At 42.4% G+C, this 72,089-nt stretch overlaps 1 protein-coding gene and 1 pseudogene across 3 annotated transcripts; one reads left to right on the top strand and one right to left on the bottom strand.

The window, feature by feature from the left end:
- Positions 1-9,767: 9,767 nt before the first annotated feature.
- On the bottom strand, positions 9,768-18,276 carry LOC123992793 (annotated as a pseudogene).
- A 24,586-nt stretch (positions 18,277-42,862) lies between these two features.
- On the top strand, positions 42,863-61,480 carry LOC124002451 (guanine nucleotide-binding protein G(i) subunit alpha-1-like). Of its 3 annotated transcripts, none has more exons than XM_046309845.1 (9): positions 42,863-43,278; positions 56,138-56,180; positions 56,349-56,490; positions 56,974-57,131; positions 57,247-57,375; positions 58,524-58,653; positions 59,021-59,174; positions 60,674-60,865; positions 61,119-61,480. In XM_046309845.1, exons 1-8 carry the CDS (start codon positions 43,161-43,163, stop codon positions 60,862-60,864), a joined length of 1,065 nt encoding a protein of 354 aa, XP_046165801.1. In that variant the 5' UTR covers positions 42,863-43,160; the 3' UTR covers position 60,865; positions 61,119-61,480. The 3 variants fall into 3 exon arrangements, with proteins under 3 accessions (XP_046165801.1, XP_046165812.1, XP_046165820.1); XM_046309856.1 differs by lacking the exon at positions 42,863-43,278 and adding an exon at positions 44,169-44,242; XM_046309864.1 differs by lacking the exon at positions 42,863-43,278 and adding an exon at positions 45,128-45,148.
- Positions 61,481-72,089: the final 10,609 nt, after the last annotated feature.

Here is a 72,089-nt window from a genome sequence, read left to right as displayed (position 1 = left end):
CTCTTAATGACCACATCTTCCCTGTCTGAAAAAGAGTGCCACCATGTCGTGGCCTCCAATATAGGTGCAGATTTTGATTATAGGTGCAACTGTCCCAGAATCCCAGTAAGAGGACTGATAATGACCAGTTGGAGACATTGATATAATTCACACTTTATTGCCACAACAAAAAGATGGGTACACACACACACAGCAAACAAGAAGAGGAGACTAGTAGTAGGGTAAGTGTCCATGACATACACTGACCAGGTGAAAGATATGATCCCTTGTTGACATCACTTAAATCGACTTCAATCAGTGTAGATGAAGGGGAGGAGACAGGTTAAAGAAGGTTTGAGCCTTGAGACAATTGAGACATTGATTGTGTGTGCATGCTATTTTGAGGGTGAATAGGCAAGACAAAAGATTTAAGTGCGTTTGAACAAGGTATGGTAGTAGGTGTCAGATACACCGGTTTGAGTGTGTCAAGAACTGCAATGCTGCTGTGTTTTTCACGCTCAACAATTTCCGTGTGTGTCAAGAATGGTCCACCAACCAACTTGACACAACTGTGGGAAGAATTGGAGTTAACATGGGTCAGCATCCCTCTGGAACGCTTTCGACACCTTGTAGAGTCCATGCCCTCAAATAATTGAGGCTGTTATGAGGGCAAAAGGGGGTGCAACACAATAGTAGGAAGGTGTTCCTAATGTTTTGTACACTCAATGTGTATTCCTATTTCCTACACATAAACTACCTTCACTGCAGGTACAGTAATCACATCACACTCAACTGACTGCCCAATCAGCAGGGCAGTTCATATGGATGAGCAGGTAGCCATGCCTTGCATGTCTTGGAATGGTTACCTTGGAGATGTAGTTCTGGCAGATGATGTGCTCCTCAGGGTTGATATCCCGGGGCTGATGGTTGATGTGATTCCCTTTGCCCTGGCAACCATTTTCGAGTTTGCGGAAAAAGGTATTTTGCTTCCACACTCTTACAGTAACCTTGAAATTCAATGTACCTGCAATGCAAGGGATGTTGTGTGGTTTCAAATTATTACATTTTATAGCTTATTGGTATTTAAGGCTTTAGTTCCTTCATAATATTTTCTTCAACCCTTGCACCCACAGTGTTGTGAACTTTGGTGCCTTTGGAAAATGTGTGTGTGTTTGCATGTGCGATTTACACAGTAGGCCAACGTGCAGCTGTTCCACAGTCTCCCATGGTGAGCTTTTACCCTGCAAGGGGGCACCAGGTTTTGGGGAAGATGTTGTACTCTTTAGGGACGAGTCGAAGCATCCTGTTCATGTTCCTAGCCAGTAGATCCTTCCTGCAGATCTCATTCATCCCTGGGCAAAACTGGGACTCAGGTGTAGATGTAACATAGTAAATGTAAATCCAAGACACTTCATTAGTATGATATGTTACGTTTCGTATGGTATGTACATATATTAATTTGTGGATGTCCATCGTCCATTTTGTATATGTTACAAATTACAATTCGTATGATATGTTACGAATTGTAATTTGTACAACATGTTATAAATTGCAATTAGTATGAAATGTTACATTCCAATTTGTTGTGGCTAATGTTAGTTAGGTGGCTAATGCGAATGTTAGCTAGGTGGCTAATGCGAATGTTAGCTAGGTGGCTAATATGAATGTTAGCTAGGTGGTTAATGTGAATGTTAGCTAGGTGGCTAATGCGAATGTTAGCTAGGTAGGCTAACATTTGCTTTTTTTAACCTTTATTTAACTAGGCAAGTCAATTGAGAACAAATTCTTGTTTACAATTATGGCCTACCAAGAAGCAAAGGGCCTTCTGCAGGGACGGGGGTTGGGATAAAAAATGTAAAAAGTTAGACAAAACATACATCCCAACAAGAGAGACACCACAACACTACATAAAGAGGTACCTAAGACAACAACATAGCATGGCAGCAACACATGACAACAAAGCATTGTAGCAAAACAACATGACAACAACACGGTAGCAACACAACATGGCACGACAGGGGCTAAGCTAGGGGTTAGGGTTAGGGGTTAAGGTTAAAGTTAACGTTAGAGTTAGGAGTTAGGTTAGGGTTAGGGGAAGGGTTAGCTAATTAGCTAAGTAGTAGCTCAAAAGTAGTAAGTAATTGCAAAATGTAACTAATCATTCTTAATTCTAAGTATGAAAGAATAAAAATAAACATTTTAATGAACTGAATAAGAAATGTGTGAAAATGTATTGTTGCATTTTTAGCATTATAAATTATCTTACCAGACTTATACTTACAGATTATGAGGTGAATTGCAAGTGGCCTGAAAATTTAAATAAACTGGTAAAGTGGCATTTGTGAATACTGTACCTTTCAGATGAATTAGTATAGAGACAATCAATCACATTTATTCATAAAGCCCTTTTTACATCAGCAGATGTCACAACGTGATTTTACAGAAACCCAGCCTAAAACCCCAAAAAGCAAGCAATGCAGATTTAGAAAGGCAGGAACCTAAGAAGAAACCTAGAGAGGAATCTGGATCTGAGGGGTGCCAGGATCTGAGGGGTGGTAGGTCCTCTTCTGGCTGTGCGGGGTGGAGATTATAAGAGTACATGGCCATTAAGGCCAGATTGTTCTTCAAGATATTCAAACGTTCATAGATGACTAGCAGGGTCAAATAATAATTACAGTGGTTGTAGAGTGTGCAACAGGTCAGTACCTCAGGAGTAAATGTCAGTTGCATAGCCAAGCATTCAGAGGTTGAGAAAGCAGGTGCGAGAGAGAGAGAGAGTCAAAAACAGCAGGTCGGAACAAGGTAGCATGTCCAGTGAGCAGGTCAGGGTTTCATAGCCACAGGCAGAACAGTTTAAACTGGAGCAGCAGCATGACTAGGTGTACTGGGGACAGCCAGGACTCAGGTCCTCTGGGAGGTTAGAGAGGGAGAGAGAGAGAGAATTAGAGGGAGCATACTTAAATTCACACAGGACCAGTGACAACTCGTCAGTCAGGGCAGTTGGGGCAAAAAAATATATATATTTATTCATTATTTTTTATTATTATTTTTTGTCTGTTTTGCATGTTATTTTGGCATTAATATGTGTCACATATCAGTTTGCAAACAATTTCAAATTTAAAAAATGATTGACTTGATAAAGCCGCATACGAACATGATCTCTTTTTTTTGCTTTCTTGAGTAAGGAAGTTCCCAAATGCAGGTGTTTCAGACTAGCTCAGTGCTTTCTCTGGTGGTGTGGCAGCCTGTGGGAAATTCCTTAGTGTAGGGGTTGGTAATGTTCTACAGTTGTGCCGTGATTGGCTCAGTGTTCTGTCACTCATGGGGACACTACGTCACTGCAAAATCTAAGGGTAGAGCAAAAACAATTCAAGCCCCTTGGGTGCTGCCATAAAGTTACATTAGAGTGCCCATCCAAGAGGGCTCAAGGCCATTGGCCACAGATAAAATGACATCAAATCACATAATATCAACCATAGCTTTGATTGGACTAATCATGTAAACGTCATACTTCAAAATCTTAGCTAGCAAGCTAGCAGCCATCATCATGAATAAAGTCAACAATTTACTGGCAAATTCTTTTCAATCCTTGTCATATGAAGAGAAATTATAACAAGAAATTATAGCCATTGGACATAAACATTATACAACAAGTTGGAAATCGCAAATCCGTCAGAATCCAGAATCAATCGGAAACCAAAACGTACTTTCCACAACTTCCAAGGAACCAAAATGTGCAGGCTTGGAAACCAGATACAGTATTTGGGGATCTTGACTTGCATATTCCAATAAACATTCCAGTTGAGCACAAAATAAGTAGGCCTACATTAACAGTCACGCTGATTTTCTTCAGGTAGCATGTTTAAAAGTTCCTCAAATTTGCAGGATTAAATATTATAGTTGGGTTTTTCAAAACTGAATAATTTGATTCTGATCCTCAGTATAGGGATTTGGATCTGGTAATCCAATCTGCCCTTTAGTCAGGATCAAATGTCTTTATTGCATTTTTCAAAGGTGATTAGGATAGTTTTCATGCCGAAAATCGGGATTATCTTGGTCCTACTGGAAGGGTGGATTTAGAAAGGCGAATGAAAGAATGTATAAAAAATGTATATACCTTGTCACCTTAGTTACATTGAAATGTCTGTTGAACGGCTTGGCATCAAAGTCTTGTTTGGTGCTGAATTTTTTTCCCCCGGTTTTCTTTGAGCAACATACCGACACAGGTAAGAGTCTGTGTCTACAAGTTCATGCAAGGTGATGTCAGAACAGCCCTTTGTGCATCCTGTCAGTCCAGCCAGCTTTTAAAGTTGTGTCAAACTAAACCTAATAAATAATGGTTATACTAAACCTAATAATAATGGTTATGGACAAAATAGGCTATATTGGTACTGGCTACATTCACAACATGACACTGATATTCTCTTCTAGCTTGCATATGACATTAAAGTCAGGTTTGTTTTTGGTAGCAAATCAGCATATCCCCTGCCATACCGTCCACGTCCACAATGCACACACACACTACCGTGTCTGGTGAAAAACGGCATCCAAGTGCCACTATGTTGCTGTGTCCCATCAATTTAACCTCTAGAGGGCACTCACACCTCAGCAATTCATGCAATGGGAGCTTTGAGTTAGGAGTTAAGACGTAGTTAAGACATACACCACTGTAGCTCCCACAACTCATTACTTATCCCGACACCCACAGTACCAGTACATAAATGAAAACACCACACACATAGTGTGTGTGGATGTGTTTGTGTGTGTATGGAGGGCTGTGTTACACATATTGTCCCACATACAGTACAACAGTCCATTCGTTATGAAACACTCTTGGTGTTTAAAAACACAGGACTAAATATGGCTAAGTGAATGGGCCTCAACTACTGTTGTTGATGTTGTGTTCTTCGTGCTGTGATTTATAGCACTACTGAAGACAGGGGGATTATAACATTAAGCCCTGTGTCTGGTGACTGCTTTAGCTAATCTAGGGGATAAATACACATATTCCTCTCTCAATAGCTGTCTTCTGGTGGAAATGAACAAGCTATCCGGGCTGGAAAATATGAACATATGAACCACCCCACGAACTACATCACTGTGTCATTTCCCAGTAAGATCCAGTTTCACGGTGGTGACAATTGTTGGTTGATGTGTCACCATGTTGAATTGTGCTCTAAACCATTGTCTGTGATAAAGAAAGGACATTCAGTTTGACATATAATGTTGTATTTATACCCAATTCAAAATACCTGTTGTGGTTAAATGTATGGAGTATGAATAAGCAGAACATGAGGAGGGGAGGGTCGAGGATCGGTAATGAGGAGAAAAGGGAGTTATATCACAATAGTTCAAGTTGTACAGTTACAGGGTTGGATAACAGATGTGGTTTAGCATGTTTCTTTATCGGTATATACAGTATACTCCTCTCCTCCCATAAGCACAGAAAGATACAGAGCCTTCAGAAAGTATTCATACCCCTTCCACATTTTGTTGTGTTACAACCTGAATATATATGTTTTTTCTCACCTGTCTACACACAATACCTCATAATGACAAAGTGAAAACATGTTTTAGAAATGTTTGCACATTTATAAATACAGAAATATCTTAATTGACATAAGTAATCACACCCCTGAGTCAATACATGCTATGATTACAGCTATGAGTCTTTCTGGGTAAATGTCTAAGAGCTTTGCACAACTGCATTGCACAATATTTGCACAATGTTCTTTAAAAAATTCTTCAAGCTCTGTCAAGTTGGTTGTTGATCATTGCTAGACTGACATTTTCAAGTCTTGCTGTAGATTTTCAAGCCGATTTAAGTCAAAACTGTAACTAGGCCACTTAGGAACATTCAATGCAGTCTTAGTAAGCAACTCCAGTGTATATTTGGCCTTGTGTTTTAGGTTATTGTCCTGCTGAAAGTTGAATTTTTTTCCCAGTGTCTGTTGGAAAGCAGAATGAACCAAGTTTCCTCTAGGATTTTTCCTGTGCTTAGCTCTATTTTGTTTAATTTTATCCCCCCAAAAAACGACCTAGTCCTTGCTGATGACAAAAATATGTATAACAAGATGCAGCCACGACCATGCTTTAAAGTATGAAGAGTGGTAATCAGTGATGTGGCGTGTTGAATTTGCCCAAAACAGGACAAAAGTTTTTTTTAGGCAGTTTTACTTTAGTGCCTTATTGCAAACAGGATGTGTGTTTTGGAATATTTGTATTCTGTACAGGCTTCCTTATTTTAATTCTATCCTATCACAGCCATTAAACTCTGTAACTGTTTTAAAGTCACCATTGGCCTCATGGTGAAATCCCTGATCGGTTTACGTCATCTCCGGCAATTGAATTTGGAAGGACTCCTGTATCTTTGTTGTGACTGGGTGTATTGATACACCATCCAAAGTGTAATTATTACCATCACCATGCTCAAAGGGATATTCAATGTCTGCTTATTTTATTTTTTTACCAATAGGTGCCCTTCTTTGCGAGGCATTGAAACCTCCCTGGTCTTTGTGGTTGAATCTGTTTGTGAAATTCACTTGTGTAGGGTACAGAGATGACATCATAGTCATAATACAAAATCATATTAAATACTATTACTGCACACAGAGTGAGTCCATGCAACTTTTTATGTGACTTGTTAAGCACATTTTTATTTAGGCTTGTCATAAGAAATCAGTTGAATACTAACTGACAAAATTAATTTGTATTAATTTGTAAACATTTCTAAAAACAAAGTCCACTTTGACATTATGGGGTATTGTGTGTAGGCAAGTGGAACAAAATATTGTATTATCCAATTTTAAATTCAAGCTGTAACACAACAAAAGGTGGATAAAGTAAAGGGCTGTGAATACTTTCTGAAGGCCCTGTACATGTGCAGAAGCACGATGTGCGCAGACTCACTCACTGATACACAACATGACCAGAAGTATGTGGACATCTGCTCTTCGAACACCTCATTGACATATCATGGGCATTAATATGTAGTTGCCTCCACTACTCTGGGAAGACTTTCCACTAGATGTTGGATCATTCCTGCCGGGACCATCTTCCATTCAGCCACAAGAGTATTCGTGAGGTCCACACTGATCTCGACAAACCATTTCTATATGGACCTCGCTTTGTGCACAGGATGTTGTCAAGCTGAAACAGGAAGAGAGCCTTCCCCAAACTATTGCCACAAAGTAGGAAGCACAGAATCATCTAGAATGTCATTGTATGCTGTAGCGTTAATATTTCCATTCACTGGAACTATGGGGCCTAGCCTGAGCCATGAAAAACAGCACCAGACTACGATCCCTCCTCCACCAAACTTTACAATCGGCACTATACATTTGGGGAGGTAGCGTTCACCTGTCAGCAATGGGTGTTGCTGAAATAGCCGAATCCACTCATTTGAAGAGTTGTCGACGTACTTTTGTATATACAGTGTAGTTACATACAGTACCAGTCATGAGCTTGCACCATCCTACTCATTCCATTTTTTTAACGTTTTCTTAATCCTATTTTCTACATTGTAGAATAATAATGAAGATATAAAAACTATGAAATAACACATATGGAATCATGTGGTAACCAGATAAGTGTTAAACAAATCAAAATATATTTTATATTAGAGCCCTATTTATTTATAAATAGCCCTATTTGGTAAAAGACCAAGTCCATAATATGGCAAGAACAGCTCAAATAAGCAAAGAGAAACAACAGTCCATTATTACTTTAAGACATGAAGGTCAGTCAATCCAGAAAATTTGAAGAACTAAAAGTTTCTTCAAGTGCAGTCACAAAAACCATCAAGCCCTATGATGAAACTGACTCTCATGAGGACCGCCACAGGAAAGGAAGACCCAGAGTTACCTCTGCTGCATAGGATAAATTCATTCGAATGCACCTCAGATTGCAGCCCAAATAAATGCCTCACAAGTAACAGACACATCTCAACATCAACTGTTCAGAGGAGACTGTGTGAATCAGGCCTTAATTGTCGAAATGCTGCAAGGAAACCACTACTAAAGGACACCAATAAGAAGAAGATACTTTTTTGGGCCAAAAAACATGCGCAATGGACATTAGACTGGTGGAAATCTGTCTTTAGGTCTGATGAGTCCAAATTTGAGATTTTTGGTTCCAACCGCCGTGTCTTTGTGAAATGCAGAATAGGTGAATGGATGATCTCCGCATGTGTGGTTCCCACCATGAAGCATGGAGGAGGATGTGTGATGGTGTGGGGGTGATTTGCTGGTGACACTGTCAGGGATTTATTTAGAATTTCAAGGCACACTTAACCAGCATGGCTACCACAGCATTCTGCAGCAATACGCCATCCCATCTGGTTTGCGCCTAGTGGGACTATCATTTGTTTTTCAACAAGACAATGACCCCAAACACACCTCCAGGCTGTGTAATGTCTATTTGACCAAGAAGGAGAGACCTTACCTCCATAATCACCCGACCTCAACCCAATTGAGATGGTTTGGGATGAGTCGGACCGCAGTGTTGGAAAAGCATTCCAGATGAAGCTAGTTGAGAGAATTTCAAGAGTGTGCAAAGCTGTCATCAAGGCAAAGGGTGGCTACTTTGAAGAATCTCTAATATAAAATGTTGAACACTTATTTGGTTACTACATGATTCCATGTGTAATTTCATAGTTGTTATGTCTTCACGATTATTCTACAATGTAGAAAATAGTACAAATAAAATCCTTGAATGAGTAGGTGTGTCCAAACTTTTGACTGGTACTGTATATTTACAGGTGTATTCGTAGTCTTATGTTTCTCTGAATCTGTTGGTTTTGGCTGTGCAGGAAATTCTCAGTCTTTTTCCTCTCTTCTCTCTCTTCCCTCTTCTTCTTCTTCTCCTAGATATATCAACAGTACTAGTGTTTTTATGTTGTTTCTCAGAATTCTTACACATCTTTTTTTAACAATCTAAACCTCATTTATACTTACAGTTGGAGTCGGAAGTTTACATACACTTAGGTTGGAGTCATTAAAACCCGTTTTTCAACTCCACAAATTTTCACTCCACAAATGTCTTGTTAACAAACTATAGTCTTGGCAAGTCGGTTAGGACATCTACTTTGTGCATGACACACGTAATTTTTCCTACAATTGTTTACAGACAGATTATTTCACCAATAATTCACTGTATCACAATTCCAGTGGGTCAGAGGTTTATATACACTAAGTTGACTGTGCCTTTAAACAGCTTGGAAAATTCCAGAAAATTATTTCATGGCTTTAGAAGCTTCTGATAGGCTAATTGAAATCATTTGAGTCAATTGGAGCTGTACCTGTGGATGTATTTAAAGGCCTACCTTCAAACTCACTGCCTCTTTGCTTGATATCGTGGGAAAATCAAAAGAAATCAGCCAAGACCTCAGAAAAACAATTGTTACCTCCACAAGTCTGGTTCATCCTTGGGAGCAATTTCCAAACGCCTGAAGGTACCTTGTTTATCTGTACAAACAATAGTACGCAATTATAAACACCATGGGAACACGTAGCCATCATACCGCTCAGGAAGAAAACGCATTCTGTCTCCTAGGAGGAATGGGCCATAATTCACCCAATTTATTGTGGGAAGCTTGTGGAAGGCTACCTGAAAAGTTTGATCCAAGTTAAAAGACATTGCTACCAAATACTAATGGTGTGTATGTAAACTTCTGACCCACTGGGAATGTGATGAAAGAAATAAAAGCTCAAATAAATAATTCTCTCCTATTATTCTGACATTTCACATTCTTAAAATAAAGTGGTGATCCTAACTGACCTAAAATGGGGAATTTTTACTAGGTTTAAATGTCAGGAATTGTGAAAACTGAGTTTAAATGTATTTGGCTAAGATGTATGTAAACTTCTGACTTCAACTGTACATAGGGGAACATCTGTAACCATGTGTCATAGTATATCAACAAACAAACCTTAAGTGTCTGAACAGTGCAGAAACAGCTCTGAGCAAACCTCTGCCACTGCACCTGTTTATCAAACAAGCACTGGACAACAACCAATCACAAGACATCAGACAGAATCACCCAGACATACCCGAGATATCCAAATTCATACCATAGAGTAGACATGTCACATACCCAAAACATAACATAGACAGCCATTATGTAAACCGAGTTTAGCCACCATGTTGAAACCAAACGTTTCATGAGAATAGCAGTCTAATTTGGTACCTACTCATATAAAACCACAACCAACATACATAGATACACATCTGAGCTGCATTTCATTCTAAGAAGTTGTCTCCCCTCTCCTTCTGCTCTGGTTCAGCCTCTGCACAGATCAAAGATGACTGGGTAGGTCTAAACAATAGCTTCACCTACTTTCACCTATCCAGTCCTATCAGATCTGTGAGTATCTGAGTGAATCAAGACAGCAGCTTCGCAGCCATGACCCCTGACCCCCTGGTCCTCATGACCTCATCGTGCGTATGTTCCTGTACTGGCAGAGCAGCAGCTGTCTGAAGGTGTTCTTGAAGGTGGTGTTGCACAGGGCGTAGCAGGCCGGGTTGACGGTACTGTTGATGTAGCAATGTAGCCAATGGTCCACAGCGAGTTGGGGATGCAGCTGGAGCAGAAGGTGTTGATGAGCACCATCACATTGTAAGGTGTCCACGTGGCCACGAACGCCACCAGAATGGCCATGATGGTGCGCGTCACCTTCTTCTCCCGGGACGGAGGGCCCTTTTTCTTCTTCGTCTTCCTCTTGGGGCTCTGCTTGGAGTTCGTCTTTGTCACCTGGAGATAGAAAAGTGATAGATTTTTTATCAGTATGAATGCATTTTTTTCATGATTCTACATTCTCCCCTACCATGTAAAATATCTTGTGCTTTTTGATTATGGTTATAAGTATACACTTAGTATACAAAACATTAGGAACACATACCTAATATTGAGTTAGGTTGAGGACTACAAGGTATCGAAAGGGTTCCACAGGGATGCTTCCCACAGTTGTATCAAGTTGGCTGGATGTCCTTTGGGTGGTGGACCATTCTTGATACACAAGGGAAACTGTTGAGCGTGAAAAACCCAGTAGCGGTGTAGTTCTTGACACAAACCAGTGCACCTGGCACCTACTTCCATAACCCTTTCAAATGCACTTCAATCTTTTGTCTTGCCCATTCACCTTCTGAATGGCACACATACACAATCCATGTCTCAATTGTCTCAAGGCTTAAAAATCCCTCTTTAACCTGTCTCTTCACTTTCATCTACACTAATTGAAGTGGATTTAACAAGTGACATAAATAAGGGACCATAGCTTTCACCTGGATTCACCTGGTCAGTCTATGTTATGGAATGACTTAAATGTAATATAATGTAAATGAAACAGCTGTTGTTCTTAATGTTTTGGTTACTCAGTGTATATATCTTTTCACTTTACACATACTTCATATTATTATTTAATGGAAGTTGCTGTCTATTCTGTTGTGCATTGTATATATATATATATATCAACACCTTTAACAGCGTCCGTGTCACCAGGCTGTGTTTCTCTGTTGCAGGGGTGGAATCTGTGTTGCTATGCGTGGCTTTGTATGTCTCTCCCTCAGGCCGGGAGTTGCTTCTGATACAGGAGAGTTTGGGCCCACAGCCTTTGGCCTGGTTCTGATAGCAACACCGCGTCTGGCTGGATTTGGCCTCACCATTTGACCCCTTCTGTGATAGGTCAGGCTCTTTCTTTTGATTGGATGATGAGGCAAGGTTGCTGACTGTTGTGGTAGAGCTATCTCTGTCTGGCCCTTCCCCTCTGCAGGGCTCCCTGTCATTCTGCTGCTGGACCCCCTCCCCAACCTTCTCTCCATCCCCACCCTCCTCCTCCTCCTCCTCCTCCTCCCCAGTCACAGTACAGTCATTGGGCTGGGCCCTGCACCCATCCTCCTGGCTCTGCGATGGGCCTTCTCCCAGGCTATTCCCTGAAGGTTTCCTGCTGTTCCTCCGTACCCGGCTGCGACTGGCCTTGGATATTCGCCAGTAGAGACTGATCATGATGGCCACAGGCAGGTAGAAGGCCGCGATGGCCGTGCCAAACGTCACCGTTGCGTTGGAGAAGAACTGGATGTAGCACTCGCCAGGCGGCACCGTCCGCCCACCCGCGAAGAACTGCCAGAACAAGATGGCAGGAGCCCATAGTACGAATGACAGCACCCAGGCCGCCGCAATCATCATCCCCGCCATCATGGTGCTGCGGCGCACCGGATAGCTGAGAGGCTTGGTGATGCAGAAGTAGCGGTCAAAGCTAATGATGAGGAGGTTCATAACTGAGGCATTGCTGACCACGTAATCAATGGACAACCACAGGTCGCACACGACCGGGCCTAAGGGCCAGTGTCCAATCACAATGTAGACAGTGTAGAGGTTCATGGAGCACAGGCCAATAATGAGGTCAGCACAGGCTAGGCTGAACAGGAAATAGTTGTTGACAGTCTGGAGGTTCCTATTGACCTTTATGGAGAGCATACAGGAGAATATTAGAAAAGACGTGTGTAGAACCAGGAGTTTTTCCCGACCATGTGATCTGGCCAAGGTCACATGGTCAGGAGTAACTCCTGACCCTAACAATGTGCAATGCATTTTGCCAATATCTTTCAATCACAACACTAAAGAATAACAGGTCTCCAGTATTTTAGGTGCACTGAATATTGGCTATCCAATAAGTCACCTTTTCAACTGTATCCTAAAAATATGATTAATTTAAAAAATGAAGTGATGGATCTTTAATCCAAACCTTTATGGAGAGCATAACCAGGATGTTGCCAATGATGGTGACGAGGCTGAGTGACCCGGCCACCAGGATGATGAGGACGATCTCTACCGTCTTATAGGGACTCCCAGAGAAGAGACTGCTGCTTTCATTGTCTGAGCTGAGGTTGGAGTAGTTGGTGAGGTTGAGCGTCTCCATCTTGTCTGGTCTTGGATATCCTTTTCAAGTATGCTTTGGGGCCAATCTCAGAACTATAAGATACACCTGGTAATGACAAAGATTACATATGCTTTTGACAAGAGATTCTCCATTAAGCCTTCTTTTTAGTCCAGGATAAGGCTTAATATGGGTCCAGGAAACCAGCCCATAGTGTATTAAGTCTAAGCATGAGTGCATCTCTTTTAGTGTGTGTGTGTGTGTGTGTGTGTGTGTGTGTGTGTGTGTGTGTGTGTGTGTGTGTGTGTGTGTGTGTGTGTGTGTGTGTGTGTGTGTGTGTGTGTGTGTGTGTGTGTGTGTGTGTGTGTGTGTGTGTGTGTGTGTGTGTGTGTGTGTGTGTGTGTGTGTGTGTGTAAGCATTTCTCTGTACTCCTCACAATCAACTACCTGATGGCGTTGTACTTGGTTCCTTTGTGATTTCCGACACCAGCTTCCTGACTGTTAGAGGAGAGAGCAGGTGTGTGTTCCTTTACCCAGGTGTGAAACAAAATGGCAGGTGAGCAAATAAAGGCCCTTTCCCGTAGCTGCAGGGTTTAGAAAATCCACACAGTAGTGTCCTATATCTCAAAATGAATATGCAGTATCACCCCTGGATATTTTAGGACAGGCATGAAGGAAGCACATTCTCAGATGCAATTTACAAAGGATTATTGGTGAGCAGCAATGACCTGACTCCTAATATTTATCCACCTGCTGCTGTGTTTGTAGAAAGTAGATTTGACCTGACTGTTAACTGCTGAACACTACAGACTAAATTAAAAGTAAATAGTTGACCTAATAATGACCTAAATTACAAAATGACATGTTTGTTTCCTTATCCTGTAAGCCTTTGTATAAGGAGGGACAGCAATCCTTTCTATGGTTTTGATTACCTGACTGCTGTCTACTAATGCTATCATTTCTGTCCAAAACCCAATGCAAGTCAATATCTCCCAAATAATTGTTTTAATTTGTTTTTTAATTAGTTTTTGTTTTGTTGATGAAACGTGTAGTACATATTCTGCTGTTCTATCACGTCTGCAGTGAGGTCAGAGGGAAGAAGCAGTGTAGTGATTTGCAGTAACCTCTTTGTTGTTGTAGTATCCCAAACGGACGCGGCACTTTCACCAAATAAGGATTCGATCTTAAAGTAACGTCATTGAGCTACACAGTCTATTCCAGTCACATTGGGATGATTTTGAAATATTGAAACCATTTTTTTAAATTTGGCCTTATTGTACTGTATTTGGCTCATCTATGCTATGAGTTTGAATGCACTTTAACTGTATGGTTTCCTGGACAAGGCTCCCCTCCTGGCTCTTTGATGAACTGAAAGTACACACTGGGATAGGAAGTGATCTGACAGGTTGAGTTAGAACACATTATTAGGTCACCCTAACCTCTAAGACAGCTCATTTACATGTTCTGGTTTACCTGGAAACATACATGTTGACAGCTAATCTGATTATAAGAGCCAAGTTAAGAATGTCAAGTTGTTCCCCTAATTCTATAGGCTTGTAGAAGTACAAGCAAGTAGCCTAGTGGTTAGAGCATTGGGCCTGTAACTGAAAAGTTGCTGGTTTGAATACCTGAGCCAACAAGGTAAAAACGTGTTGATATGCCCTTGAGCAAGGCACTTAACCCTAATTTGCTCCAGGGGTGCTTTACTACTATGGCTAACCCTGTAATCTTGAATCTGCACTGGCCAATAGCTAGCTACTGTCACAGCAAGAGACTACATTCATGCTGCCACTGTGGGCTAACTGTGAGGGGCAGATGTACAGATAGATAGAGGTCTATCAGCAAGCGCCTGTCTCCATGTCACGACAGCACAGATCCTATCAGGCTAAAGATGAGTAACTGACTGTGGGAATAGGGAGGGATGCTGTCCACTTTGAGAGAGTGATGTTGGTGCAGTTGTTCATCTTCCTTGCTGTATTTTATACTTTCTACACTTTGTGAGACACTAATCGCTCTCTGATCCTGTCTTGGCTCATCTCTAGCTCATCTCTGCACCAACCCAGCCCTCTTCTGTCTGACAGTAACAAAGCAGATAGCTCGATTTACAGGTATAGCAATTCCCTATGACACGAAACAAACAACACCATAACTACATTTAGCAAATGGAAGAACACCACTGTAATAGCTGCTAAGGAACGACGGTAAGAACAAAAAGTATCTACAGCACAAACATTACTCAGACAGCGATGTGATTACCTGATCTATTCGGATCCGAAAATCAATGGAAAGACACTCAGGAGAGACTTTTCAAGGATCCTTGCATGTTACTGAAGCAGCCCCATAAGCAACTCCATTAGACTATGTGATAAGATTGTACCTAATAGAGGCTTCCTTCCTGCTTTTAACATCAGCTCAAATATCATTACAGTATGAGTACCCCCATCTGTTATCCCTCAGATACCCCATTTGATTAAATTATGAAACAGTGCTGTGCTGCACTTACAGGGTCATAACCATAGAAGTACAGTATAGTTATAACACTCAAAAGATCAGGAAGAGAGCCTGCTCTGCTCTATTGATCTGTTTGCGTTTGAGGTGAAAGTAAGACAAACATGTTTCATATTCTTTCATATTCTTACTATTCTGACCAACATATTTGCTCATGAATTATTCATGAAGCCCCCTCCCACTCATATGCACATACAGTAGGTGGCCCTATGGAGAACCTCATATACAGACCTGGCATTAAATGTTATCGAACATTATGAATCAATCAGTGACCTGCTCGGAGTCATTGTGTTTTGCTTCAGGCATTAAGAGTTAACGCGGAGAGACCAAACAGCCGTTACACAACTGTCCAATTATCTGCCTGAGTGGCAAACACATTTATTTATGAATCTACAATGAGGATAGGGTTCAGACCAATGATGTGTCTGAATATTATGCAATAATAATGTACATATGTATGTCTATGGGTCAGACAGAGCTCCTCTTCCCTCCCTCATACCACGTGCACATGTAGCCCCTCACACCCAGACCCTCTGATTCACACATAACAGGATGATAACAGGACAGCTCCTACTAATTGTTATGGATGGAATCTGGAGAGAAAAAAAAACGAAGCAGTTCCTTGACAGGCCCACTAGCTTATCTAGCGTAATCTGATTCAACAGCTGCTTGCCCCAACAGCTGGTTCCGGTAATGTGCTAGTATGACTGGCTGTCTGGCTGAGTTGGTTTTCAGGGAATAATTCTCTTCTCACTGGGACTCTGAGAAGGGCACCACATGCTGCTGCTACATTCTGTCTCACCATGTTACAGAGAACGAATCTGGGGCACTGGAACACAACTTGGAACATGTCTTGGAACGTGTCTTGGAACGTGTGTGTCCGTGTGTGTGATCTTTCTCTTTTAGACCCTCTTGTGTTCAGTCCACTCAAAGCAAGTTACTCTGTTTTCCATTGAGGGCCTGGATCACCTTTCGTCTCTCTGCACAGTCCATCGCAAATAAACAACCTGACAGTATACGAGGCCAATAAAATTGCCACCACTTGTTGTAACAATTTCTGGGAAGTCTGTGCTACACTGGGAGAGGTGGGAAATTTTACATCCCTGTGTGCTCTGCATTGACGTAGGAGTGTAACAGAGTGTGGAAAAAACACACGCCACTCTGTATCACAGAGCCAAGCAGGAGAGACAGAAACAACCTGCTAACACCAGATTCTACCAAACAACACACCCTGAGAACAGAGGGGAGGAGGAGAGGAGAGGAGAAAGAGGAGGAGAAAACTATGGGACAGAGGAGAGGAGAAAGGGATGATCGCTGTACACACACAGACAGAAAGACGGAGTCGGTCTATCTGAGCCAGGGCACCCTGGGGAAGAATATGAGATTTAATAGGAGAAGATTAGGAAACATAATCAGATCTACCATGTACAATTCCCAGGGAGGAGTCCGGCAGCAATCGAATTTAGCTGTTTAACACACACACAGTACAGCATGGGAGATTCCTGGTGAGAAACAATATAATTGTTCTGGCCTCACTTGACACTCTATCATTAAATCGTGATATTAAAGGGTAATGGTACAGGACAAGAGTGAAGGGTTAGTCATGGTTACATGAAGACTCGCGCCTCAGGGATATCGTGTGGAAGGCACAATGATACGACCTGGGCCGAAAAAAAGTTGTATTTTGTAAACTACAAAATATCAACTTTTCAAATACTGAGGTAGTGTAACAGTGTTTCAACTAAAAGGCAACTTTTTTCTTTGATATTCAAATACAGGTCTCAGAAAAACAAATAATATTTTTAAGTATTTTGAATATCTCACAGAAACCAACCAAATAATACTGAAGGTATTTGAATATATATTTGAATATATGCAAGTGACATTTAAAAAAACTAAAATATATTTATTTGATGGCTGCCAAATACTTGATGAAGAACCAAAAACTACAACAGTTCATTGAATTAGTCTAAATATTTGATCATAAGCACATGGTTTGGAGAGCCCTTAGATATAAATCTTAATATAGCCTATAGCCTACAATGAAATACATGAGGGACATGGAATCACCTCAACATTAGAGTAGACCACTTAGGCAGCTTCAAAATTACTAACAAATATATGTTCATGAGTGAGACATCAGGAAATAGAGTAACACTTGACATCTAGTTCTTACACCTGTTGTAACTTTGGGATTATGACAATATCACATTGGTGTTACATAAGATGTTGGAAATGGCTTTATAATTGCATAACAATGGAGTTATTACATATGTGATATAAGGAACAGTCACTATTATTCCTCTTGCAAAAACGTTCAGCTCATTGCTATCCAATTAAAATGCAATTATCAAAGTATTATGTAACAACATGCTAATATGATGTTTCTCCAATAGTACAGTTTTATTACACAAACACAAGAACAGTCATGTTCAAAGGGTCTATGCTCTGTTGAAACACTGTAAGCGCCAAAGTTGGCACAAATCCATAATGTACAAGTTTCTTTTTCCGACAGAAACATTGTGTTTGTACAGTAATTTTATTTCTGAGAACAGTCTCACTTCATTCAAGAAACGTAGCTACAAAACTCCACCCAAAATTGTACATGCACCCAACTTTTAAAATGATCTGTGCGTTTTTATTATAACCCTAACCCTAACCCTAACCCTAACCCTAACCCTAACCCTAACCACTTACAAACCAAACGCAGTTCGCGTAAATAATATAATATTTTATAGGATATGTTAAAGTTTGAACAGTCTCGCTGTGACAATGGTTGTCCCGGACTTACCTTCGACCAGTTGAGTCAGGTGGTGGATGGATCCAGTTGTTATGCCCATATCACTGTAACCGTCCAGAAAATATAGCTTCAACAACCTGGAGAAATGTAATGGCAGGTGTCGACATACTTCTCAGGCTGAAGGACAAAGGGCGACTTTGCGTGTTCGCCAGTAGTCATATGTTCGAGAGCGAGAGAGAGAGAGAGAGAGAGAGAGAGAGAGAGAGAGAGAGAGAGAGAGAGCTCGTGAATGAATCAAGACGTTGCACCATCAAATTAAATTGTATTTCGACAAGTTTATGAAGTTGAGGAAACATTGTCAACACTAAAGATTCAGGTGTAAGCTATTTTCCTTTGCAATAAGGAAGTAAAGTCTATTCCAGAACGCATTATTTGTAGTGCGTGCAAAATGTTGTTTAAGAACCATGGACAGTGCTCGCACGTGGTGCCAATATAAAGGCCGTGGGTAAACAACTTTGCATGCTTCACTGCATTAGCCATGACTTAATTTAAGGATAATATGACAAACAGAAAGCCTGCCAGTGCTTGATAATCCAAGCATGTGTGTTTACTGTGGAGTATTTATTCACAGGCATTCAAACACAGCAAGATTGTCGCGGCAGGTAGCCTAGGGGTTTAGCGCCTTTTGGCCGTTAAACGAAAAGTTGCTAGATCGAATCCCGGAGCTGACAAGGTAAAGGTCTGTTGTTCTGCCCCTGAACAAGGCAGTTAACCCACTGTTCCTTGGCCGTCATTGTAAATAAGACTTTGTTCATAACTAGCTTGCCTATTTAAAAATATATATGTGAAGTTAGTTCCATTCCGTGTCATTTACATTACATTTACATTTAAGTCATTTAGCAGACGCTCTTACCCTTGTAGTTGTCTAATATCACGGGCTTCTATACACATAACAGCCCTGACTTTTTAATAATTATTAAACATTCATTAATTAATTAAAGTGCCCGCTTTTTAACTTGAACAATGACAGTTAGGTGGAATATGGTGTTTGTTAAGTATACTCTATGTGACAATGCAAGCCTAGGAGTTGATTGTTATGGCTGAAAATTTACAAAATACCATTCAATAATGGTACTATTCACTCAGTGGATGTAATCTGTCCCTGCATCCGTCCTATTTGCTGTATTAACCATGTATTCCATGTTAGTAGGCCTAGCTCACTTAATGCATCACAGTAATCAAATGAGGGGCTTTGCAAAAGTATTTAGACCAAAGTTGTTATGGAAACTATATGAGGACCTAATAGTGAAAAATTATCCACAAAATGGTTCCATGTAAAACAAATGGTTTTCCCTCTCAGCATAACGAGGGAACGAGATTCTGCTCAACTCCATAGTTATTCTGTAGCCGGAGGATTTGAACCTTTATAACTCTGTCGTATTGACCTTCACCACGCGTGACGTACACTGCCCCAGTCTGAGTGTGGCCTTACCCCTGATGGAATTACTAGAGAGAATAACAGCCTCCACACTCAAACTATTACAGACGAGATGTGGATCTGTCATTCTAACAGGCTCACACACGGCACTTAAATAGGATTCAGGCTGAGAATGTAAGAGCTCACATATAATTCTCATGTTATTCTTATCCCGAGTCATGGTTAATCGTAGCATAGTACATACTGTACATCAATGTATAACACAGTAATCTGAAATCCCACCAGATTGTGCCTCAGCTTTGGACATAAGTCGTTGTAGTTACAGTATGTCCAAAATATACACACATACAGTGTCCATAACAGATGTGTAGGATCATTATGAGTGTAGAATTAGTGTATATGGGTCATTACCCATATAAATTGGGTTTAGTGTTTCCATGCTGGAGTTTCTGCCTAATACTACTACTGACCACAACACAAGCATGTCTGCAGCTTCCTCCTCATTAGACTCCATACACACATCCTTATTACCATATAATTAAATTGAGAATAATGTAGCAAAACATAATTGAATTGATCTCTATGATTATTACATTATGTTTATTGTTTGTGATCAGTCGTTTTTACAATAAGCATCATGTTTAAAGACATGTGGACATCGTCTCTCCATGGTGACAAACAATGCTAACGTTGGTGACGACTCTCACACTGGAAATAAATAATAATAGGAAATGAAGATAAGTGTAACGTGAGTCGGGCTAAAACTGATGGGGATTATGTCATTCAAACCTGATTAGCATTAGTGATTGGTGTTTTAGACACAACGCATTGAGATGGTCACAAGCATCTGAAGCATAAACCAGTTTTCAATTACAGTAGTACAACGGGATATGGGACCCACAACCATATATAGAGACATATGATGATGCCTATGTTCATCACTGTCATAATATCACTTGAGAGGGACAGCTTTATTGTATGCCTAAGAGGAGAGCCAGTGGATGGACGGTTCCTGGTTCGAATTCCAGGTCTGGCACGATTACCTGTAGGGGTGTGAGTGTGCAACCTGAGAGTTGCTGCTGATATCACTGTCTCAGATGTTATCTACTGCCAAGCAAGAAACGTAACCAATCAGCTGCTCCAGTGGAGCATCTCTGTGTCTGCTTCCAACTTTCTGTATGAGTAGGTTACGTTGTGTCCCAAGGTGTTGGGTATTGTATTGTGACAGGAAAAATATATTTATGTTTAACAATGAATAATAAATGCCAAAAGGTGCATCATGCTGTGTTTTCTGTTACAGTGCTTGTGTAACACAGGTAGTTTCTCTGAAGATTCACCTTTGCCTGAGACCTGAAGTGTTAGCTCCCAGCTCTTACAGCTAGGCTTCGGCTCAGTGTGTTAATACAGTCTTGAGTAATGTAGATTTCCTAGATTTGATAAATGGTTGGTTAGACTAGTGAGACGACTGTGCCAAGCCTCCCGATCAACTACATGTCAGGCCTTGGGTTTGTCGCCCTGTTATTCTCTGTTGGATTTCTATCTGGGATTTCCTTTCCATTATTGTGTGTATGGGACAGTGCCTTTATGTTGGGTGCTCTTTGATGAAGATGGTATGTGACTATGAGTGTGCAAATACAACACAGTACCTTTTACTTTTGGAGGAAATCTGTTCCTGTATTAGTTCTATTGGCCATTGGGGCAATAGGCACTGGACTCATTCCATAATAAACCTGTGCGAGAGGGATATAGCCTTCAGTAATATTTTTAGACCTTGGATAATAATACAGTGCTTCTGTCATGCAGGTGAAAGAGGACCCAAAAGCGACTTGGCGAAAACAGAGTCTTTAATCCAGTAAAGTAAATACAATCAAAAAACACAACTTTCACTCGAAATGACGAGGACAAACTGGAGACTCGATCTTGAACAGCAGGTGAACAGCAGGTTGCCTCGGGAAGGCACTTGAACCAAACAGACTCAGACACCTGCTCACCACGCAGCATCTGAGGAAAACACGACACGACAGGGCGATACACAAACACAGCACGGTGAATTCTAGACAAGGAACCGACCGGGCAGAAACGAATAACAAGGAGTGAAATAGGGACTCTAATCAGGGAAAAGGATCGGGAACAGGTGTGGGAAGACTAAATGATGATTAGGGGAATAGGAACAGCTGGGAGCAGGAACGGAACGATAGAGAGAAGAGAGAGCGAGAGAGTGAGAGAGGGAGGGGGAGAGAGAGGGATAGAAAGAGGGAAAGAACCTAATAAGACCAGCAGAGGGAAACGAATAGAATGGGAAGCACAGGGACAAGACAAGATAATAAATGACAAAACATGACAGTACCCCCCACTCACCGAGCGCCTCCTGGCGCACTCGAGGAGGAATCCTGGCGGCAACGGAGGAAATCATCAATGAGTGAACGGTCCAGCACGTCCCGAGACGGAACCCAACTCCTCTCCTCAGGACCGTAACCCTCCCAATCCACTAAGTATTGGTGACCCCGTCCCCGAGAACGCATGTCCATGATCTTATGTACCTTGTAAATAGGTGCGCTCTCGACAAGGACGGGAGGGGGAGGGAAGACGAACGGGGTGCGAAGAAAGGGCTTAACACAGGAGACATGGAAGACAGGATGGACGCGACGAAGATGTCGCGGAAGAAGCAGTCGCACAGCGACAGGATTGACGACCTGGGAGACACGGAACGGACCAATGAACCGCGGAGTCAACTTACGAGAAGCTGTCGTAAGAGGAAGGTTGCGAGTGGAAAGCCACACTCTCTGGCCGCAACAATACCTAGGACTCTTAATCCTGCGTTTATTGGCGGCTCTCACAGTCTGTGCCCTGTAGCGGCAAAGTGCAGACCTCACCCTCCTCCAGGTGCGCTCACAACGTTGGACAAACGCTTGAGCGGAGGGAACGCTGGACTCGGCAAGCTGGGAAGAGAATAGAGGAGGCTGATAACCCAGACTACTCTGAAACGGAGATAACCCGGTAGCAGACGAAGGAAGCGAGTTGTGAGCGTATTCTGCCCAGGGGAGCTGTTCTGCCCAAGACGCAGGGTTTCTGAAAGAAAGGCTGCGTAGTATGCGACCAATCGTCTGATTGGCCCTCTCTGCTTGACCGTTAGACTGGGGATGAAACCCGGAAGAGAGACTGACGGACGCACCAATCAAACGACAGAACTCCCTCCAAAACTGTGACGTGAATTGCGGGCCTCTGTCTGAAACGGCGTCTAACGGGAGGCCATGAATTCTGAACACATTCTCGATAATGATTTGTGCCGTCTCCTTAGCGGAAGGAAGTTTAGCGAGGGGAATGAAATGTGCCGCCTTAGAGAACCTATCGACAACCGTAAGAATCACAGTCTTCCCCGCAGACAAAGGCAGACCGGTAATGAAGTCTAGGGCGATGTGAGACCATGGTCGAGAAGGAATGGGGAGCGGTCTGAGACGACCGGCAGGAGGAGAGTTACCCGACTTAGTCTGCGCGCAGTCCGAACAAGCAGCCACGAAACGGCGCGTGTCACGCTCCTGAGTCGGCCACCAAAAGCGCTGGCGAATAGACGCAAGAGTGCCTCGAACACCGGGATGACCAGCTAACTTGGCAGAGTGAGCCCACTGAAGAACAGCCAGACGAGTGGAAACAGGAACGAAAAGGAGGTTACTAGGACAAGCGCGCGGCGACGCAGTGTGCGTGAGTGCTTGCTTAACCTGTCTTTCAATTCCCCAGACTGTCAACCCGACAACACGCCCATAAGGAAGAATCCCCTCGGGATCAGTAGAAGCCACAGAAGAACTAAACAGACGGGATAAGGCATCAGGCTTGGTGTTCTTGCTACCCGGACGGTAAGAAATCACAAACTCGAAACGAGCGAAAAACAACGCCCAACGAGCTTGACGGGCATTAAGTCGTTTGGCAGAACGGATGTACTCAAGGTTCTTATGGTCTGTCCAAACGACAAAAGGAACGGTCGCCCCCCAACCACTGTCGCCATTCGCCTAGGGCTAAGCGGATGGCGAGCAGTTCACGGTTACCCACATCATAGTTGCGCTCAGATGGCGACAGGCGATGAGAAAAATAAGCGCAAGGATGAACCTTATCGTCAGACTGGAAGCGCTGGGATAGAATGGCTCCCACGCCTACCTCTGAAGCGTCAACCTCGACAATGAATTGTCTAGTGACGTCAGGAGTAACGAGGATAGGAGCGGACGTAAAACGTTCTTTTAGAAGATCAAAAGCTCCCTGGGCGGAACCGGACCACTTAAAACACGTCTTGACAGAAGTAAGAGCTGTGAGAGGGGCAGCAACTTGACCGAAATTACGAATGAAACGCCGATAGAAATTAGCGAAACCTAAAAAGCGCTGCAACTCGACACGTGACCTTGGAACGGGCCAATCACTGACAGCTTGGACCTTAGCGGAATCCATCTGAATGCCTTCAGCGGAAATAACGGAACCGAGAAAAGTAACGGAGGAGACATGAAAAGAGCACTTCTCAGCCTTTACGTAGAGACAATTCTCTAAAAGGCGCTGTAGAACACGTCGAACGTGCTGAACATGAATCTCGAGTGACGGTGAAAAAATCAGGATATCGTCAAGATAGACAAAAACAAAGATGTTCAGCATGTCTCTCAGAACATCATTAACTAATGCCTGAAAAACAGCTGGCGCATTGGCGAGACCAAACGGCAGAACCCGGTACTCAAAATGCCCTAACGGAGTGTTAAACGCCGTTTTCCACTCGTCCCCCTCTCTGATGCGCACGAGATGGTAAGCGTTACGAAGGTCCAACTTAGTAAAGCACCTGGCTCCCTGCAGAATCTCAAAGGCTGATGACATAAGGGGAAGCGGATAACGATTCTTAACCGTTATGTCATTCAGCCCTCGATAATCCACGCAGGGGCGCAGAGTACCGTCCTTCTTCTTAACAAAAAAGAACCCCGCCCCGGCCGGAGAGGAAGAAGGCACTATGGTACCGGCGTCAAGAGACACAGATAAATAATCCTCGAGAGCCTTACGTTCGGGAGCCGACAGAGAGTATAGTCTACCCCGAGGAGGAGTGGTCCCCGGAAGGAGATCAATACTACAATCATACGACCGGTGAGGAGGAAGGGAGTTGGCTCGGGACCGACTGAAGACCGTGCGCAGATCATGATATTCCTCCGGCACTCCTGTCAAATCGCCAGGTTCCTCTACGGCATGGCGAGCAGCAGACAATTCCTGCTCGTGTCTGCCGAGCATGGCTCCTTGGATCTCGACGGCAGTGTTACGAGCGTCTGTAGTCGCTGGGTCCATTCCTTGGTCGGATCCTTCTGTCATGCAGGTGAAAGAGGACCCAAAAGCGACTTGGCGAAAACAGAGTCTTTAATCCAGTAAAGTAAATACAATCAAAAAACACAACTTTCACTCGAAATGACGAGGACAAACTGGAGACTCGATCTTGAACAGCAGGTGAACAGCAGGTTGCCTCGGGAAGGCACTTGAACCAAACAGACTCAGACACCTGCTCACCACGCAGCATCTGAGGAAAACACGACACGACAGGGCGATACACAAACACAGCACGGTGAATTCTAGACAAGGAACCGACCGGGCAGAAACGAATAACAAGGAGTAGCTCAGTTGGTAGAGCATGGCGCTTGTAACGCCAGGGTAGTGGGTTCGATCCCCGGGACCACCCATACGTAGAATGTATGCACACATGACTGTAAGTCGCTTTGGATAAAAGCGTCTGCTAAATGGCATATATTATTATATATTATAAATAGGGACTCTAATCAGGGAAAAGGATCGGGAACAGGTGTGGGAAGACTAAATGATGATTAGGGGAATAGGAACAGCTGGGAGCAGGAACGGAACGATAGAGAGAAGAGAGAGCGAGAGAGTGAGAGAGGGAGGGGGAGAGAGAGGGATAGAAAGAGGGAAAGAACCTAATAAGACCAGCAGAGGGAAACGAATAGAATGGGAAGCACAGGGACAAGACAAGATAATAAATGACAAAACATGACAGCTTCAGAAATTATTCATATATTAATCCATTTTGTTATGTTACAGCCTGAATTCAAAATTGATTAAATTGTTGTTGTTTTTTCTCAGCCATCTACACACAATACCCTATAATGTCAAAGGGAAAACATGTTTTTAGAATAATTTTTTCCAAATGTATTTCAAATGAAGTACAGAAATATCTAATTTACACAAGTATTCACACTCCTTTGCTATAACACTCCAAAATTGAGCTCAGGTGCATCCAATTTCCTTTGATCATCCTTGAGATGTTGTTACAACTTGATTGGAGTCCACCTGCGGCCAATTTAATTGTTTGGGTATGATTTAGAAAGTATCACACCTGTCTATACTGTATAAGGTCCCACAGTTGACAGTGCATGTCAGAGCAGAAACTATACCATGAAGTCCATGGAACTGTCCGTAGATCGCCAAGATAGAATTGTGATGAGGCATATATCTGGGGAAGGATATAAAATCATTTCTAGAATTTCCAAGAGCACAGTGTTCTCCAACATTGGGAAATTGAAAATATATGGAACAACCCAGTCTCTGCCTAGAGCTGGCCATCCAAACCAAACTGTGGAAATCTATTTCATCCATTTTGAATTCAGGCAGTAACAGCAAAATGTGGAATAAATCAAGGGTTATGAATATATTCTGAAGGCGCTGTATTTCACAATGGAGTTACATAATCCCTGTTACTCAGTGGAGGTGCAAACATTCAGAAAAAACAAATGCGGTGTATGGTGTGTTGTGTGTACATATATGAGCTCTGATGAATGTGTTTTCAGAGGTAAAACAGTGGAAATATTATCATTATAAAAGCGATGCAGTTGTGCCGAAGGGGCATGAACTATTAACCAAGACTCAGTGATAACACCACTTTGACTCTATATGGAGAAATGCCCCAAGGTACCAAAGGAAATTAGGTCACTCTGTTACGATCTACAGTAGCTGCTTGAATGCAGAGAGGCCACATATAACTCGAGCAGGGGGTTTACTGTTAAGATGAGTGGAACCAAAGCAACCCAATGAAAAAATGTGGACTCTTTTATGATATAATAATTGGTTGGACGAATACGTTTACAATCAGGGCGCCATGATCATATAGGCTACATTTCACCTTCTGGCTAGATCAGTTGTGTTTTAACGACACCGTTGCCATCTAGTGGATCATTATTTTTATATTTTAGTACTGACAGGACACCACCAGTATTGACTGATAGCAGTGATGGGAGTCAAGACTAGAAGAACCTTCAAGACCCAGACAAGAATCAGACTTGACCAATACCAGATCTGACCAAGACCAAACCAAGACAACCTCTTCAGACACAGAGACCAACAATACCCTGTTTATCCAGACCAAGACCACTTTAATTGTGGACAGACAAGACCCATACCAGATCTGACCAAGACCAAACCAAGACAACCTCTTCAGACACAGAGACCAACAATACCCTGTTTATTCAGACCAAGACCACTTTAATTGTGGACAGACAAGACCCATACCAGATCTGACCAAGACCAAACCAAGACAACCTCTTCAGACACAGAGACCAACAATACCCTGTTTATCCAGACCAAGACCACTTTAATTGTGGACAGACAAGACCCATACCAGATCTGACCAAGACCAAACCAAGACAACCTCTTCAGACAAAGAGACCAACAATATCCTGTTTATCCAGACCAAGACCACTTTAATTGTGGACAGACAAGACCCATACCAGATCTGACCAAGACCAAACCAAGACAACCTCTTCAGACACAGAGACCAACAATACCCTGTTTATTCAGACCAAGACCACTTTAATTGTGGACAGACAAGACCCATACCAGATCTGACCAAGACCAAACCAAGACAACCTCTTCAGACACAGAGACCAACAATACCCTGTTTATCCAGACCAAGACCACTTTAATTGTGGACAGACAAGACCCAGACTTAGACTGGAGACCAACACTCTTGACCAGCATGGCCATTCATAGTAGAAACATGGTCAAGATTAGTAAGTAAAAAGGATGACATTCTCAGTTCCAAAAGAGTAACAGGTTGTGGTAAATCTTACTACCACACGGGGACACTGTTTCACAATACAACATGATGGCGCAATAGCAGTTCGATCTCATGACAATCTGTGTTACTCTCTCAGACAGTGATTTATCTTCATGTTAACCCCAACACCCCTTTCATCATGTGTAAGTGTATTTGAATAATTATAAGGGTACAGTATAAGATGCAGTTATAAATCTTTTTTAACTGGCCAACCCTGGTTTTAGAGGGCTGCTGTGGGGACAGCTTTTGTTCCCGCTCAGCACAACGAACACACCTGATTGAAATAATTGACTAATCATGGTCAATTGATCATTTAATCCGATGTTTTAAAGCTGGGTTGGAATAACATTCTGCACACACTGGTTCTCCTCTGGACCAGGTTTATCCACCTCTGCTGTACAGCAATGAGTTACTGGATCTGGAGTGAGGGAGCAAAGGGGGTAGAGTAGAAAGAGATCAGAAATGGATATAGACAGAGCATCGAGAGAGGGTGGAGAGAGATCGAGAAGGGGAGAGAGTATACATTATCTCATCCCCCAGTTGGAAGACCAAGTAATCATAAAGGAGCCCTAAAGGAAATTGAATAGAAGCACATGGGCTGACTGCGCATCTTGCTCCACCCTATGGGACCCTGTGCACATCACACACACACACACACACACACACACACACACACACACACACACACACACACACACACACACACACACACACACACACACACACACACACACACACACACACACACACACACACACACACACACACACACACACACACACACACTAATCAGTCCCACATGGAGGCCAAGTTCTCTTATGAGCATAATGAGTACCACAGTGCTAACAAGGCGCTAATTTAAACTCTCCATTCACCTCACACATATTGGGAATGCTATCACTTACTGCTAAAAGAAAACAAGGCATAGCTGGGACCTTAGTGATAGGGTTGTTCACATGGCAATCCAGAAAATGGCACAACTGCTATTCTCAAATTGAACTCACTGTGTTAAAGTCTCATGAAAAATCACAGACAATCTTTATACTTTATAACAAGCTTTTTTACTCAGAATACAGTAGACACTGGTATGGTGTTGGCGATACGGTGGTAAGACTAATGAGAGCACAGGGGTGTGAGACAACAGTTTAAAAGGAAATTAGGCTTTGTGTTTGATTGTAAGCCCCTTGTGTTGATCCCTACTGAGCCTTTGTTTTAGTCTGTGCTCTCTTACCCTGTGTGGTTGCTTAGGAAAATCTTTCACCGTGAGTGGATTGGACAAATTATGCCACTAGTTTGCATAAAGCCCCATCTGAAATGGAAATGCCATGTAAAGCAAGGAGGTGGATTATGACCATATCTTCCATTGCCTTAGGTTAAGTACTCTATCCAATGCAATGTTTATAACCAAGTGGGAAGGTGATATTTATCATATACAACTGGAAGAAATCCACTTGAACGCCCCTGCAACTCATAATTACTATTGGGAAACTCGTCTATCGTCACTGAACTCCGACTTCCCCCACATGCTGACTTATGACGTGACTTACCAAGGAAATTACCTCGATAACAGAATTTTTGGCAGTTAAATGTAATAACAAAACATGATTTATAAAAAGCAATCGAGTAGTATGTTTTTTTTAACACTATCATTTGTTTATAAACATAATAGCTGTACTTTTAGTTTATGGTTGACGCAGCTTGTTGGCCACTAGCCCATCTGCGTTTCTCAACGAGTTCAAAGCACGTGAATGCATCCAACTGGTATTTACGACTTCACAACTGGTAATTACCACCTTCCCACTTGGTTATGAACACAGCATTAGCAGTGCACTTGCATGACAAGGGAATAATACTGAAGCCAAAGATATAGAATCAATAGAATAGAGCCTCCTATTTACACAATACTTAATAGAACTTGTATATGCCATAGCTGCAGGTGTGAAGCAAGGAAAGATGCTCAGTATTCTGAGCAATGAGATAAACTGCAATTAATCAAACATTCCAAATGGTCCACTGTGACCCAATATGGCTGTGGTGGTCCATACACCACAGAGAATTGCTTTGAATGGAATGTCCATTTTTTATTCTACTTCTATGACTGAAGTTCACTCTCTATGTATTATACGAGTCATTAGGCGTCTGTCAGGATACAGTCATTTGAATGTCTAATCCCTCTGGATGTGGTTGGAGTGAAATAACTACCCAAGGGTTATGACCCTTATGTCATAGCTATTCCTGTCCAATAAGAAAGCTTATTTTCATTTTCAACCAATGGCTCTGAATAGCATCTCTGTCTGACAGTATATAGGGCTGCTGTGTATAACACTTCATATTATTGTGGCTGTAGCTTTCGATGCAAATCTGCTACTGCTCATAAACTCTGTCAGTTACCATGACAGGATCTATGAAATATTAGTTCAAACCTCCACAAACACTTGCACACAAACATGTACTACGAACACACACGTCCACATTGAATGAAGATTCAACATTTGGACCAACATATGACTGGTAAACATTGGCTACTGTCTTCAGATATATTCATATTCCGATGTATTAACAGTGACAAGCAGCAATGGTCTGCAATGGTTATTGTTTTACGGCCGTTCTGCTGCCATAGGCAAGCCAAAAAAATGTATCCCCCGCAAAACTAGAGTAGTCTCAGTAAGCAAAATTACGTTGAAAAGACATCTAAAATACGTATTTTCCAGAAGTTGAAGTTAGGTTCAATTTAGGTTCTGAATGAAAGGTGAAAAGATATTCAAATCAAATCAAATTGTATTTGTCACATGTGCCGAATACAACAGGTAGACCTTGTCGTGAAATGCTTACTTACAGGCCCTTAATTAACCAACAATGCAGTTTTAAGAAAATATAGTTAAGAAAATGCCAATAGTCCGGGTGGCCATTTGATTAATTGTTCAACAGTCTCATGGCTTGATGGTTGAAGCTAGGGGTAAGGAGCCTTTTGGACCTAGACTTGGTGCTCCGGAGCAGTTGCCAAACCAGGCAGTGATGCAACCGGTCAGAATGCTCTCGATGGTCCAGCTGTAGAACTTTTTGATGATCTGGGGACCCATGCCAAATCTTTTCAGTCTCCTAAGGGGGAAAAGGTGTTGTCGTGCCCTCTTCACAACTTTCTTGGTGTGTTTGGACCATGATAGTTTATTGGTGATGTGGAGACAAAATAACTTGAAACTCTCGACCAGCTTCACTAGAGCCCTGTTGATGTTAATGGGGGCGTGTTCGGCCCTTCTTTTCCTGTATCCACGACCGTCTTGGTCATGTTGAGGGAGAGGTTGTTGTCCTGGCACCACACTGCCAGGTGTCTGACCTCCTCCCTATAGGCTGTCTCATCGTTGTCAGTGATCAGGCCTACCACCACTGTGTCGTCAGCAAACTTAATGATGGTGTTGGAGTCGTGCTTGGTCACGCAGTCGTGGGTGAACAGGGAGTACAGGAGGGGACTAAGCACGCACCCCTGAGGGGCCCCGTGTTGAGGATCAGTGTGGCAGATGTGCTGTTGCCTACCCTTACCATCTGGGGGCGGCCAGTCAGGAAGTCTAGGATCCAGTTGCAGAGGGAGGTGTTTAGTCCCAGGGTCCTTAGCTTAGTGATGAGCTTTGTGGGCACTATAGTGTTGAATTCTGAGCTGTAGTCAATGAACAGCATTCTCACATATGTGTTCCTTTTGTCCAGGTGAGAAAGGGCAGTGTGGAGTGCGATGGAGATTGCGTCATCTGTGGAATTGTTTCTGGGATGATGGTGTTGATGTGAGCCATGACCAGCCTTTCAAAGCACTTCATGGCTACCGAAGTGAGTGCTTCAGGGCGATAGTCATTCAGGAAGGTTACCTTCACTTTCTTGGGCACAGGGACTATGATGGTCTGCTTGAAACATATACAGTTGAAGTCGGAAGTTTACATACACCTTGGCCAAATACATTTAAACTCAGTTTTTCACAATTCCTGACATTTAATCCTAGTAAAAATTCCCTGTTAGGATCACCACTATTTTAATAAGAATGTGAAATGTCAGAATAATAGTTGAGAGAATTATTTATTTCAGCTTTGATTTCTTTCATCACATTCCCAGTGGGTCAGACGTACACTCAATTAGTATTTGGTAGGATTGCCTTTACTTGTTTAACTTGGGTCAAAAATTAATTGGGTGAATTTTGTCCCATTCCTCCTGACAGAGCTGGTGTAACTGAGTCAGGTTGTTAGGCCTCCTTGCTCGCACAAGCTTTTTCAGTTCTGCTCACACATTTTCTATAGGATTGAGGTCAGGGCTTTGTGTTGGCCACTCCAATACCTTGACTTTGTTGTCCTTAATCCATTTTGCAACAACTTTGGAAGTATGCTTGGGGTCATTGTCCATTTGGAAGACCCATTTGCAACCAATCTTTAACTTCCTGACTGATGTCTTGAAATGTTGCTTCAATATATCCACTTAATTTTCCATCTATTTTGTGAAGTGCACCAGTCCATCCTGCAGCAAAGCACCCCCACAACATGATGCTGTCACCCACGTGCTTCACGGTTGGGATGGTGTTCTTCAGCTTGCAAGCCATTATGATCGTCATGGCCAAACAGTTCTATGTTTGTTACATCAGACCAGAAGACATTTCTCCAAAAAGTACAATCTTTGTCCCCATGTGCAGCTGCAAACTGTCGTCTGCCTTTTTTATAGCGATTTTGGAGCAGTGGCTTATTCCTTGCTGAACAGCCGTTCAGGTTATGTCGATATAGGACTCATTTTACTGTGGATATATTGATACTTTTGTACCTGTTTCCTCCAGCATCTTCATAAGGATTCTTTGCTATTGTTCTGGGATTGTTTTTCACTTTTCGCACCAAAGTACATTCATCTCGAAGGAGACAGAACGAGTCTCCTTCCTGAGGGTTAAGACGGCTGCATGGTCCCATGGTGTTTATACTTGCGTACTATTGTTTGTACAGATGAACAAGGTACCTTCAGGCTTTGGGAATTGCTCCCAAGGATTGCTCCCAAATTGCTCCCACTAGACTTGTGGAGGTCTACAATTATATTTCTGAGGTCTTGGCTGATTTCTTTTGATTTTCCCGTGATGTCAAGCAAAGAGGCACTGGGTTTGAAGGTCGGCCTTTAAATAAATCGACAGGTACGCCTCCAATTGACTCACATTATGTCAATTAGCCTATCATAAGCTTCTAAAGCCATGACAACATTCTCACGAATTTTCCAAGCTGTTTAAAGGCACAGTCAACTTAGTGTATGTAAACTTCTGACCCACCGGATTTGTGATACAGTGAATTATAAGTGAAATAATCTGTCTGTAAACAATTGTTGGAAAAATGACTTGTGTCATGTACAAAGTAGATGTCCTAACCAACTTGCCAAAACTTTAGTTTGTTAACAAGAAATTTGTGGAGTGGTTGAAAAACAAGTTTTAATGACTCCAACCTAAGTGCATGTAAACTTCCGACTTCAACTGTAGGTATTACAGACTCGGTCAGGGAGAGGTTGAAAATGTCTGTGAAGACACTTGGCAGCTGGTAAATTGATGGCTATGAAAAATATAGATGAAAACTCTCTTGGTAGATAGTGTTATCACAAGCTTATCACAAGGTAATCTACCTCGGCGAGCAATACCTCAAGACTACCTTAATATTAGACATTGCGCACCAGCTGTTATTGACAAATAGACACACTGTCGTGTTTTGTCATATATTGTCATGTCTTGTCCTTGTGCTTCCCCTTCTGTTCGTTTCCCCCTGCTGGTCTTATTAGGTTCTTTCCCTCTTTCTATCCCTCTCTCTCCCCCTCCCTCTCTCCCTCTCTCTCTCTCTCTCTCTATCGTTCCGTTCCTGCTCCCAGCTGTTCCTCATTCTCCTAACTACCTCATTTACTCTTTCACACCTGTCCCCTATTTTGCCCTCTGATTAGAGTCCCTATTTCTCCCTCTGTTTTCCGCTTCTGTCCTTGTCGGATCATTGTTTGATGTGTGCTGTGCTGTGTTCTTGTTCCGTCGAGTTTTTGCCTTCTTCAGATGCTGCGTGTGAGCAGGTGTCAATGTCAGCTACGGCCGGTGCCTTCCCGAAGCGACCTGCAGTCTGTGGTCGCGTCTCCAGTCATTCCTCTCTACTGACGAGTGGATTTCAGTTTTCCTGTTTTTGCTTTCACCTAGATAATATCCAGGATTATCGCTTTTGTCTAAGACTGGAATAAAGACTCTGTTTTCGTTAAGTCGCTTTTGGGTCCTCATTCACCTGCATAACAGAATGATCCGACCAAGAATGGACCCAGCGACTACGGATTCTCTCTACTCTGCCGTCGAGATCCAGGGAGCAATGCTCGGCAGACACGAGCAGGAATTGTCTGCTGCTCGTCATGCCGTTGAGACCCTGGCCGCTCAGGTTTCCGACCTCTCAGGACAGTTTCAGAGTCTTCGTCTCGTGCCACCAGCTACTTCCTGGTCTTCCGAGTCTCTGGAACCTAGGGTTAATAACCCACCATGTTACTCTGGGCAGCCCACTGAGTGCCGCTCCTTTCTCACCCAGTGTGATATTGTGTTCTCTCTCCAGCCCAACACATACTCAAGAGAGAGAGCTCGGATCGCCTACGTCATATCACTCCTTACTGGTCGGGCTCGAGAGTGGGGCACAGCTATCTGGGAGGCAAGGGCTGAGTGTACTAACGATTATCAGAACTTTAAAGAGGAGATGATACGGGTTTTTGATCGTTCTGTTTTTGGGAAAGAAGCTTCCTGGTCCCTGTCTTCCCTATGTCAAGGTAATCGATCCATAACGGATTACTCTATAGAGTTTCGCACTCTTGCTGCCTCCAGTAACTGGAACGAGCAGGCGTTGCTCGCTCGTTTTCTGGAGGGACTCCACGCTAAGGTTAAGGATGAGATTCTCTCCCGGGAGGTTCCATCCAGCGTGGATTCTTTGATTGAACTCGCTATTCGCATTGAACGACGGGTAGATCTTCGTCACCGAGCTCATAGAAGAGAGCTCGCGTTAACTGTGTCCCCCCCTCTCCCCGACACTACCATCTTTCCCCACTGACTCAGGTGTTGAGCCCATGCAGCTGGGGAGTATTCGCATCTCGACTAAGGAGAGGGAACGGAGAATCACCAACCGCCTCTGTCTCTATTGCGGTTCCGCTGGTCATTTGGTCATTTCATGTCCAGTTAAAGGCCAGAGCTCATCAGTAAGCGGAGGGCGACTGATAAGCGCTACTACTCTGTCCTCTCCGTCAAGTACCTGTATTACCTTACCGGTCCATCTACGCTGGACCGGATCGGCAGCTTCCTGCAGTGCATTAATAGACTCTGGGGCGGAGGGCTGTTTTATGGACGAAGCCTGGGCTCGGGAACATGACATTCCTCTCAGACAGTTAGGGGAGCCCACGGTCATGTTCGCCTTGGATGGTAGTCCTCTCCCCAGTATATTATGTGAAACACTACCTTTAACCCTCACAGTATCTGGTAACCATAGTGAGACCATTTCTTTTTTGATTTTTTGTTCACCTTTTACACCTGTTGTTTTGGGTCATCCCTGGCTAGTGTGTCATAATCCTTCTTTTGATTGGTCTAGTAATTCTATCCTTTCCTGGAACGTTTCTTGTCATGTGAAATGTTTAATGTCTGCTATTCCTCCTGTTTCTTCTGCTCCCTCTTCACAGGAGGAACCTGGTGATTTGACAGGAGTGCCGGAGGAATATCATGATCTGCGCACGGTCTTCAGTCGGTCCAGAGCCAACTCCCTTCCTCCTCACCGGTCGTATGATTGTTGTACTGATCTCCTCAAGAAGCGTTTTGCATCCGCTCCTATCCTTGTTGCACCTGACGTCACTAAACAGTTCATTGTCGAGGTAGACGCGTCGGGGGTAGGCGTGGGAGCCATTCTGTCCCAGCGCTCCCATACTGACGATGGGGTTCACCCTTGCGCGTATTTTTCTCATCGCCTGTCGCCGTCGGAACGTAACTATGATGTGGCTAACCGCGAACTGCTCGCCATCCGTTTAGCCCTAGGCGAATGGCGACAGTGGTTGGAGGGGGCGACCGTTCCTTTTTGTCGTTTGGACTGACCAAAAGAACCTTGAGTACATCCGTTCTGCCAAACGACTCAATGCGCGTCATGCTCGTTGGGCGTTGTTTTTCGCTCGTTTCGAGTTCGTGATTTCTTATCGCCCGGGTACTAAGAACACCAAGCCTCATGCTTTATCCCGTCTCTTCAGTTCTTCTGTAGCGTCTACCGATCCCGAGGGGATTCTCCCTGAGGGGCGTGTTGTCGGGTTGAATGTCTGGGGAATTGAGAGACAGGTCAAGCAAGCACTCACTCACACTCCGTCGCCGCGCGCTTGTCCTAGTAACCTTCTTTTCGTTCCTGTCTCTACTCGTCCGGCTGTTCTTCAGTGGGCTCACTCTGCCAAGTTAGCTGGCCACCCCGGCGTTCGGGGTACGCTTGCTTCTATTCGCCAGCGGTTTTGGTGGCCTACTCAGGAGCGTGACACGCGCCGTTTCGTGGCTGCTTGTTCGGACTGCGCGCAGAATAAGTCCGGTAACTTTTTTTCTGCTTCTGCTCCTGGTCTTGCTGGGTCTCAGTCTGTCCCCAGCCACCGCTTCTCTCCTGCCCTTGCTGTGTCTCAGTCTGTCCCCTGCCACCGCATCTCTCCTGGTTCTGCTCCTGCACTTGCTGTGTCTCAGTCTGTCCACAGCCACCGCCTCTCTCCTGTTCCTGGTCTTAGCCTTGCTGTGTCTCAGTCTGTCCCTAGTTGTTACTCTCCTGGCCTGTTTGGTCCTGATTGCTCTAACGCTTACAGTTCTCTACCCGTGTCTCATTTTTATAAGAGTAATAGCCCTAGATTCCCTCTTCATCGTCTCCCGTTACGGTCCAGAGGAGAGGAGTTGGGTTCTTTCTCGGGACGTGCTGGACCGTTTGTTGATCTATGATTTCCTCCGTTGCCGCCAGGGTTCCTCCTCGAGTGCGCCAGGAGGCGCTCGGTGAGTGGGGGGGGTACTGTCATGTTTTGTCATATATTGTCATGTCTTGTCCTTGTGCTTCCCCTTCTGTTCGTTTCCCCCTGCTGGTCTTATTAGGTTCTTTCCCTCTTTCTATCCCTCTCTCCCCCTCCCTCTCTCCCTCTCTCTCTCTCTCTCTCTCTCTCTCTATCGTTCGTTCCTGCTCCCAGCTGTTCCTCATTCTCCTAACTACCTCATTTACTCTTTCACACCTGTCCCCTATTTTGCCCTCTGATTAGAGTCCCTATTTCTCCCTCTGTTTTCCGCTTCTGTCCTTGTCGGATCATTGTTTGATGTGTGCTGTGCTGTGTTCTTGTTCCGTCGAGTTTTTGCCTTCTTCAGATGCTGCGTGTGAGCAGGTGTCAATGTCAGCTACGGCCGGTGCCTTCCCGAAGCGACCTGCAGTCTGTGGTCGCGTCTCCAGTCATTCCTCTCTACTGACGAGTGGATTTCAGTTTTCCTGTTTTTGCTTTCACCTAGATAATATCCAGGATTATCGCTTTTGTCTAAGACTGGAATAAAGACTCTGTTTTCGTTAAGTCGCTTTTGGGTCCTCATTCACCTGCATAACACACACACCCCCACTCCTCATCTTACCAGACGTGGCTGTTCTGTTCTGCCGATGCACGAAAACCCAGCCAACAGTATATTGTCCATGTCGTCATTCAGTCACGACTCGATGAAACATAAGATGTTACAGTTTTTAATGTCCCGTTGATAGGATAGTCTCAAATGGAGCTCATCCAGTTTATTCTCCAGTGATTGCACGTTGGCTAATAGAACAGATGGTAGAGGCGGGTTACCCACTCACCGACGAATTCTCACAAGGCACCCTGATCTCCGCTCCATGTATTTCCTTATTTTCTTCATGCGAATGACAGGGATTTGGGCCTTGTCTGGGAGCAACATTATATCCTTCACGTTTGACTCATTAATAAAATAATCTCTGTCCAGTTCAAGGTGAGTAATTGCTGTTCTAATATCCAGAAGCTCTTTTTGGTCATAAGAGATGATAGCATCAACGTTACAGTGCATTTGAAAAGTATACAGACCTCTTGACTTTTTCCACATTCTGTTAAGTTTCTGCCTTATTCTAAAATGGATTCAATAGTTTTTTCCCTCATCAATCTACACACAATATCCCATAATGACAAAGCAAAAACAGGTTTGTAGAAACTATTGCACATTTTTATTCAGACCCTTTACTCAGTACTTTGTTGAAGCACCTTTGGCAGCGATTACAGCCTTGAGTTTTATTGGGTATGATGCTATAAGCTTGGCACACCTGTATTTGTGGAGTTTCTCCCATTCTTCTCTGCAGATCCTCTCAAGCTCTGTCAGGTTGGATGGGGAGCGTCACTGCAAGGCTATTTTTGGGTCTATCCAGAGATGTTTGATCGGATTCAAGTCCGGACTCTGGCTGGGTTGCTCAAGGACATTCAGAGACATGTCCTGAAGCCACTCCTGCATTGTCTTGGCTGTGTGCTTAGGGTCGTTGTCCTATTGGAAGGTGAACCTTCGCCCCAGTCTGAGGTCCTGAGCACTCTGGAGCAGGTTTTTATCAAGGATCTCTCTGTACTTTGCTCCGTTCATCTTTGCCTCGATCCTGACTAGTCTCCCAGTCCCAGCCACTGAAAAACATCCCCACAGCATCATGCTGCCACCACCATGCTTCACCGTAGGGAGGGTGCCAGGTTTCCTCCAGGCGGGATGCTTGGCATTCAGGCCAAGGAGTTCAATCTTGGTTTCATTAGACCAGATCATCTTGTTTCTCATGGTTTGAGAGTCCTATAGGTGCCTTTTCGCAAACTCCAAGCGGGCTGTCGTGTCTTTTACTGAGGAGTGGCTTCCGTCTGACCACTCTACCATAAAGGCCTGATTGGTGGGGTGCTGGAGAAAGTTGTCCTTCTGGAAGGTTCTCCCATCTCCACAAAGGAACTCTGGAGCTCTGTCAGAGTAACCATCGGGTTCTTGGTCACCTCAGTGACCAAGGCCCTACTCCCCCGATTGTTCAGTTTGGACGGGCAGCCAGCTCTAGGAAGAGTCTTGGTGGTTCCAAACTTCTACCATTTAAGAATGATGGAGGCCACTGTGTTCTTTCGGACTTTCAATGCTGCAGAAATGTTTGGTACCCTTCCCAAGATCCTGTCTCGGGCGCTAAGGACAATTCCTTTGACATAATGGATTGGTTTTTGCTCTGATATGCACTGTCAACTGTGGGACCTTATATAGACAGGTGTGCCTTTCCAAGTCATGTCAAATAAATTGAATTTACCACAGGTGGACTTACTTACGTAAATAAGGTATTTATTTTATTTATTTTAAATACATTTGCAAACATTTCTAAAAACCTGTTTTTCCTTTTTTATGTTGGGGTATTATGTGTAATTGATGAGGAAATTATTTTATTTATTCCATTTTAGAATAAGGCTGTAACCTAACAAAATGTGGAACAAATCAATGGGTCTGAATACTTTCCAAATCCACTATATATACTAAATAAGTTACAAACAATGTGAAAAAACACACGAAATAGCACAATTGGTTTGGTAAAATGTCAGCCATCCCCTCCGGTACCATTCTTCTACAGTACGTTGACGTTTGTGATTGGTTCAGATTTGGTCCTTACCGGACTAAAGATCTATGTCCATGGACATTGAAATCAAGGCCGGTCTGGATCTCACCAAATCTGGAACCAAACATTGACGTCTATAAATGATTTATTTTCAACTTTCAACTTTTTGGGGCACTTGCCTGTTTTCTTGTTATTTTGGCATTAATACCTGTGTCACGACTTCTGCCGAAGTTGATGCCTCTCCTTGTTCGGGCGGTGCTCGGTGGTCAACGTCGCCGGTCTTCTAGCAATCGCCGATCCATTTTTTTGTTTTCCATTTGTCTTGTCTTGTTTTCCCACACACCTGGTTCTCATTTCACTCATTATGTGTTGTGTATTTAACCCTCTGTTTCCCCCAAGTCTTTGTGTGGTATTGTTTATTCTTTTTCATGTTATGTCACTCATGGGGACACTATGTCACCGCCAAGTCTTAGGGTAGAGCTCGAAAATTCAAGCACAATGGGAGTTGCCATTGGCAACAAATACAATTATGTCAAATCACATTGTAGCTACAATAGCTTTGATTGAACTGTCAACATCATACTTTCAAAATCTTAGCTTGCAGTCATCATCATGAATCAAGTCGACAATCTACTGGCACATCCTTTTTAATCTTTGTCATATGAAAAGAAATAATGAAAAGATATTATAGATAAAACATATAGGTGCTCATCTGCCATTGGACATAAACACAGTAGTGGAAAAAGTAAAGATAACTTAATAGAAAATGACTCAAGTAATAGTGAAAGTCACCAGTAAAATACTACTTGAGTATAAGTCTGAAAGTATTTGGTTTTAAATATAGTTAAGTATCAAAAGTAAAACTATAAATCATTTCAACTTCCTTATAATAAGCAAACCAGATGGCACAATTTGATTTTCTATTTTCTTTATTGACAGATAGCCAGGGGCTCACTCCAAAACTCAGAAAGAGTTTACAAAAGAAGCATTTGTGTTTAGTGATTCCGCCAGTTCAAAGGCAGTAGAGATGACCAGGGACGTTCTCTTGATTAGTGTGAAACTGACCATTTTCCTGTCAAAATTAAAAGAGTACTTTTGGGTGTCAGGGAATATGTATGGAGTAAAAAGTACATTATTTTCTTTAGGAATGTAGTAAATGTAAAAGTTGCCAAAAATATAAATAGTAAAGTAAAGTACAGATACCCCCCAAAAACTGCTTAAGTAGTACTTTAAAGTATTTTTACTTAAGTACTTTACACCACTGCATAAACATTACACAACAAGCTGGAAATCGCAAATTCAACAATGAGGGGTTTGGAACGAATCAGTGGCTAACTGCAAGCATTGCAAAGCTATCATTATCCTGCTGTTCAGTGGAGTGGCTGTGTGGTCCCAAGTCTACGATTAAAGGTCTCTTTTCTTTGTTTAAAATTAGAAACATTCAACATTGGCCATGCTGTCAATGAAGCATGATTTGTGCCGCGCTCAAAACAACTGTTGACTTGGAACTGCAAAATCTGACTTCAGTGAGTTGAGGACAACTGGGAACTCATGAAAATATTCCAACTCCAACTCAGAATTGTAAATCGGGAACTCAGGCCTCTTTCTAGAGCTACGACCTGAAGATCACTGACGTCATCATGATTCAACCTTTTTTTTCAAGTTTCCAGTTGTCTTGAAAGCACCATGAATCCAGAGAATGTCAGACTTTGATGATAAAGTTTGATGACCATATTTGCCCACGAAGGACCGCCACACCACCTTCCTGTTCAAGTGAGCACAGTACAACAAGGTGAGTCCAAAAATGTACTGTATGCTGCTGCATAAATTATGTAATATGCCAGGGAGATATGTATACTCTAGCTAAATAAGTAATACTAGTGTATGTTGTGTAGTAAGCTGTTAGTAGCCCTAATGCCTCACCCTAATAATTTGGTCTATTTGCACCTCTTAATTTTGCCTACTGTTCTGACTTGGTGGTGCACATGTAGCCTATAACCTGTTTTTGAGAAATGTAATCATTGAATATTGTAAGAGCTTTCATTGTCGGCTTATATCACCCCTTTATTTATCCTACAGTTCTGACTTGGTGTACAGGGAGAACACTGTAAGAACAGCCCAGGTTCTGAATTCTGTCACTGTACATTTCAAAAGTGCTGAACAAATAGTTATAATGACTTTGTCCATCCTGGCTTGCTCATTCGTGTCTTAATCGAAAACACAGATTGCCTCTTATCCACTTGTCGTCCCCTTATGCTATAGTTTGTACATCTCAGTTGTCGATAGAAAACACATTTGTTTAAGCAAGTCAGCCATATGCTTTTTTAAAGGCAGTAAATTTGGCTGAATTAACTGTTTCACTGCCAGACAAGGCTCCTCTCATAGCCAGGTGTAGCAGTGGTAAGGTGTTGAGAATGCTGTCTGGACTCTGCTGTTGCAACAGTTTTATGTAAGCCCTAACAGTTTGTGGGCACTGTTTGTCACCGTTATAGTGCAATTAATGTATTGTTTCGTGTTGTGTTGTGTAGTAGCTTTGCTGGCATTCATCTCACATTTTTGGGGGGATGCATGCCCCACCAAGATGTACATGCTAAAATCGCAACTGACCCTATCCTGTATCCGCTACATGATTTATGTTAGATAATTTTCTTGACAGAACATTGGTGGAGCACTTCAGAGATGCGTCTCTCCAACAGCACCATGGAGAGGCGCGCTGGGAATGGACAAGCAAACATATTTAGCGCCCCTGCCTTTGACAAAGTGGTCACTGCTTATCAAAGGGCGGCATCAGCGCTCACCTTAAAAACCCACATGGCACTGGTTGAGAGAAATTGTCATTGTTTTTGGGCAGTACTATGTGAGGTTTTATGTGTTGACGTTGGAGATGCGTCTTGGTCAGTTTAGCTCAGAAAATGCTACCTTCGTCAATCTGCCACCATAGGCGACCGCCTAATCCTGCCTAATGAGGCCGTGCCTAGGATCCATAAAAACATTACAAAGTGTCATCATCTAAATGGCTGAGCATCTATACTGAGCACAAGCCACCCACCGCAGCCAACAAACAAACAGCCAGGCAAAGCCATTTATTAACTCAATGCCTAATCTCCATTAGTCTCCGTTAACTCTCCATAATCCATTTTAGATTACACTGGCTAGCCTCTCTGGATCCACTCCATAGGCCCTACACATTCAACCCCCAGCAATGGCGTTATAAAGCATATCATCACATAATTGAACAATAGTGTGAATTATTTGCATTGTCAAAATTAGGATTTAACATTGATGGAATACAATGACTATTATGGTGCAATAAATAGACCTTTATCCAGATATCTACCCTGTTTGTTGGCTATATACTCATATCTCTGGCCCAGGCTCTGAATCCTGGCACTGCACTATTGGGTAGGTGGGCTACTTTCTTGACTTCTGCATTTATGTAAAGATGAAACAGAGATAGATATGATATTGCATATAATGCACCCAACTGCTTTTTGAACCTGTCATGTATGTTATAAACTCACAGGTACAAAATGTTGCCTTCGTCTTAATGGGTTCAGGGCATCACCTCAAGAGAGCAGCAATATTATCAGTTTGGTGCCAGACAGAAAATATAATTTGATGCGTGTATTAAAAAGTGCTGCGCGCTATCACGCATGCGCATACATTGGGTATTTGAAGAACAGGAAACAAACCTTTCAACAGCGTAAAGAAACGTGAAAATTGTGAACGCTGCCAAAACATCAGATTACGTATACATCGGCAGATAACAGATATAGAAACAGCAACGAAAAGTAGTTTTCAAGTGAAGTAATAGTGCTGCTGAGAAACAATTTGTTTGGCTAGCCTGGGTGCGAGGCAAGGGTTGTGTTTGAATCTCCGACTCGAGGGAGGCGCCCTCCTTTTAGCTTGTGCATGTTGAACATTTTATCTTTTTAACTTTTACACCTTTTGGGGAATCTGCTTGAAGATGGGGTGTACTCTGAGCACGGGTGATAAGGCGGCGCAGGAGCGCAGTAAAATCATCGACAGGAATTTACGGGACGACGGGGAAAAGGCAGCACGGGAAGTCAAGCTGCTTCTTCTCGGTGAGACCAAGACGAATGTTTGAATGAAAAGTTAGCTTGCTGGCTAACCTGAGCTAGCTTATATTGCTTAACTGTATATCGAACAGTCTTATACAGTTGGTGTGCAATAGTTTGACAGTGTTAACATTGACAACTTTGCTGAATGAAATGGAACAAATCCAAATTGCTAGATAGTTAACGTTAGCCTAGTCAATAGCTCGCTAACAAGCTACTTAGCTAGCCCTTGTTGGATAGCGAACTACTGGCCATGCAGCTAGCCAAGTACCCCATCCTTAGTTAGCTTTTAACTGGCTAGCTAATCTCTCTCCGGTGTCACGACCATCTAACTGTAGTCTCAATCAGGGCCCCGTTTCCCTATAGCGATGGAATTTATTATTTCGAGTGTTTTTAACTGCATATTTCCTACAACGGCCGTACTGTCATTGCGTTTCTCAAAGCACCACGCAGAGAAATCGGTCGTTAAGTGCTTTGTTGGATCATGTCTTTACTGATAGCGAGATTAAAGGGAGCGCTGCTCTCAGATCATCTTTCTCAATTCAAATATTTCCTTAATATTATAAATATTTCACGCTACTGACGACGGAACATCTCGTAGAGTTTACCCAATACATTTGATAAGTTACCGATTTGGAACATTGTGCACATGTTAGGCTACACATCATGAAATGGGCATATTGAGACAAATTAGACAGTAGCCTAAAATAAGCAAATAACTCGATTGAACATGAAATGTATTTAAACATGCTTATTTTATATTTTAATGTAGTCCGTTCGCTTTTCATTTGAAGCGTCTCTTCATACGTCGCTTGTTTGTATCAGTTGCAGACATCGGCAATATGATATTGGTAGTCAACTAGTACTCCGCGGCCACAGACACGGATAAACCATGTTATTCCATGTTTAGCGGAGATCTTTGTATAGAGTGACGCGGGAGGGCAGGAAAGCAACCAACTACGCATTAATGGTACTTTCATACTTTCAAGAGAACTAGGAGTGGGGAAATCGAGGTCTAATCGTCCGTGATCTTACAGGCCGAAGTTTCCAACTTGGAATTCCGAGTCGGATGACCGGGGTTAAACGATCCCCCTCCTCCATGTTTTTTTCCGTTCCCAGTTGTCTTGGACACAATTCTAAAGTCGGCCATTTCCGAACTCCCAAGTTGTTTTGGACGCGTATTGGCTGTAATGCCTGGGTTTACGTCGACTGGTGATGTATTTCATTACGCCATACATCTTCAGTCTTGCCTCGCTACCGAGAGTGGCGTGTTTGTAACGCAAGATGGCGAGCCTTGCCATTTCATTCAAAACAGGATAAATGTATTGTTTCAGGTGACAACTTGTTTTTCCTCAACTTGTTTCTCTAACTCCATAGGAAGTCAAGCTATCCTGCACTGTAGTGCAGCTAGCTAAAGCTAGTCTAGGTTGAAGATGCCATTGTTTATGATGGTAATGACGTTTGTTTTTGGTTATAGTTATTAGATAGAGGTCGCTAGCTACAATGGTATCTTCAGCCTAGCTTTTAGCTAACTAGTTGCTCTGCAGTATACGCTAGCTTGACTTGCCATAAACTTTGAGGAAAAGTATCTAAACAAAACATGTTTTATTATTACCAGAAACGATATATTTATCCTGTGTTGACAGTTTGCGGTGGAATACATGAAGTTGCATGTACTTTTTTAGAACTATAAACTAATATTTTCATAAGCATATTGTTTTTCCACTAGTATATGATTTCTTTCATTACCGACTCCTCTAACCACGTTGAGCCTCATATTGCCACAGAGAATGACACAGCAGCGTTGGTGACTGTGTACATTGACCTGGCCTAACCTCAAATTCCAAGACTTTCACAGCCTTAGTCCTGGGGCCTGGTGAGTTTTTAATATAGGGCTCATAACATTTCTTTAACGTGGGGCTCTGGTAGCATCAGGCATTACTTTTCATGCCGATCGAAGCTCTAATCAAATCCAGACATTTATATGCCGGGATAATATTTTATATATTCTTGGGATGGGACATTTTGTAAAACAAAGTATTCAATATTCAACCATAACGTAAACTCACCCCATTCTGTACAAATGTGCGCAACCTGAACATTCAAACAAGGCTACAAAGAGAACTAATGGGACTGTTGACTTCAAAATCGGGGGTGTGAACTAGGTTTCTATTCAAGCGTTGATCGACATGGACATGACTCTATAGTATTGGAGAAAAGTTGGGGGAAAAAAACACAGGGTAGCTAGTGGTTAGAGCGTTGGACTAGCAACCGCAAGGTTGTGAGTTCAAACCCCCACGCTGACAAGGTACGAATCTGTCGTTCTGCCCCTGAACAGGCAGTTAACCCACTGTGCCCAGGCCGTCATTGAAAATAAGAATGTGTTCTTAACTGACTTGCCTGGTTAAATAAAGGTAAAATTAAAATTAAAACATTGGGACATGTCATGTTGGAACGTACAGCACGCATAAAGCAATTATTTCTGTCTTACAATCTCTCCACCAGGTGTAGCACAACTCATCATTTAGAAACTAGAAATGGACAGTGACGGGGTAAGGGTGGGATACCTAGTCATTTTTTGCGTCGTCATTGAATGCTATCATCATTCTCAAAGTTGCCGTTTAATTCTAAGATCACTTTAGCACCGCCTGAAAAACCAGACTCAAATTCGACACAAACCTTCAAATAGGTATGTAATGACACATTATATAAACTCTTTATAGTGTTTTATTTACATTTTAGAGACGATAAGTTGGACAGATCGAGTGATTAAGTGGGGGAAAAAAATCCCACACGACAGCTCTCCTTCTCATGCATTAGTTTCGCTTCCCCATCCGCCATTTTTAAAAAGACCCGACGGAGCTCATTGCCTGCTTGAATTATGCAGAAAAGGGCAGCGTTTAGGTCATGTAATTTATTCTGTTGGAAAGGGGAGAAATAGTGCTTTACAATGGTATTGACATTACAGTTGATCTGGAAGTATTACATTTTTGGGGTGCTAAAATCAGGGCAATTGTACGGACCTAGGCGATGTACGAGTTTACGTTAGTTGAAAACCCCATTTTTAATTTCCAAACTTATTTGAGAGCAAAAGTGCAAGGGCAACAATATACTGTATTTGGTACAACTGTAGTGAACATTAGAATCTAGTAGCAGCCATATGACATATCACACTAGCTAAAATATGAATCTATAACAATCTCGCTGGAAATGGACACAGATTCTTCTACTCTCCTTTTTGCTATAAATGATTCCCACAGCATAAGAATACTTTTTGTTGTCAGTAAACTACCCAAGTTATTTGTGGTGTGAAGTTCACAGGCTTTATAGTTTCTTCATTTGCTTCCCAAATAGACTTGTTTTGTGTATACTACTGAAATATTAGATGTGTTTTGCAATTGTATCGCTGTTGGTTTTGTCCATAGGGACTGAACTCAAGCTCTGAATTTCTCATTTTCATTAGAATTTTTTCTTTTTTCTTCCCCTGAGTGTTTGAAAGTAAAACCTGAAGTCCATGCGTGCTGTCTGTGTGTTTACATGCAAATACTCTGCAGCCCCAACCTGGCTTCCCAGAAAATGTCCATTGGCAGCTCAGGCAGTCTAGAAGAAGTGTGTGCCCTTGTGCACAATTAAGGCATATTCCAAGGAAGATGGATAGTGTCATGTTTATGATACTGGTCTTGGGATGGTTTTTGCTACATTTTGTCAATGTAACATACAATGATTACTCACGCTCACCAACAAGCTACAGTACATTTGCAAGAAGTGCAACCCAAAGTCACTGTTGGAAACTTCATAATAGATCATTTGGATGATAACATGGACTTCTTTCTTCTCTAATCTTGTAATTTTAGCCTAAACTTGGATGGCCAAGATGTTAACTGAGTAGCTTGTCACTTTCCTCACCCTGTTGGTTTTCTTGATTCTCTACAACGGGCGGTTGCTTGGCAACATGCACAGGCTGGTTCACATTACCAGCTGTGAGGGAAACTGTGGGCTAAACAAATGCAACTGGGGCATAATGAAGCACTCTCACCTGACTGCTTCTGGAAGACCTAGCACGGTTAACCAAACTCACCCGATTTCAAAGACTTGGGGATTAACCAAATGTTACCTGGGCAGTGGCTCTACGACGAGGCACGATGACCCAAACTTACATGGCTCTAAGAGTATGGGATGAATCGAACTTACCTGCCTACCCCTATGAGCCAGTAGGGTCTTTGGCACAAAACAGCTTTCCCCAACCATTAGGTGCTCTGCATCCCAGGCATGTTCCAGTCCAGGTCGTGTTAGTTGCAGTATCAGATCTCACACCTGGGGCATAACGCAATGTGTGTTCTGTAGGGCTATCTTGGTCGACCGAAAGTCGTCTGTTCTTTCGACTAATTGATTGGTTGAAATGTTAGTTTATTTTTCCATATAGGCACACCTTGTTTTCAAGATTATACTATACCGAACAAAAATATAAATGCAACCATTTTACTGAGTTACAGTTCATATAAGGAAATCAGTCAATTGAAATAAATTAATTATCCCCAATCTATGAATTTCAACTGTCCCAAAGTGAACGTGAACAGTGACAGATATAAATATATATGTATATATATAATTATAATGGGTCTAGGTTCTTTGCAGTGGTTGTAAAGTAATTGGTGTATTTCTAAAACAGTCTATATTGCTTAAACTTGTTTATAAACTTTTTTGCATCTTAATGAAAACAGAAAAATAACCATTACATTTAATAATTATCATTGATTAATTGAATATGTATACAATATCTCAGAACAATGTTATTGTAAACTGGTTACTGAATAAACTTAAGTTAGAGATGTTACATTCGACCACCACATGCCCCATTTTTAAACAAAATAGCTCAAATATAAAATAAAGAACGTATGCGTGTGTTCCCCAGCTTTCACTTTCTCTGCTTCACCCTCGCCTTGACCTTGTTGAGAGCCACCACTTGCTAGCAGCCAGGGTCTAAAATCACTTTTTGGTACACCAGCCACTGGCAGGTAGATAAAAAAAAAATGTGTGTGTATATCACACATCTAGTAGCCACATTTTTTAGCAACTAGAATATATTTAGCTGAAATTACACATGGATTAGCATGCATTGTAAGGTTTTGAAAACGATTTCTGTGATCCTAGCCTTTTAACCAAAATATCAGTTGAGACAAATGTTCACCTTCCACTTTACGGGTGGGAGGTTACCGTGGTAATGCGACTCAAGTCATGTTTGTTCCTGAGCGATTGAGTGACTAGTATCCACGTTGCTTCTCTTCCCTCGCATTTTGAAAATCTAACATTGTTTTGTTCACAAGCTAGGTTGTTTAAAAAAAATGGCCAAGGAACACAAAGACAACGTCTCACTTCAGTAGACTTACATTTCAAGTAAATTAAACTTTTATGCCTGTGTGCAGCGCTTTTAAAAATACATCTGACTCTCTGCTCTTCATGTGTGCACGCACAGCCCCCAGCCAGGCAGTGTTGTAGCACAAGGCAGAAATACTTTGTACATTCTATTGTGCATTTGGTTCAGGTCAGGGAGATGCAACCATATTCTCTAGAATATCATAGGAGCTATCCATAGCCTACATACTATGCAAATGCACACGAAACCTCAGCTCTGGACCGGCGGGCCCGCAGACAGACTGGGAGAGTAAAATGTGTATACTAATAGGCCTATTTGCTCAACATTGGAATGATATTATACATTTCCATAACCAAAATATTTAAATTTGCGATGCCTAGCCAGCCATATCATCGTTTGAAACCTGGACGTTTTACATAGCCTATCTTACCTTGGCGCCGGAGAGGATGGCTGCTGTTTTTATTGGCTCTTAATTAACCAAAGTGCTATTTTGTTAGTTTCCCCCCCCCCCGCATTGTTTAACTTTGTGTAGATGATGTTGCTGCTACCTTCTCTTATGACCGAAAAGAGCTTCTGGACATCAAAACAGCGATTTCTCACCCCGAATTGGACATTTTTTTTATTTGAATAAGTCGGACGGGAAGGATATACTCAACATCCTAACTATTATAGACTACAATTGGAAGCACAGCCGAGAACTGCCCAGTGACATGAGCCTACCAGATGAGCTAAATAACTTCTATGCTCGCTTCGAGGCAAGTAGCACTGACACATGCATGAGCGCATCAGCTGTTCCGGAAGACTGTGATCACGCTCTCCACAGCTGATGTTAGTAAGACGTTTAAACAGGCCAACATTCACTAGGCCGCAGGGCCTAATGGATTACCAGGACGTTAACTTTGAGCATGCGCTGAAGAACTGGCAAGTGTCTATGCTGACACTTTCAACCTCTCCCTGTCGGAGTCTGCAATACCAACATGTTTCAAGCAGACCACCATAGTCCCTGTGCCCAAGAACACAACGGTAACCTGCCTAAATGACTACTGACCCGTAGCACTCATGTCTGTAGCCATGAAGTGCTTTTGAAAGGCTGGTCACTGCGCACATCAACACCATTATCCCAGAACCCCTAGACCCACTCAAATTTGCATACCGCCCAAACAGATCCACAGATGATGCCATCTCTATTGCACTCCACACTGCCATTTCCCACCTGGACAAAAGGAACACCTATGTGAGAATGATATTCATTGACTACAGCTCAGCATTCAACACCAGTGCCCTCAAAGCTAATCACTAAGCTAAGGACCCTGGGACTAAACACCTCCCTCAGCAACTGGATTCTGGACTTCCTGACGGGCCGTCCCCAGGTGGTAAGGATAGGCAACAACGCATCCTCCATGCTGATCCTAAACACCACTGTTGTGTCATCGGAAAACTTAATGATGGTTTTGGAGTCGTGCCTGGCTGTGCAGTCATAAGTGTACAGGAGGGAACTGGGCACACTAAGGGTGCATGCTCAGTCCCCTCCTGTACTCTGCTCACTCATGACAGCACGACTCCAACATCAAGTTTGCTGATGACACAACAGTGGTAGGCCTGATTACCAACAACGATGAGACAGCCTATAGGGAGGAGGTCAGAGACCTGACTTTGTGGTGCAAGGACAAAAACCTCTCCCTAAACGTGATTAAGACAAAGTAGATTGTGGACTACAGGAAAAGGAGGACTGAGCACGCCCCCATTAACATCGACAGGCCTGTAGTGGAGTAGGTTGAGAGCTTCATGTTCCTTGGCGTCCACATCACCAACAAACTAACATGGTTCAAGCACACCGAGACAGTTGTGAAGAGGGCACGACTAAACCTGTTCTCCCTCAGGAGACTGGAAGTATTTGGCATGGGTCCTCAGATCCTCAAAGTTCTACAGCTGCACCATCGAGAGCATGGTTGTATCACTGCCTAGTATGGCAACTTCTCGGCCTCTGACCGCAAGGCACTACAGGGGGCAGTGTGTACGGCCCAGTACATCACTGGGGTCAAGCTGCCTGCCATCCAGGACCTCTACCAGGCGGTGTCAGAGGAAGGCCCTAATAATGTTCAATGACTCCAGCCACCCTAGTCATAGACTTTCTCGGCTACTGCATGGCAAACGGTGCCGGAGCGCCAAGTCTAGGCCCAAGAGGCTTCTAACCCCCCCCCCCCCCCCTCCCCCAAGCCGTAAGGTTAAGGGCTTGTAAGTAAGCATTTCACTGTTAGGCCTACACCAGTTGTATTCCTTGCATGTTGATGCATACGATTTGATTTTAATAGCCTACAGCCAAAATCTGACCATAGATAACAAGCAAAGATTTTCTGATATGCCATTAAAACCAGCATTTATTCTACTATCCAAAGGCAGTAAGGCACAATCCTTGTTACATTTGAGATATTCCCTCTTAATTTCTACAATTAGGCTGTATATCCATCCCTGTCGCATAAATTAAAAACGCTCGCATCAGGTGCGTGTTTTAGAATGGTGTTCTCCCATAATATCACATTGCTGCACTTGTAATGTAAATTATTCATAGTTTATCAATTTTTTTTAGCTATATGTTGTGATCTTTTTCATCACTCTTTGTTTAAACATTTTAGAATGGCACCACTGCCTTGTGCACTTTTGCGGCTCAAAGGTGTTTAGGGACCAGGGAGAGAATGCAAGAACTTTAAACTATTTTCAATGTAAAATTTCCAAATTACGTCAGTTTGACCGGTTTGTAAGTTAATAGAAGGTTGTGAAAACAACCCAACATATTTTGCTAAGATTTCAGTTTAGCTTGGATGCATATTTTGTGGTTTGAAATAGTATCCGTCTTTATAAGCAAGTTTATCGTAACTGCACATTCACTCAAGATGCTGAAAGAAATCACATTTCTTCATTCGTGTTCCTGAGTAACGATTAAGCTTAGATTTTGGTGTATCACTTTACTGCAAGAAATGGTCTAGATTTCAGTTCCCCTTTAACACCTCTGAACAGTAGGCTACAGTTCCATTGACGTGCCTTCATAAAGTATTCATACACTGGCTTATTCCACGCTTTTGTTGTTACAGCCTGAATTCAAAATCTATTAGTCTAATCTACACAGTACCCCATAATGTCAAACTTAACCATTTTTTTGTTGACATTTTTGCCTGCATTTGGTTTAGGGGTGGACGATATGAAGTAAAATTCAAATCACTATTTTCCACTGTCCGCACAATAACAATATTTATTTTTTAAATTCAGGGGTAGAACAACAGATTTTTACCTTGTCAGCTCGGGGATCCAATCTTGCAGTCTTATAGTTAACTAGTCCTACGCAATAACGACCTGCCTCTCTCTCGTTGCACTCCACAAGGAGACTGCCTGTTACGTAAATGCAGTAAGCCAAGGTAAGTTGCTAGCGAGCATTAAACTTATCTCATAAAAAACAATCAATCATAATCACTAGTTAACTACACATGGTTGATATTACTAGATATTATCTAGCGTGTTCTGCATTGCATATAATCTGACTGCGCATACAAGTATCTGACTGAGCGGTGGTAGGCAGAAGCAGGCGAGTAAACATTCATTCAAACAGCACTCTCGTGCGTTTTGCCAGCAGCTCTTCGTTGTATGTCAAGCATTGCGCTGTTTATGACTTCAATCAAGCCTATCAACAACTGAAGTGAAATGGCTGGCTAGTTAGCGCACGCTACTCGCTCTGAGCCTTGGGGTGGTTGTTTCCCTTGTTCTGCATGGGTAATGCTGTTTCGATGTGGTGGCTGTTGTCGTTGTGTTGCTGGTTCGAGCCCAGGGAGGAGCGAGGAGAGGGATGGATGCTATACTGTTACACTGGCAATACTAAAGTGACTAAGAACATCCAATAGTCAACGGTTAATTAAATACAAATGATCTAGAGGGAAATGGTCCTATAATTCCTATAATAACTACAATTTAAAACTTCATAACTGGGAATATTGAAGACTCCTGTTAAAAAGAACCACCAGCTTTCATATGTTCTCATGTTCTGAGCTAGGAACGTTAACGTTAGCTTTCTTACATGGCATATATTGCACTTTTACTTTCTTCTCCAACACTTTGTTTTTGCATTATGTAAACCAAATTGAACATGTTTCATTATTTACTTGAAGCTAAATATATTTTATTAATGTATTATATTAAGTTAAAATAAGTGTTCATTCAGTATTGTTGTAATTGTCATTATTACAAATACAAAACATTTTAATTGTTCTTTTTTTAAATCAGCCGATTGAATCGGTATCGGCTTTGAAAAATCATAATCGGTCGACCTCTAGTCTGTATGTTTCTCAGTTCACCATGTAACAATTCACTACCTCTTCACAAGTTCTGTGCCAGGAACACCAGCCTATTGACAGTTTCTGGCTTCAAAGTTGCCCTGTGGTTTGTGACCACACTGCCCCCAGTGCTAAATGCCCTCTGAGGGTGAACTTGTGGCAGGGATGCCTAATGTAAGAAGCTTCCAATACTCTACAATCGACTTATTTGCTGATTGTGGAGCAGTGGCAGCTTCTTTCTCTGTCTGGTCCTCTTCAAGAGTGAAGTCTCCCACAGCTGTGTTCCCTACCAGGAAGGCTTCTGTCTCGGAGGCAGTTCACCTCCACCAGCTTCTCGGTGGTCATGAACCTTGGATCCGGAAAGGTAGCCATGATGAGCAGCTAATCTGTTTCAGGGTCGGTGTATATGTCATTCAAGTAATTGAGGATCCTCATCTTAACCTCTCGGGTCAGTTTGGCTTCGCCCTCATTTGATTTCAGAACCTCGTCTTAAGCAAAATGGAGAACCGGCTTCAGGTAAGACACACGTATGTCTCTCCTGACAGGGCATCTGTGAAAAGCTGGAGAGGCTTAAGTGCTGCCGTGGACTTGTGTGATGGCCTTTTCCTGCTCCAGGACTCTTTCCGTCTGCAGTCGGGATTCTGTGATGTGCTTGTGGAGGGGCAGGCTCAGTTTATACTGTGCACTTGTCAGGGCCTTCTGCCTCTTCCACCTCGGAAAATGTGCTGACCACTTGCTCACTTCTGTGTCCTGGGAAACCCAAGGTTAGTTTTGAACGCTCCTCTCTGAAAAATAAAGTGGTGAGAAATAATTACGTATGAATCACAATCATTCAATAGAAATAACATTGCATCTGATGTAATTATTTATTTATCTGTTATTTTACTAGGTAAGTTGACTGAACACGTTCTCATTTGCAGCAACGACCTGGGGAATAGTTACAGGGGAGAGGGGGATGAATGAGCCAATTGTAAACTGGGGATTATTAGGTGATCGTGATGGTTTGAGGGCCAGATTGGGAATTTAGCCAGGACACCGGGTTTAACACCCCAACTCTTACGATAAGTGCCATTGGATCTTTAATGACCTCAGAGTCAGGACACCCGTTTAACGTCCCATCCGAAAGACTGCACCCCAGTGTCCCCAATCACTGCCCTGGGGCATTGGGGTATTTTTTTTAGACCAGAGGAAAGAGTGCCTCCACTGGCCCTCCAACACCACTTCCAGCAGCATCTGGTCTCCCATCCTGGAACTGACCAGAACCAACCCTGCTTAGCTTCAGAAGCAAGCCAGCAGTGGCATGCTGCTGGTAATTACAACAATTTACGGCATGGACACTGGACTTGATTACAAATTTAATTCCTCTATAGATTTGCATACAGCTGTAGTGATTGTGCGAGCGCTATATTGCTTTAGAAAACAAACAATTATTGAGTAGGCTATTATTGAAACCATAGGCTAATGTATCAATTATAAATAAAAGCAATGCCATGTTTGTATATTGCACACTCTTACAAATTATAGATTTGCATAGCTGTATATATTCGGCTTAACGTATAAGAAGGATCTGACAGGGTAGTCAGCTATAGCTTTTAAGCAGAGATAAGGGATACAATAGTTATGTATTTTAAGTTATTTTTCTACCTCGCTTGGTGTTTTGGACGTTGAGACTTTACCGCTAGTGATGTGTAGCCGGTCTGAAATACGCTAGTCTTGTCCATTTGTTCAGCTCCAATGCTTTGACGGTGTTCTGTCGGTAGTCATACATACTTTGCGCTACTCTTTCAAGCCCCAGGATGAAAATGCCTCCCTCAGCATAGATCAGTCTGAGTAGACTTTGCAAATTCACTGTCAAGCAGCCTCTGAGTGTTAAGAGTGAAAATGGAGCAGAGCTTTGCCACAGGCATGCTTGTAACTTTACAGCAAAGACAACTGCTTGTCTCTAGCCTAAACGGTGCTTGCTTGCTTTCTGCTCATTTTATAGAAATTCACAAACCATGTTGCGGGCTGTTTTAAATGAATCCCGGGTCACAGATGATTGTTTTGATAACAAATGTTCAGCTATGTTAACTAGCTAGCTAACAACCTGTTAACTTGACAATAAGTTTAGGCAAATTTTGATTTGGCACAGGAAAAAAGGAAAATGTTCTGCTACCCGTGAGTAGTGCTTCAAAAGGTAATTCATACAGGTCTAAACTATATCAATTTCTTTCTGGTGTGTAATATTTAAAAGGGGAGCAATGCGTGTTTGTGAGCGACAGGTGTGTATGAGAGTGAGGGAGATGGTGTGTGTCTGTTATCTGAAGAGTGACGGTTTCATGCAGTGTTTTCTCCTTACTGACACAATGACATGCAGATAATTTATACGTGTACATCACAGGAGGTTTGTGGCACCTCAATTGGGGAGTACGTGCTCGCGGTAATGGCCGGAGTGGAATAGTGTCAAACGTGGTTTCGATGTGTTTGCCATTTATTATGACCCGTCCTCCCTTAAGCAGCCTCCACTGATGTATATTCCTTCCTCTCATTCCTCCAGCCAAATCACAGGTAGGCCTTTGCAAATATTAGCAAATCAGCCTTTCTATGTAGTATTCTATTGTACACTGAACAGTGTGAAGTTCAGTTCAATGTGTAGTTTTGAGTGGAAGTGCGCTTTATTTATTTTCTCTCCTCACTGAGGTATTGCTATAATACTCAGTATCATGATACTTGGCCTGGTATCGTTGTAAAACACATTTTCTATTATCGTGACATTCCTACTCATATCAGTCGTTGCGAAGTGGATGTGATGCTGTGGATGGTGTACACAACCAGTTAAAGTCAGAGTATAATGTTGGATGCTAAGTCTTCAGCATGCCAGAGCTATAAGCTCATTGGTAAGAAGATGCAGTTAATTAATCCTATTAAACTAGAGCCTAACGAACTCCCTTTAGGGCAGATCAGACACTTCGTTTCCCAACGCTGAATACCTATGAGCTACTCAGTCCCTGGACAGGTTAGTCTCATAGGGCCTTGTGCAAAGTGTGAGTTAGGATTACATGTGTGGATCTCAAGTTAGGATCTAACCCAATAGCTCAAGTCAAAACGGCCATGAATGAATGGAGAATGTTAAGTCTATCACTCATTAATTGGCCTCCTTTCTTCTCTTTCCCTCTGTCCCTGTCTCTCTCAGGTGCTGGGGAGTCAGGGAAGAGTACCATTGTCAAACAGATGAAGTAAGTTCCTCGTTATCTAAATAGAAATGTTCACTTTAGATGTATCAATGTTGTTCCATAACACATTTGAATAACAAGCAATAGGCCTAGTTGTTTATTCATGCTTTCTTTCTCCTGTTGTCCTACTCTGCCACGTCTTGCTACTTTCCCTCGCTCTCTCCCTCCCAGGATCATCCATGAGGCGGGCTATTCAGAGGAGGAGTGTAAGCAGTACAAGGCAGTGGTGTACAGCAACACCATCCAGTCCATCATCGCCATCATCAGAGCCATGGGGCGCCTCAAGATAGACTTCGCTGAAGCAGCCAGAGCGGTGAGTGGAGTAGGACACTGGGAGATCTACATAATGATTCAAGAGCAGTTTTTTGCTTTTTAAAAATATATATTTTTTTATTCCTTATAGTTAAGATGAGGTTTGAGGGCAAGCTGATCCTAGATCTGTGCCGGGGAGTTCAGGAGTGGTGATGGTTAGTCTATGGGGTCAAATGGCAGGGGATAGGGTTTGGCTATAAGAGGCATGGGGAGGGTTGATGGTAGTTTTTCAATGGATAGGTGAAGAAAAGTAATTCCCAGCTCAACCTCTAGCCCTGACCACAAAAAGATACAAATTTGTGCTATTTCATAGATGGAAGAAGTTAATGGGTAGAAGTAAACAATATAGCTCACCTTCACCTAGCCAGGTTACTAGAAGGTCTGTATGGAATCTTAGGTTTAAAACAATAGGGAGAATGTCTGAATAAACCCTACCTTACTGCTTCTGCCTCCTAACCTTTAGTTGTTTCATGTCCCTTACCAGGATGATGCTCGTCAGCTGTTTGTGCTGGCGGGATCGGCAGAGGAGGGCTTCATGACCGGTGAGCTGGCCGGAGTCATCCAGCGCCTCTGGAAGGACGGTGGGGTCCAGGCCTGCTTCGGCCGCTCGCGAGAGTACCAGCTCAATGACTCCGCTGCCTAGTGAGTAAAACACACACACACAGTCCTGCTTCAGAAAGTACATTAACCTCCTCCATACAACTGCACATTCAACAAACTGCTAACACTGACCTTCCTATCCATCATTCTCTCCCAGTTATCTGAATGACCTGGACAGGATAGCCCACGGAGCGTACGTGCCCACCCAGCAAGACGTGCTGAGGACCAGGGTGAAGACCACCGGCATCGTGGAGACTCATTTCACCTTCAAAGACCTCCACTTCAAGTGAGACAGTCCCCAGTGTACCCACTCTAAGGGTGCATCTTAATAGTGTCTGAAACCACCTCATTTAACAGCTGTACCCACAAGTGCTCATTTTTGACAAACACCAATGTTACACTAGTGTGTACACCCTTGTGTTATACAAGGAAAATTGTGACAGTAAAGACTTGTGAAGAGCAGCATCAAAACCTCTACTTTGTGAGAAGGTGTTAAAGTTCAGTTAGCCATTATGTGAAAGACCAGTGGCTTGGCTTTGGCCCCATGTGAGAACAGGTATGTCAGCGCCATGGTCCAGTGAGGCACGTGTGCCGGCCCACGTAGATGTAAACAGAAAAGTCTGAGCCTTGTGGGTAAAACACTGAGGTAAATCCTGCATGGAGATACGCCATAAAGGGGTTTCTCAACAGGCCAAAAGGCGTCGGCATGCTTTAATTCGGCCGGCGGCAAAGCGAACCGAACGAATGTGCTCACATACTCCCTTAAAAGACCTTCGCTTGGAAAAACTAGAACAAAACAACAATAGTACTCTGTCCATTTTGAGACCCTGTAGCCAGTATACACTTCCTCAAAGTCGGAATGAATCTAAGAACTCTGAAATCTGTCATTAATTTAAAACTTTTTGCCAAGGAGATCTTAGTCGTGCAATTTTACATCGAAGATGTTTGGTGTAGTATTTCTCAATGGAGGAAATGTCCATGAAAACGAGTCGTCTCGTTGAATGACAACTAAGACCTTATTGAAGAACCCTTACAGTTGACCAATCAGATAAAGGGGCGTAGACTTCGGCTCCCGACTTAAACTGGCCTATAAAAAAAAAAAAACTTTTAAAAATCTGTGCTCGAACAGCCCCCTAAAAACCTTACCGACTTCCAAAACTAACAAACGTCAAATCTTGTATTTTCACAAACTCTTCCGAACTGTTTTGGTTGGGATGCATGCGGATGCCTTAAGCCAGCTGATGACACCCTCTCGTCTACAAGGGTTCAGTTCAGGGCTAAAGTTTGCCAGCTGTAGTGTTCATGAGGAGTGTGATGGTTTGTGAGAGAATGCAAAACGTTTAATGTGGAGATGTTTGAAAATACTTTTTGAAAGTTTTGTGTGCGTGTTTGCTCATGTATACTAACAAGTCCGTATGTGTATTTTCTCCCCAGAATGTTTGATGTGGGGGGTCAGAGGTCCGAGAGGAAGAAGTGGATACACTGCTTTGAGGGAGTCACCGCCATAATCTTCTGTGTGGCGCTCAGTGACTACGACCTTGTGCTGGCTGAGGATGAGGAGATGGTGAGACTCATCCCTTGCGCATCAGTCATTGATATTGCTCTCCCACACTCTCCCTCTGTAATCCTTATACACTCTCACTCACGCTTCGGTAATCTTTCTCATCTCATTTACTGCAATCCCTCAGGTATCTTTCATTCTTTCTCATATGAAAAAAGTGTTCATTTATCCACAGATCGAGTTTCACATTTTCTGACCCTATTGCGTCAGGAAGACTGAACTACATCATCAGAACCATAGCAACAGTTGTGAAATATCTGTTTTTATATGCCTTTAAAAAAACATTTTTATTTCAAATAACAAACTTGCATGGTGTGATACACATGTTTGTGGGTAACTAAAAGCATTGTGTGGTCTTTCTGTCCCTCAGAACCGGATGCATGAGAGCATGAAGCTATTTGACTCAATCTGCAACAACAAGTGGTTCACAGACACCTCCATCATCCTCTTCCTCAACAAGAAGGATCTGTTTGAGGAGAAGATCCAAAAGAGTCCTCTCACTATCTGTTACCCGGAGTACGCAGGTAAGTTATTTTTATATATCAGCTACTCTACAAATCATCTTCAATCCCACATTTTAGTGAACGGTGCTAAGCCTTGCTCAGGTTGAGCACAGCACAGCGAGTTCCAGGTCATCTTAATTGGAGTCATGTTGTGAAGATTATCAGATCTCACCACACCTGCAGTCAATTCTGTTTTCCAGTGTTTTTATATCATACTGTAAAACAGCTGATGAAACTAACATTTCAAAAGTGTAAAAACATTTGTTCAGTGTTATTTCCTGATAGTTGCTGGTTGAAAATACACTGCTAAAAAAAAATAAAGGGAACACTTAAATAACACAATGTAACTCCAAGTCAATCACACTTCTGTGAAATAAAACTGTCCACTTAGGAAGCAACACTGATTGACAATAAATGTCACATGCTGTTGTGCAAATGGAATAGACAACAGGTGGAAATTACAGGCAATTAGCAAGACACCCCCCAACATCCTCCAGCATGACCGGTTTGGCGGTGGGTCAGTCATGGTGTGGGGTGGCATTTCTTTGGGGGGCCGCACAGCCCTCCATGTGCTCGCCAGAGGTAGCCTGACTGCCATTAGGTACTGAGATGAGATCCTCAGACCCCTTGTGAGACTATATGCTGGTGCGGTTGGCCCTGGGTTCCTCCTAATGCAAGACAATGCTAGACCTCATGTGGCTGGAGTGTGTCAGCAGTTCCTGCAAGAGGAAGGCATTGATGCTATGGACTGGCCCGCCCGTTCCCCAGACCTGAATCCAGTTGAGCACATCTGGGACATCATGCCTCGCTCCATCCACCAACTCCACGTTGCACCACAGACTGTCCAGGAGCATGCCCAGGCATTGTAGGGAGGCCATACAGGCACGCGGAGACCACACACTACAGAGTCTCATTTTGACTTGTTTTAAGGACATTACATCAAAGTTGGATCAGCCTGTAGTGTGGTTTTCCACTTTAATTTTGAGTGTGACTCCAAATCCAGACCTCAATGGGTTGATAAATTTGATTTCCATTGATAATTTTTGTGATTTTGTTGTCGGCACATTCAACTATGTAAAGAAAAAAGTATTTAATAAGAATATTTCATTCATTCAGATCTAGGATGTGTTATTTTAGTGTTCCCTTTTTTTTAGCAGTGTACAGACGACACAGGACCTTCTAATCAGCAGGTTTGCGTGTGCGGAGGTTACAGCTTTCCATGGTGATATCACCATGTGCTTAATTGTTTAATAGACCAATAACGGCTAGTTTTCAGTTCTCTCCACTCAGGCCACTCAGACAGTCTGAGCAGAATTGTAGAAGCTATTTTTGCACATTTTATTTTTATGGAAATCTATTACAGTAAGGTACTTCATTGTTACCCAGAAATGATTTGAAATTGATATAATGGCTGCATAGGGCCTTTAACATCTCAGGAACTCACAATGATGACGGTAAAAGACTAAACTAATTTATGGGTATCTCTCTGTCTCCCTTTGTCCTTGCCCTGACTTTCCAAGGCTCCAACACATACGAGGAGGCAGCAGCCTACATCCAGTGTCAGTTTGAGGACCTGAACAAGAGGAAGGACACCAAGGAGATCTACACCCACTTCACTTGCGCCACCGATACCAAGAATGTGCAGTTTGTCTTCGACGCAGTCACCGATGTCATCATCAAGAACAACCTGAAGGACTGTGGCCTCTTCTAGGGTAGTCTGAACATTAATATATCTTATAACATGTTAGAGACTCAATGATCTTGAAAGGCAATTACATGTTGTAATAATAAAGGGGTTGTATTAAGACTGTCTAAAGTCTGGCCTGGACAGATACTCAATTCCAAATCAGTCCCCCTAGCCTGATGCCATTGTGTAGGTCTGAAACGATTGCATGGGCATTATGGCATGGTACCTAGTACAGCAGCGACGTTTTCTAAACATTGTTTTACCCTCTTTCTATACAGGCAGTGTGGTGGCCAGCGTGTGTTCAGTGACCATTTTCTTTGGGATGTCTGTGGCTGGAGGGGGTTGGATCATGGACACTTTGTAGAGAACTTCACTTTTAACCTCTTAACTTTAAACTCAGTTTTTAAAATGCCATGTAGAAAAATGTTTGTGTAAAATATTTGTACAACTGTCTATGGCTGGAGATTTTCACTGTTTTTAAGATGTTTTTGTTTTAACCGGTCAAGTTATTTAAAGGATGGAGGGGGACTTTTCATTTGTTTCTTCTAGGGAAGGTATGGACACATTTTTCTGTTAGGTACTTGTGCCTTTGCATGCCTTAGTTCCAGTGTTTAGTTTTTTGGGGTAGATGGTTTTTTTGGGGGGGTATTCAATTAGAACATCTCAATATTTTGTTTCTGTGACTGATGGTTTCTGAGAATTAGTGTCCATGGAAATAATGAAATAGACCAATTTTAAGACCAACTTGCTCTTGATAGACCAATTCACACTGACACTGTGAGCGCTGTGTGTCTGTGCGCATGACTGTGTGTGAGTGCCTTTGCTGCATCACTGTTTGCTTGTGTGAGTGCCTTTGCTGCATCACTGTTTGCTTGTGTGAGTGCGTGCAGCTGTGTGACTTAGTGTGCATGAATGTGTGTGGACATACAGAATCAGTGAAGTTTTGACACCTACTCATTCAATGGGTTTTTTATTTTTACTATATTCTACATTGTAGCATAATAGTGAAGATATCAAAACTATGAAATAACAGATATGGAATCATGTTGTAGCTAAATGTGAATCAATCTATTTAAAATGTTTGTTTCTTTGAAGTATCTACCCTTTGCCTTGACAGCTTTGCACACTCTTGGCATTCTTTCAACTTGGTTCACCTGGCATGCTTTTCCAACGGTCTTGAAGGAGTTCCCACATGCTGGGCACTTGTTGGCTGCTTTCATTCACTCTGCGGTCCAACTCATTGTAAACCATCTCATTTGGGTTGAGGTCAGGTGATTGTGGAGGCCAGATTATCTGATACATCACTCGCCTTGGTTAAAAATCCCTTTCCCTAGGTGTGTTGGGTCATTGTCCTGTTGAAAAACTAATGATAGTACCACTAAGTGCAAACTAGAGGGGATTGTGTATTGCTGTGAGAGCCATGATGGTTAAGTGTCCCCTGAATGATAAATCACGGCAGTGTCACCAGCAAAGTCCTCACACCACCGCCTCAATGCTTCATGGTAGGAACCACGCATGCAGAGATCATCCGTTCACCAACTTTGCATCTCACGGAGACACGGTGGTTGGAACGCAAAAATCTCAAATTTGAACTCCACCGGTCTAATGTCCATTGCTCATGTTTTTGGACCAAGCAAGTCTCTTATTGGTGTCATTTTTAGTAGTAGTAGAACAGTTGATGTCTGTTACTTGAACTCTGAAGCATTTATTTGGGCTGCAATTTCTGAGGCTGGTAACTCATTCCTTTCCTGTTGCGGTCCTCATGAGAGCCAGTTTCATCATAGTGCTTGATGGTTTTTGTGACTGCACTTGAAGAAACATTCAACGTTCTTAATTTTCTGCATTGACTGACCATGTATGCCGTAAAAATTGAACCGTCGTTTCTCTTTGCTTATTTGAGCTATTCTTGCCATAATGTGGACTTGGTCGGACTATCTTCTGTATACCAACCCTAGTCACCACAACTGATTGGCTCCAGCGCGTTAAGGAAAGAAACTCCACAAATCTACTTCTAACAAGGCACACCTGTTAATTAAAATGCATTCCAGGTGACTACCTCAAGAAGCTGGTTGAGAGAATGCCAAGAGTGCAAAGCTGTCAAGGCAAAGGGTGGCTGCTTTGAAGAATCTCTAACTTTCGATATGACATGATTCCATGTGTTATTTCGTAGTTTTGATGTCTTCACTATTATTCTACAGTGTAGAAAATAGTAAAAATAAACCCTTGAATTAGTAGGTATCAACTTTTGACTTGTACTGTAAGTACAAAGGGACTTTCTTACTTTTACTTGTCATCCTCTCTGTCTGGTTTCTGGAAAAGTGACCAAAAAGGCGACTTAAAATGTCATTTGACGTCACATCGTTGAGGTGATGTTGCGGGCGGTAACATTCCTACACCATCATTTTAAAGAAACTTTGAAAAGAGGATGACAACTACAGCATTGTAGCAGACAGGATCATAGATATAAAGTGCAAAGCTAGACAAAGGGAGGTGGATGGGTGGGAGTGCACTGTTATGATGACGAAGACGATATGGTTTCAGGTTACATATCTGCCCCCACCCCTCGGTTTCCATTGGATGGGGACGTTAGTGAACTAATTTCCATAATTTTGCTAATAAATAGTTGCTGTGGTGAAACCACAGCATCCTTCACAATGATGACCTGTGTTTCTTGTCAATTTTGGGTGACTGAAAAACAAACAAACTGCCACCCTTTGGCTTGCAAAATTGACATACGAGTATACTAAACATTAGGAACACGTTCCTAACGTTGCAGTTCTTGACAGACTCAAACGAGCGCGCCTGGCACCTACCACCATACCCCGGTCAAGGGAAACAAAATATTTTGTCTTGCCTATTCACCTGTAATGGTACACATACACAATCCATTTCTCAATTGTCACAACTTAAAAATTCTTATTTAACTTGTCTCCTCCCCTTCATCCACACTGATTTAAATGGGTTTAACAAGTGACATCAATAAAGGATCATATCTTTCCCCTGATCAGTATGTCAGGGAAAGAGCAGGTGTTCTTAATGATTTAAAGTGGGAAATGCACTCCACAAATTTGCATTGAACAATACATGTGTTAATTTATAACATTAGTTCACAGCACCATCTATAGGTGATCAATGCATACTACATACGATACTGCTGGTCTGTTGTAGTCGTACATACTGTAGGTAGTAGCACATTAACATCAGTGATTTTTCTTCTGCAAAAAACAAGCACACAAGGAATCCTCAAGAAGAGTAAACTGATGGGCATCACAGATACATTCAGACGAAGTTATCCACTCTGTTGTTCTACATCTACAAGACAAACCCAGGGCTAAATTTGTAGATATGCCAAACAGCCATTATGACTTGTTACTCACTTTGTTCTCTAGCATACACTTTAACCCACATGCATGTCTGAGGCAATGGTTGGTTGGATTTTGGTCCCTAGACCACTCAAGTCTCAACAACACCTTTCCCTTGTGTAAGTTCAACTTCTCAGGGACCACATTATGATAAAGAATTATGCATGCACACATATCAGTAGATTGCTATGACACTGATGTGGTTCCTGAGAGTTTAAAACTATTTTCCAGGGATTGTGGGCTATCATCTTAAAACAAGACCAAGTCAATAAAAACTCCCAAGATGCAATACGTACCCTACATCCTGGTAAACATGTGCTTACAACTCAATGTGTTGCATGGCAATACCTAATTCTGTTTTCTAATGTTAACTAAGTTCAGTTTGCTTTATTGTTTGCTAAAGTAAGAACACTTAACTACTGGATTCACCATATTTCAGATTTCAACTTTCATTGGGTGATTTTATTTATAATAATGATTCAACCCTTAGGACTTCATCAGGCATGATGAATCAATATGATCAATATGTGCAGTTATATACACAGCACCAGTCAAAAGTTTGTACACTCCTACTCATTCCAGGGTTTTTCTTTATTTTTACCTTTTTCTACTTTGTAGAATAATAGTGAAGACCTCAAAACTATGAAATAACATACATGGAATCATGTAGTAACCAAAAAAGTGTTAAACAAATTATTCAAAGAGATTCTTCAAAGTAGCCACCCTTTGCCTTGATAACATTCCCCTTTGTAGAAGTTTCCTCTCAATGTCCCCTCCCCTGCGTGACTTCTTGACCATTTCTATTCCAATGTATCTCAGAGAACTAATAGGATATCCAGCTTATACAAAATTAACAGCAACCAGATGTTTTGTTAATCTTGTATAAGCTTCACATCCTATTAGTTCTCTTGAGATCATTTGGAATAGAAATGGTCAAGACGTCACAGAGGAGAGGGGATGTGCGTATGTTCTTCTTTTGTACGCCAACCATGACCTGTGATGGGGTCATGATAGGGGCTGCACCAAATGATTGATGTATTATAATAATTGATTATGTTTATGTTGTATTAATAGAAGGGGAAGGGCTATAAGACCCTCCCCCACAACATTTATAGGACCACAGATTAGCAACATATTCATTATTAAGGTTTAATACTGTTCCACAGTTCTTTTCTAGTCTCTGCCTCTTATAAGAAACGGTCTGAGAGATGTGTGAGCTATTGCAGTCAAAACAGGGTGTCTGTGAGAAAGTGCCTCAAGGCTAAAAGAGATACATAGTCAGACACACCATTGTAAACCATACGGGAATGGAGAATTACTGCTGAGCCCTTAGAAAACACTGGGCTATTGTTTTCTCCTGCAAGTTTGTATAACTGTATATGCATGGGCTTGGTCTCATTAGTAGAAGGTGTTGACGTAGGCAGTTACATCACTAGGGGTTGACTGCAAGCATATTAAAGCAACGTTGATCTTTTTTATTTTGCAGAACTTATTCTGAAACATGTGTGCTATGTTTCCGTTGTCAAATTCTGTCTGCAATTGCATTAATAAAGGTTTGATTGATTTACTTAAAGAAGATATCGTCTAATTGCTGATTTCACCAATAAGCCAATGATTGACAAGGAACAAGGAACCTACCCCAACACCTGCCACCAACCTCACCTTCCCCCTTCTTGGCAACAGTTTTTCTTGTGAATGCCCCGACGAATGTGGCAATTGAATCTGACATGCACTCAGTCCTAGTGCCAAGGCCAGCTGCTCTCAGACTGGGCTGGATTCTGGCCACAGAATGCATTGAATGCCGTCAGTGTCAGAGGAAAGTGGTCTCTGGAGATGCTAGATCAGTGCTCTCCAACCCTGTTCCTGGAGAGGTACTGTTCACTCCAACCTTAATCTATCACACCTTATTTGAATAAATAGCTGGTTGATAAGCTGAACCAGGTTAGTAACAACTGAGCGAAAACCTACAGGACGGTAGCTCTCCAGGAAGAGGTTTGGAGACCCCTGTGCTAGATCAACTGCCTCCAGGTTGTAATTTCCAGCAATCCTTACCTCTGGTAAGTTTTTCTTTCTCTGGTCCAGATGGGGCTCAACTAAGTATCTAAAGAGGAGGAGAGGAAGAGAGCGATAACAGTGGTCCGTGCCTAGTAGCATTACTACCTCAGGACAGGAAAACAAGAAGATAAAGACTTTCACTGCATCTTTACCCATCCGAAGGTGTGGCATTTTCAAACCAGAGTTGACCAACCACAGACTGAAACCAACCATACAGTATATTCAATCAGATAAAACCAACCAAAGAGGGGTCACACCTTAGTGTGATAACCTGCAGGGGTAGCGTGAGTACAATACAAATTACTACAGAGAAATATAAAACATCACACATCCAAATAAATTACATCAAAGTTTGCCTCAGAGCACAAGGTTCAGACCAATAACAAACATTTCAGTAGTCAAACCTCTATACTGCCCAACCAAGCAAAAAGGCAGTAACTACTCATTTGATCAAAAACGTGTTGTCATTTTTGCTACATTAAATACATGCTTAATCATGTGGACAAGTATCCTGCCTCTATTGTGTTTTGGAGAAAAATGGGGTAATGTTAGCAGTAACTGCATAAGGTTACTGATAAACCAAGGTAAATAAAAGCAATTGTCCTCAGTTCCACGCTACTAGCAGTTACTGCCTTTTTGCTTGGTAGGGCAGTATACCAGGCAGTGTCAGAGGAAGACTCAAAAATGGTCAAAGACTCCAGCCACCCAAGCAATAGGCTGTTCTCTCTGAGGAAGTTATCCACTCCACTCTACCGTTCGACAGCAGTACCAGTGCACCAAGTCTGGAACCAACAGAGGACCCTGAACAGCTTCTGAATTGATCCTTTTTTGCACTGACTCTATGCATTCATACTGCCCACAAACTGACACTGACACCGACACCCCAACACACACATACTTACACTGACACCCCAACACACACACACTTACACGGACACCGACACCCCAACACACACACATACTTACACTGACACCGACACCCCAACACACACACATACTTACACTGACACCCCAACACACACACACTGACACCGACACCCCAACACACACATACTTACACTGACACCCCAACACACACATAGTTACACTGACACCGACACCCCAACACACACATACTTACACTGACACCCCAACACACACATAGTTACACTGACACTGACACCCCAACACACACATAGTTACACTGACACTGACACTGACACCCCCAACACACACATACACCCCACCATACACTTTTTTTCACCAACTCCCCTGCACTGACACAATGCATACACTGGACTCTACCCACACTTACACTGAAACCCCAACACACACATTCACACACACTACATATGCCCACACACACAACACGTGCACACATACATACTGACGCAACACATTCACACTCACCACATACGCTACTGTCTTATCTATCCTGTTGCCTAATCACTTTAACCCTACTATATGTACATAGCCACTTAAATGATCTCGTACCCCTGCACATCGTACCCCTACTGGTACTCCCTGTATATAGCCATGTTAATTTTACTCTTTATAGTTATTCGTTATTGACTGCATATTTTTTCTATCATGTCACTATTTATTATATATATATATATATATATATATATATATATATATATATATATATATATATATATATATTAAACTCTGCATTGTTGGAAAGGACCCATAAGTAAGCATTTAAATGATAATCTACACCTGTTATTTCTGAAGCAAGTGACAACATTTTATTTGAAAGGACATAGGTGGGGGGGGGCAAGGCCTGCAACAGCTCATCTCTTGGAAAGTCTCACCTAAAGTTTGTCTGTCTGCAAACCTGATAAACTAATGAGGGGATTCCATGAATGCCCTGGGCGCTCCCCGAGTGAACCGGGTTAGTGTAGATTGCATTATTTTTGGGACCAGGCTGCCTCCTGGTCATGAGCCGACGGCGAAGTCGTCGCAAAACAAAAGTAACGTAAATTAAGAACGTGGAGTAATGAGTGGGATTCTATGTTTTCACATGCAAAAGTGATTGCTTTTGATATAAATGCTTTATCTGCCTCCCCAATGAAAACTCGAACAAACACTGAGTGTAAAAAACATTAGCAACACCTGCAGTTTTCATCACATAGACTGACCAGGTGAAATTGATGTCACTTGTTAAATCCACTTCAATCAGTTTAGATGAACCGGAGGAGACAAATTAAAGGATTTTTATGCCTTGAGAAAATTAAGACATGGATTGTGTGCTATTCTGAGGGCGAATGGGTAAGACAAAAAAATGTAAGTGCCTTTGAACGAGGTATGGTAGTAAGTGTCAGGCGAACCGGTTTGTGTCAAGAACTGTAATGCGTGTGTATCAAGAATGGTCCACCATCCGAAGGACATCCAGCCAGCTTGACACAACTGTGAGAAGCATTTGAGTCAACATGAACGCTTTCGACGCCTTGTAGAGTCCACGCACCAACAAATTAAGACTGAAGGCACACGGGGGTGCCACTCAATATTACTAAAGTCTTCCTATTGTTTTGTACAATTTAATGTATATTTTATGGAAAAAAGTTGGTCTGTTTCTCAATGTCATATCATGCTGCCTTGTTGACAACATAACCGAACAGTGCTTATTACTGTTTGATTTGAGAAGGGAGCTCCACCCTCACCGCTTTTGCCCATTCACATCACGGGCCATAACCCAGTGCACTGCGGTTCAGCTTAATCAGAACTCCCTCTTCTACATTTATTGCTTCTGCTCACTGATCCTGTCTAACCTTTGCTGTGTGTGTGTCTTCTTTTTTGCGTACAACAGCTTGTCTTGCAACAAGACGGTGATGGCGATAATGCGGGGAGAGAATCTCACCGGGTTCTACAGGATGCTGCAAATACAACAGAATGAGACTTGGATGACTCGCATCATGGAATACATCTCTGTATGTGAGAATTTTTTTGCCAACTGATGCCACGCCACCATCAGCGATGCTGTGTCAGGTACTGCAGGATTCCTGGGTCTCTGACAGTACTGATGATAGGGTTGAGTCGGATGACTCCCACCCAGATGAAAACGATCAGGAGGAGTTTCACTCTTTCTATGACTGCACAGTCTTCCCCTTCATGCTGATGCCCCAGAATGGCTAAGGCAAGAGGAGTGCCTTTAGGAGTAAAGAGTAAAAACATGAATGCTATATTTGGAGGAGTTCTTCCTGCCAGGTTCCATGTACTGTCTGGGTGTGTTTGAGATCGACTGCATTGCGGTTGATCTGCTCAGAATAACTATTCTACACGTCACTTTGCATTCCAAATAACTACTCATTATGTGATCAGGACTAGTGATTCTGTGCCTTGCCTTGCTCAAAATGATCCCTTCAAACATGCTAATTATCTCCAGTTTAGTCCTGCTCCAACTCTTGACCTTTCTTTGGAACATTGGGACCCCTCTCCCTTAGCAAAGTGCCCTCCCTTCAATACTGTTACTTTCAAGAACTAGAAGTGTCATACATTGTGTACTGGTATGCGTAAATAGTTAGTTTTACTCTGTTCACTCTTTGTTACATGACCTTTGTTTAGTTCAGTATCAGCAGTCCTTTGGATTGTTGTGTTTAGATGGTAATGTTTGACCTGTATATTTTCAATGTATTGGCATGAAAACAGAGAACCCTGACCCATAATCAGGCTCAATATTCTATGTAGTGTGTTAAACAACCTGTCTCCATGGACCGGAAGTAAGAAGAGGGTTGAACATTAAATCTGTCATTCTTTTATACCAACATATACTTTTTCAAACCAGATTTGACCAACCATAGACCAAAAACCAAACAATATATCCAATCAGATCAAACCAACGTTCACTAAGATGGGTCACGCCTTACTGCAGGGGCAGAGATGGCCAGTATTTGAAATAGATGGAGACCTGCACACACTGTCCAAAACTGAGGCTTTAATGCAAAACAAAGATATTTATGATAACATGGTGCCCAAAAAAATCATAGTGCATAAATGAAAGGTGAAAACGCAACACAAACGTTTCGGTCTCAGGTGAAATGAGTGTGTTCAGCAGCTCTGCCAATGGCAAACAATACACTACCCAACAGCTCCTCGCATGCAGCTCTTCTAGCGTCATATACCTTATCTCCTGTCCATGCAATAAGCAATACGTGGGCAAAACCAGTAGACAGATAACACGTATTATAGAACACAAGAGTGCTGTGAGGAGAAATGACCCTAAATCCCCTATTGGATGTCATTTCTCAAAGGCCGGTCTCATCTCTGTGTCCTTCTGCGCTATACAGCAGATAAAACGTTCACGTAGGGGTGGTAAATCTGGAACTCAGTCTTCTCCAGACAGAACATGCACCTGCATTCTATTTACAAACTCTCCACCCATCGGGCTTGAGTGAAGAATTGTTATTGAAGTGTTTTCTCTAAGTGGTATATTGCCTCTTATTGGTGTTTGCTACCTCCATCTAGTGGTATCTCTAACTCCCTACTCTTACCACCCTGTGTTATTTATTCGGAGGACATTTTCACATGGTACATGTTAACGCAGTAATTGAGGATATTTCTCTGTCTGCTTTTGTATGTATTTGTATATAATCTAGATCATGCATTCTATTCTACTAGTGTGATTCATAGTATAATGTGTTTCCTTGCTTGATCATGTGACACGCAATTATCCTTACGTTCACATCTGATAATGGCCTACGGCTGAAACTTTTGTTGTCACCTTTCATTTATGCATTTTCTTGCACTATGATTTTTTGGGGGGCCTGCCACATGATGTTTTAATAAACATCTTTATTTTGCCTTTCAAGCCTCCATTTTGGATTTATTCCTTTTTATTTTTAAATTACACACTTTTTTGACAGTCTCTGCACACTGTCAAAATCTCTTCCAGTATTCTTATTTTGACTTCTACACACCTGGAACAGACACTATTTAGTAGTAATGACCTTAAAAGAGTGCAGACGGCCTCGTCATTTTTGTTACATGTATTTGAAATATGTATTTAAGTTACTTCTGAGTCATTTGTATTACACTGAACTGAACTACACTCCAATGTATTTTGTAACAAGATACTTTTGAGAGCTATAATTAGTATTTTCAAAATACAAACTACTTTTCTGTTAGAAAAATGGAACGTTTCACAACTTTTGGCCCCCTTTCACCCTGCATTGGTATCAGAAGTCTGATGGCCCTATGGTGTGATAAGAGTGTCTGCTAAATGAACTAAATATAATGTCAAAATAAACAATTGCAAAGCATGCTGAGTATTGTTCTAATGAGCCCCCCCCCCCCCCCCCCCGAAATAAGGCTAATACTAATTTTGGTATGTTAATATACATTTACATTTTGGTCGTTTATCTATTTTACATATTTATTTAACTAGGCAAGTCAGTTAAGAACAAATTCTTATTTACAATGACGGCCTACCAAAAGGCCTCCTGTGGAGTCGGGAGCTGGGATTAAAATTAAATTAAATAAAAATATAGGACAAAACGCACACCACGACAAGAGAGACAACACTACATAAAGAGAGGCCTAAATCAACAACATAGCATGGCAGCAACACAGCATGGTAGCAACACGACATGGTAGCAGGACAAAACAGGGTACAAACATTATGGAGCACAGATGACAGCACAATGGGCAAAAGTTAGAGACAATAATACATCATGCAAAGCAGCCACAACTGTCAGTATGAGTGTTCGTGATTGAGTCTGAATTAAGAGATTGAGAGAAAACTATCTAGTTAGAGTTTTTGTTGCAGTTAGCAGACTTCCTTATCCAGAATGACTTAGTCAGTGAATTAAGGTAGATAAAAAAAAGCAAGTAAAACTTTTATGTAACCGTTAC

This window comes from Oncorhynchus gorbuscha, linkage group LG02, assembly GCF_021184085.1.
Source record: "Oncorhynchus gorbuscha isolate QuinsamMale2020 ecotype Even-year linkage group LG02, OgorEven_v1.0, whole genome shotgun sequence".
NCBI classification, from domain to species: domain Eukaryota; kingdom Metazoa; phylum Chordata; class Actinopteri; order Salmoniformes; family Salmonidae; genus Oncorhynchus; species Oncorhynchus gorbuscha.
The sequence above is the reverse complement of the archived record's forward strand: the minus strand, read 5'-3'. Positions and strand labels throughout refer to the sequence as shown.

What these genes read in the sequence shown, in the direction of transcription:
- LOC124002451 (XM_046309845.1), top strand. Translation starts at nt 43,161, where the DNA reads ATGGGGTGTACTCTGAGCACGGGTGATAAGGCGGCGCAGGAGCGCAGT. An exon ending in AGTCAAGCTGCTTCTTCTCG is followed by an intron (nt 43,279 to 56,137) that starts GTGAGACCAAGA and finishes TGTCTCTCTCAG; the next exon opens with GTGCTGGGGAGTCAGGGAAG. An exon ending in TGGCTGAGGATGAGGAGATG is followed by an intron (nt 58,654 to 59,020) that starts GTGAGACTCATC and finishes TCTGTCCCTCAG; the next exon opens with AACCGGATGCATGAGAGCAT.